General features: G+C 35.1%; 6 protein-coding genes across 10 annotated transcripts in view; 3 read left to right on the top strand and 3 right to left on the bottom strand.

Moving 5' to 3' along the window:
- Positions 1-10,737: 10,737 nt before the first annotated feature.
- LOC113740841 (protein ALP1-like) lies at positions 10,738-11,934 on the top strand. The gene is made up of 2 exons (XM_027268359.1): positions 10,738-11,256; positions 11,326-11,934. Exons 1-2 carry the CDS (start codon positions 10,738-10,740, stop codon positions 11,932-11,934), a joined length of 1,128 nt encoding a protein of 375 aa, XP_027124160.1.
- A 6,665-nt stretch (positions 11,935-18,599) lies between these two features.
- Positions 18,600-24,009, bottom strand: LOC113740840 (beta-fructofuranosidase, insoluble isoenzyme 1-like). Its single transcript, XM_072046739.1, has 7 exons — positions 23,991-24,009; positions 20,916-21,473; positions 20,532-20,833; positions 19,539-19,697; positions 19,162-19,406; positions 18,961-19,051; positions 18,600-18,874 (listed from the first exon to the last, which is right to left on the bottom strand). The coding sequence occupies exons 1-7, from the start codon at positions 24,007-24,009 to the stop codon at positions 18,692-18,694; spliced, it is 1,557 nt and encodes a 518-aa protein (XP_071902840.1). The 3' UTR covers positions 18,600-18,691.
- Positions 24,010-32,121: 8,112 nt separating this feature from the next.
- LOC113740839 (ananain-like) lies at positions 32,122-32,927 on the bottom strand. The gene is made up of 2 exons (XM_027268357.1): positions 32,625-32,927; positions 32,122-32,448 (listed from the first exon to the last, which is right to left on the bottom strand). Exons 1-2 carry the CDS (start codon positions 32,925-32,927, stop codon positions 32,122-32,124), a joined length of 630 nt encoding a protein of 209 aa, XP_027124158.1.
- Positions 32,928-50,329: 17,402 nt separating this feature from the next.
- Positions 50,330-59,456, top strand: LOC113742576 (SUPPRESSOR OF ABI3-5-like). 5 transcript variants are annotated; one of them, XM_027270443.2, is made up of 16 exons: positions 50,330-50,699; positions 51,500-51,762; positions 51,959-51,999; positions 52,240-52,927; positions 53,018-53,089; positions 53,188-53,280; positions 53,361-53,440; positions 54,692-54,845; positions 55,188-55,272; positions 55,344-55,435; positions 55,545-55,613; positions 56,422-56,601; positions 56,895-57,090; positions 57,292-58,248; positions 58,579-58,763; positions 58,993-59,260. In XM_027270443.2, exons 2-16 carry the CDS (start codon positions 51,715-51,717, stop codon positions 59,026-59,028), a joined length of 2,976 nt encoding a protein of 991 aa, XP_027126244.1. In that variant the 5' UTR covers positions 50,330-50,699; positions 51,500-51,714; the 3' UTR covers positions 59,029-59,260. The 5 variants fall into 5 exon arrangements, with proteins under 5 accessions (XP_027126244.1, XP_071903813.1, XP_027126242.1 ...); XM_072047712.1 differs by having other exon boundaries at positions 58,987-59,260; XM_027270441.2 differs by having other exon boundaries at positions 50,331-50,699; positions 51,629-51,762; positions 59,075-59,456.
- Positions 59,457-67,066: 7,610 nt separating this feature from the next.
- LOC113741970 (pentatricopeptide repeat-containing protein At3g62890-like) lies at positions 67,067-71,158 on the top strand. The gene has a single exon (XM_027269643.2). The coding sequence runs from the start codon at positions 67,077-67,079 to the stop codon at positions 68,937-68,939; it is 1,863 nt and encodes a 620-aa protein (XP_027125444.1). The 5' UTR covers positions 67,067-67,076; the 3' UTR covers positions 68,940-71,158.
- A 714-nt stretch (positions 71,159-71,872) lies between these two features.
- Positions 71,873-72,089, bottom strand: part of LOC113741385 (uncharacterized) — a 1,547-nt gene continuing 1,330 nt past the window's right edge. The window contains exon 3 of the mRNA XM_027268901.2: positions 71,873-72,089. This exon is cut by the window's right edge and continues 154 nt beyond it. The gene's annotated coding sequence lies outside the window, so the exon portion shown is untranslated.

Here is a 72,089-nt window from a genome sequence, read left to right as displayed (position 1 = left end):
TAATATTATTTTTTAGGCATTTTACTTCATCGTTAATCTAACTAGTATGATCAAAAAATTTTAAATATATTTACCCTTTTTTATATATAATTAAAAATAAAAAAGACGACCTTTGTTTCTCTATTCGTTATCACTTCCTCTCTGCTTATATGACAAATGGGCTTGTTCTGACTTTTTTTTTTTTTTTGCAAAAGTAAATTTATTTTCAAGAAACTGTATGCAATATTCTTGAGATGAGTGGTAAGTAGGTCCATCCAATTTTCTTTTTTCAAATTGATGTGCTTGTCTTGTATCCTTAGAAGAAAAAAAATTTATAAGTGAAAGAAATTTGGGGAAAATTTTGCAAATATCATTCTGCTTGCATTATAAATACAAGTTTTAGCCATCTTTTTATTTCATATATATTACATCACAAAAAATGTTACAGTATTATTTTAAATAATTTTTTCGAAATAATCTCTCATATCTAAACACACTTTCTGAGAATCTCGAAATATAGCCTAACGAACTGGTATATGTTTTGTGAACTAGGCAACTAGTAATTATAAAGATTATTTTCTTTACTATGTGATCTTAATTACATAAACGATGGTTCTGGATTTGTTTCCAGAACAACAATAATATCATCTTATTGGTAATAATAAGTTCATTACTATCTCTGCTAATAAAAACAAAATTGTTGCTACTAGTGTACTTGTATTGTGATCTATATATGCAGATTGTAGACTACTATTTATCGGACTAAATAAGATTATTTTGGCCTGTAGGTGATGACAATATTGCTAATATCAGGATGTGTAGCAGGGCATACAGCTAGAAATCTGGGCAAATATGGTCAATTGAAAAGCAGATGGCATGCTTATTGTGCAACCTCTCAAAAATTCTGTGACAAAATCTGGATAGGAATTATATTGTCTTACGTTGCTCTTTCTTGCATGTTCATGCTAGCAATTTTGGTTGCCTACAAACTTAAACCATCCAAAGCACGAGCTGAAGTTGCTGTTTGAGAGATCAAGACGACAACTGACCATTTTCATCACAAAATATGATGTTTGATATCTACTTTGAATCAGCATTTTCTGTTTGCTACAAATTATACACATGAAGTGCATAATTAAATATGTGTATCTAGTTATTACGAACCTATGAGAAAGACTTTGATTGTAATTGCATGTCCTACAGTTTGATCATTATCTACTGAATTTGGTATAATATATGATATATCCATATGTATATTAGAAAATGATGCACAATGTTCAAAAGATGCAACAATGGGTTTTTTTTTCAAAACAAAAATCAAATTTGCAGTAAACACTTTCCAAAGTCATTCTGAAAAACCATCCACCCAAATGCACTTTAATTCAATTAAACTCATATGTACGCTTTATTTTATATAAACTTTTTAAAATACTTGTGTGTTATATGAAAAATTATCCTGATGATTCCACTATTTTTATAATGAGTTTAATGCAAATAAAAAGTAAAAACTATTATTTGTAAATCCAAATTTGATATCAGATTACAAAGTCCAAAATTATGAATATAAAAGTTCCAAAAAATAATGCCTATTGAAGTATCCTAAACTTACTAAATACCAATAAGAATGGAAAAGGCAAATTTCTTTGTCTTACATTAGTAAATGTATGTATGAAATGTCAAATCCTGCTAAAAGTTGAAATACATTATGAAGACATGAAATAAGTTAAGAATTTTTTTTTATGGAGAAAAGACCTTTCTTCTAAATAAACTTGACAAAATTTTTAAGTGAATTTAAGATAGTGAAGGTGTGTAAATATTAGATAAGGGTTCGCAAATAAATCCCAGCGGACAGATTTACAGGGTAAACATTCCGAAAGAGAAAGAAAAGACTATTTGGAAGCCATCAGCAATCAACATGACTAGTTAACCTGTATAGCCTTGGATTATAGATTTCTTATGTCCAATTTCACCTTCTTCCTTTCCATTTCCCAGTACGACAATGTTATTCACAAGGCAAGAACAACAATTGCATATTAAACGTGGCAAATTAACGTGGTAAACAGTTGAGAAGTGGCAAATGACCCTTCAAAGTGCTTTAAACATTGGGCAAGAATTAATTTGGCTAGCATCAGTAACGAGCAATTGGCAATTAGGCTACTCATACTACTCCAAGCACCCTGGTAACATGGGATTCGAAAGAGCATTTGTAGAGAACAAGACATACGCAATCATTTGAGGCAGCATGCTCCCATGCTAACATAAGAAATAATGCAAAGACTACAGTTGACACAAAAATGTCTTGAATAAAAGGGATTGAATAGGTAACCAAAATCCTGATTGCAGTATAGCACAAGACAACCGATTTGAACTACTCAAAAACAAATACAAAAAATATATTTTTTTAAAAATTGTCCTATAGGATGACCTAAACTCTGAATTATAACTTACACAGGCACACACGACAAAGTGAAAAGAAGACAGGGCAACTGAAATCAACAATGTTGATATATCAGAAGTTACATCCAGCAAAAAACTGAACATTAGTCGCTAAATGTATATCAAAAAACAATGTTGATATATCATGTTTTAAGTGTATTTTATTGTTTATTTTTTGGTATGTTTTAATCATTTTAATAGCTAAATGACTAGATTTCTAGTGAAGTTTGCATTTTATGGTTTAAGTGTGAAAAATTGCATTTTGATGCTTTGAAGTAGTTTAAAATTCATATATTTGTAGGGTTTAATGACTCAATCATCAAGTGAAGTGAGAAAATATTTGGATGATTCTTGATGATTTGAAGTAATTTAAAATGAAATGAAGTGCAAAATGTTGAAAGTATGAAATGCAATCAAGTTCAAGCGAAGAGAAATTTGACAGCTCTGACATCTTTTGATTTATTGACTATAACTCGAGCGTATTAAATTGAGTTGATTTTTGAACCATTTTGAATCTAAGATATATATCTACATTTCATATGAAGACATTGAAATTTAGTTCATAAGTTTTCATAGTCAAAATGTTGAAATACAAAGCTGCATTTATGTTATCAAAGTCTAATATAGGGTTTGACCAGTCGAGTGTATTTCAGTCATTTATCAACCTACAAACATCCAAATGAGATGATTCTTGATTCATTAGAAAACTAATTCAAAGGATTGCAATTTTGTTTTGTACAAGAGCTAATTCAGCTTCCATAATAGAGAAATTTGTAGCTTAATTTAGTTCAGGAATAGAGTAATTTCTAGAATCATCAAAAAAGCATCAAACCTACAAGAGAGCAGTTACGTGGGGGTAGGGCTGGAGCTGAACCAAGTAGCTCGGCTCGAGCTCGCGAGCTACTTGGTTAGCAGCTCGAGCTCGACCTCGGTTGACCAAACTCGATCTCGAGCTCGAGCTGCTCGTTAGAGCTATCGAGTCAAGCTCGATCTTGGAAATATAATACTCGAGAACTCGACGAGCTCTATTGAGTTTTTTATAATATATATTTTAATTTTTATTATTGTGAAATGTCAATAATATCCTTTATTTAAAATTATATATAAAATATTAATTTTTATTACTTGAGCTCGAATAGGCTTGATTGAGCTCGAATAAGCTCGATTGAGCTTGATTTGAATTAATTACATTTAATTAAACTCAATCTTGAATTCGAGCTCGAGTTCCATAAATTGATGTCGAGCTCGAGCTCAAGCTCGAATTTTAAAAGCTTGACGAGCTCGAGCTCGAGCTTGAGCTTAGTTATTTTGCCTCGAGTCGAGCTCGAGTAGTGCACTACTCGAGTTCGACTCGACTCGACAGCACCCCTACGTGGGGGTGTTACACGACCTACCCCATGTAACCATGATTTTAGCTCTACAACTTGCAGCTTGTTCACACAACCTTTTTGAACCATTTTTTTTTTATCAAATTTCAATGGAAATTGTCTAAGAAATCATGGAGGCTTGTAGAATCAACTTTTGGTGATTTCATGAAGTAATTTGCATCAACTTTAACAAATTATTTTGGAGCTTGATTCTTCTATAAATAGGCCCTTCAAGACATACTTTTGCTTAACTTTAGATTCTAGAGAAACTACACAATTGGAACCTTGGTTTTTAGCCAAGTTTGTTTCCTACTAGTTTTTTAACAACTTTTACTACAGGAACCCCAAAAAATTTCCAAAAACTCACGGCTCCCTTGTTACACTTAAAGAGGACGACGTCGTTTTTCACTTTCCCTTTCAGTAGCAAACCCACACTTGCACTTCGGTAAAGCAGACTCTTCACCGTGCATTTTGAAATCACAGAAACCTTGCCCTATACAGTAAATTGCACCCCAACTCAGCTGAGCAATTCGACGAAGTATGGAGCCGATCGGAGCAATTGGACGCGGTGGCAAACAATTGGAGCTGGTGTTAACCCATTCATTGTTCTTTGTATGGTCCAAGCTGAAGGTACCGACGGACTTTGAAGGAGCAACCAGCTGAGGAAAGTGCGACCTGCTGTGTCTGTCCCTCCATCACGCTCAGCCTCTAACATCACGCCTGGAACGAAGAGTGTTTAAGGAAGAATGATGTGCTTCCATTTAGGTTGATTTCCTAAATCCCATAGCTTTGAATGGAGGTTGACTTGCGATTGAATTTTTTTTTTCGCCCGTGAATTCCAGTCAACAGTGCATTTTATATTCGTTGATTACCTCCTACAATATGGCGTACTAGTCTCTTGGATTAATTTGAATTTTGGTATTAAATATGCTAATTTCTTGAGAAGGTGTGAGGACCCGTAAATTTTCTTTATTTCATAATATTTTATTTTATTTTCTCGCATGCATTTTCGTCACTATACCCTATTATATTGATTTTTTCGAGATTTTTATAAGTAAATATAGGTTTTAAATCATTTTTCTAGTATAAGTTAGTTCATGAGAAATAAAGAGTGTATATTGGACGTGGGACCCGCTAGTGGCGTTAAGTGCGACAAATTCGACCAATTAGGTTATGTTTTGTATACCGGAATTAATTTACTAGGTGTTAGAAGATAACTAGAGATTAGCTAGATAGATTAACTATTGGAAGAAAGAAGATAAGCTTGACCCATTAAAAGTGCCATGTGTCGCGTCACGATTGGAAGTTAGACTTGCCTAACTTTCTTAACTTTACTAAAACTCCAATTTTGACCCGAATCATCTTCATTTCCTAACCTCCTTGGCCGAACCTCACCTTGAGAGAAAAGAAAAGAAAGCTTTAACTATATCTTCCATTTCTTGCACAAATCTTGAAATCCAACTGATTAAACCTTGAATTAGTCCACAAAAGTGACTTGCTAAGGGAGTTTGAAGATCTTGGTGGAGTTATTTTGGAAGGAAAACCCCTAAGCTACTATCTTTTTTGAGATGTTAAGGTACTTTGCTTACAACTTCCTCTTTGTTCATGTTAATGTCAAATTAGTGGCTTTTGTGGCTAAATATGTTGATTTGTAGTAGGTTTGATGGTTGGAAGTGGAGTTTTGATGGATTTTTGATTTATTATTGATTTTTCTGTTTTTATATAGTAACTATTGTTTAGTCATGGATTGATGGTTTGTTATAGTGTAAAATGAAGTTGGTATATGCTGGATATGATTGGTTGCGGAAATTCCAGTTTAGGGTTTCAATTAATCCTGTTCTGCCCGGTTTTGTTTGGCCATGATGGAGGCCGAATTAGCCTTAGGTTAAAACATAAAAGTTGTAGGAAATGATGTTTTATAGCTTCCTGTAAAATGTCAGCTCGATCGGAGCACTGTAGTATGTGAAATAACCGAAATACCCTTGACTGCCCATAAGCCCTGTTTCGCGGACAGTTTTCTGTCTTCGTGGAGATTTCAATTTTTTACTCTGAAAATGCATGATTTAGCTTTAGAGGCCTTCATAAGAAATGTAGGTGTATGTCTTTGTTTCGAAACTCCATAAGATACACCTCAATCGGACTTCAGTAGCCTGAGTTATTGTCGTTTAATCATAGTGCGGTTAACTAGCCTGATTGTGAGATTCTGGTTCTGTAATTTGAATATTTGACCTAAATACACTATGAACTGGACTGAGTGATCTTCATCAAAGTTGTAGCTCTTTGTCTTATCTTAGAAACGGTATAAATTGCACCACAATCCGATAAGCGTAGCTTCGGTTGTGACCGATACGATAAGAGACGTTAAACCTGTTATTTAGCTTTTGTCCTTAAAACTTGATTTCAAGTTGCATTCCTAGACTTGCTTTGTATTTGGATGAACTTGAACCTAGTTGACGGGCTATTTTATTGAGATTTCTTATGTGTTGAATTGGACTGAGTTGAGGAAAAACAATGAAGCCATAAATGGCCGGAATATAGCAAAATACAGAGGGCATGCTGCCAAAATTTTAGGGCTACGCGGTTCCTTCAAGTTGAGTTGATCTTAGTAAAAATGAAGGGGTTTTGGGGGTTGTTTGTAACCTTATGACCAACTGTTATCTTTTACTCAAAAGTCATATTTTTATTCTTCTGTACTAGCACTTAACCGGGAAAGGCGTACGACATGTAGTCGAATCTCATTTATGCATTCCATTTACTGGATTTGTGGATGTGCGAACTATAATTGTTTTATCTTGATTATTTTAGGGTTTCTTGGCGATTAAAGCCACTTTGGGTAAAACTTTTGAAGTATCTGTACTGGAACCGGTGAGTGTACCACTCCCCTGAATTATTGCAAAAATGGTTATCTGTATTTGCAAATTGCTATTTGAATGTCTTTATCGACTGTTTATTCTGTACGAGGCGAGTATGTACCTTATCACACTCGTTCTCTGGCCTGTGTAGCCTGTTTCCTGTATATACTTGAATCTGTTACCTGCGCCTGTTATAATATCGTTTGGAAGTGTATCCAACGACCTTCCTGTTACATCTGAGCTCAACTTTATGGGGAGTTGATTGAATCGAGCCAGCAAGGGTTTGGTCGAGGAAATTGGCAATCCATGGGTGCCTGTTCCTAGGGAATCTATGGGTATTGGAGACTCTGAATTTTCGGTATACTCAAGTATTACCATTCATGTTCCTGTTTGGCGTTCGGGCCCAGTAAGGGGTATGGTTGGTGGACGGGATTTGGCGTTAAAGTGGTGTTCTACTGGATTGGTTCCTTTATTTGAATGTTGACGGATGGTCAACTAGGTTGGATCAAGTATTACAACGGGGATTGGGCTCTTGAGAGCCACCTGTATCCTTTAAATTGTGGTGTTCATTCATTTCTCGTATTTGATGTGTATATGTGCCCTAAAAGTGATTTCTCATGATTTCTAATGTTTATACTTTTGGTACCTCATTGAGCTTTTAGCTCACCCCATCCCGTTATCCTTATTTTCCTTAAAGGGAACTATCTTTTGGAACTTCGATGTTTTAGAAGACTGAGTTGGGCTAGTTAGAATTTTTTTTGCTCTTTTGGGTATAGCTCCTCGACAATTTAGAAACCCTAAATGTATCTTAATAAAATATTTCTTTTGGTGTGTAAACTTACTAATATGTATATTGTACAGTGTTTCCTTATGGTTATATGTCTTTGGGAATGTATATTCTCTCATGTCAAACAAAGTTTACTTGTACTTGGTGGGATTGTGACGTGGCAGCGGCCCTCCATCTTGTTTTGGTTTTTTTTCCGTGGGAACGTTGTCCTAAAGATTGATTGTATCTTTTAGTTCGGCTCAATTGGGTTTTGAATGTTATCTTCTCGAAGTTCTTTTGAGCGTTTGGTAAGGTTTCCATTTGTTCTGGATCCGTAGTCCCGGTGAGAGTTGGGCAGGCGGTCCGCCGAACCCTTTGGTTCGCCTTAGGGTCAGGTGGGGCTGTCACAGAGGGCTGCTTTGTTAGTTTGACAGCCGAGTTGATTGCCATGTTTAGTATTGATTACTGCTGAGTTGATAGCTGAGTTAAATGAATTGTTCCACCAACCTCTGTTTTGGACATGCTAGTGGTATGAAAATTGCTCTCTGTTTTGAGAAAGGCTGCTGATTATTTCACGTTTGATGAGTGCCATGGGTTGATTAATTTGGCTCTGTGTTAATTAATTCATTCAGGTTGCTCTGTAAGAATTAATTTGGCTGCTGAGTTCATTAAATTCTCTCTTAAATTTGGCTCTGTGTGTGAATTAATGTTGGAAGCTGAGTTGATTAAATTTGCCTGCGGCGTTGATTAAATTTTGTGTTAAAGGTTTGCCTACTAGAATCTTTGAATTTTAAGAAGCCAGTTATTGATAAAATCTATAAAAAAAAAACTTTTAATTTCCTAATTCTAATAAAGTAGTCCAATTTACGTTCTTCTTGACCCTTTGGATACACCCTTTTCCTTGTCCATATCAGTAAGAGTAGATTACTCAATACTGTATAAAAAAAAAGAATAAAAATAAAACTGGTCATGGCTGGGATGTCTGAAATGGACCACTGCTTGTCTATTCTAAGGTTAATTAGGCCCAAACCAATCAATGCTGCTGATTTTATCCTCTATTTGTTGTCTTTTCACGTTTTATTTCCATCAAAGGTTACCTAACTGCTTGGGTAGGAAACTCCATGCTTGCACGAATGCAAAAGATAGTTTGGGGAAGGCTCATTAACTTGTAATCAACTTTTTGGTTGTTCCTGCGGCATTAAGAGCTGCTTCAATAGTTTTCCCCTGCTTTTGACTTCTTTAGCTTATATAAAGCTGAAAATTTTAAACCCATTTGTCCTTGTTATATAGAGGAGCTCTAAACTTCTAGTGTTTGCTTTTTAATATTTTGAATATGGAATTTCATCTCTTTCTTTAGCGTATTTTTCTGTTATGTTATACATTTAGGTAATTAAGCTGTATTCCATAATTTGAGATATAGGCATGCATTCTTTTGTTAACAGGTTTATGCCACCGCGCACTAGGTCCATTTCTAGAGGTTTGTTTTTGGGGTAAATTTTTCTGTTATTGCATGTCAGACTGTTAGTAACAGTAAGGGCTGATTTTCGCTTCATCTCACAGTCGGAAAACTCATACTTGGCGATCCTGTTAGCACTGCTTGGTCAGAGTATGGTTCCAACGACTTACAGCTTTGCATCACCAATTACTTCAAGGTATAATTTAATTCGTCTCTTTTTGCAATTGTGGCAACTAATTTCACTGGTTAACTATTTCCTTTTAGTTGTTCATGGCTGCCCTAGTTGCTCATGGCTATTATTACCACGATTTTCACCTGTATTACTTCACTATGTATTGTATATGCATTGGGGCTATAGATGGCTGTCAATTTCTGTTTAGTATCTTTAACGTCCAGTTGTCGCTAATCTTATTTGTCCTACATAAAGTGTAAAAAGCAAATGGCTGGTAAGGTTGGTTCATCAAGGCAAGGTCGTGCCCAATTTCCAATGGAGCAAGAGCTTGAATTTGTGGAGTACTTGGTTGAAATGAAACGGAGTAATAAAATGAACAAGGGCAACTTAAAGAGCGAGGTCTTCCCGGCAATTGTTGATAAATTTGCCAAAAATGGATGCCACTTTGATCCAAATCAAATCAAGGCGAAGTATTATGCATTAAGGCATCTCATACAAGAATATAATCGCATGCGGTTGAGGGTGACTGGGGCCGGATAGGATCCCCTCCTCCAGACTATAACCATGGACGAAAACAAATGGGAAGCTATGATTAAGGTAGAAAAATTAATTTTTGTTATTCATCATAAGCTTATGAAGTGTAAAAATTGTTTTTTTAACACTTCTAATGGCTAATTTTTGGTGTTAAATGTGTAGGAGAACCCATCTTTTGAGACATTCCACAACAAAGATTGCCGTATCTTCTACATGTTATTGGAGGTGTTTGATAAAATGGATGCCCAAGGTCGATATGCGAGGGACTCAAACCAGCCACCAGTAGACATCAATGATGAGATAAGGGCGAGGCAAAGTCAAGCATATCACAATATGGGTGGCCAGGGCCCGGAGCACGTGGACCTGACTGATGAAATGATCCCTCCTATGCCTCCAACTGGGAAATCAGATGCCAAACATTCAAAAAGCAAAGGCAAGGGGAAGAGGAAGACTCCGGAATCTTCATCCGCCGAGGACGGCGACCTCCCGCCTAGTCTAAGTCGCACCTCCTACAATAATGCCATATCTTGGATGGATGCGACGTTTGCTTCCGATCGGAGCATCTCCAATAGCGTAGATGCCCCACCACCCCCACCTGCTGCTACTCCAGCCCCTCCTCCTCCGATTTGCGTGGATGATGACCCTTTCTCGGTGACACATGCCAATGCAACCTTAAACAAAATAGCAGGCTTGCCGGATAAAGTATTCATTACAGTTGCTGTGAAGTTGGCTGAATCCGCTGACCATCGGAGGATGTTTCTGAGTCAAATGAGTGATGCTAGGAAGCGGTTATATGCATTGAGTATTGGGGGGGCGACCTAGATGATTGAAACCTGCATGTGCCTATAGGTTCATCATCAGTTTGAAGGACATTAGTTTGCATTTTTTCATGTAAAATATTTGTATTTGTGATTTACAAAGGATGCTGGTTTTCCTTGTTGGGAAACGAACTTGCACTGGGGTTGTCTTATTGCCCAGTTTGGATCATTTTAAGACGATTTGATAAACTTTCGGCATTTCGAATATGCACTTTTCGAGACAATTAATAATAAATAGGATTTCTACTTTAATATAAGAGTTGCTCCAACTAGTTCACATATTACTTGCATTGATGCATTTTAGCCTTATCCGGTACTTTATTTCTCATGTAGGTGTTTTGTCTCTAAAGAGGATAAATGGCCAGCGCTCCGCCCAATTTTGGACTGAATTTAGATGACCCAGAGGATGCAAGGAGAGCCGCAACTGCTGTGTTGATTCTACAGTGGCATTTTCAAACCCATCAGGTTCCAAGGACAGGGCAGAGGGTCCACACGAGTGCCATGACTGGTCAGGGTTGGGTTGAGGATCTACTGGGGGGAAAGTGCATTAGGATGCTTAATAACATGCGCATGAATGTGCCCATATTTATTCAATTATGCCGGATATTGCGAGAAAGTGGATACATTACAGAGGGCCCTTGTGATAAAGTGACTTTGGAGGAAAGCGTAGCAATTGCCTTATATGGTCTGAGCCATGATTTGACACAAAGAGTGCTAGGTGAACGATTCCAACATTCCACTGAGACAATTCATCGACACGTACGCCGCCTATGCCAGGCCTTAGTCCAATTAGCACCTATTGCACTCCGACATAGGAACACAGATACTACTCATCCTCGGATTCGGAATAATAGACGATTTTATCCATGGTTTAAGGTACGTGGCCGCATCTTAAAACTCATAAGTTAAATTTATGATTAATTTGCATTAAAATTCAATGTTTAGGATTGCATTGGAACTATTGATGGAACACATGTCTCGGCAAGCGTGCCAAGAGGGGAACAGGATGCCTTTCGTAACAGAAAAGGCACGCTTTCACAGAATGTTTTAGCTGCATGTGACCACGATATGAGGTTCGTATATGTCAGAGCTGGCTGGGAAGGAAGTGCCCATGATAGCCGTGTCTTAATGGATGCTATTTCCAATCCGGATGCAGCATTTCCCGTACCACCGGTTGGAAAATATTACGTGGTTGATGCAGTGTACAGACACATGCCAGGATTCATGGCCCCTTTCAAGAGTGGTCCAGGAGGGAGATCACAGACTGCACAGAAAGGTGAATTTAATCGCCGTCATTCTTCGGTTTGGAATATAAGAGAGAGGACGTTTGGGGTATGGAAAATGAGATTCAAAATTTTGGATGGTCCAATGAAAAACTATCCTGTTGAGGAACAGAGGAACATTGTAGTGGCGTGCTGTGTACTGCACAATTTCATTAGGGAGATGCAGCCATACGACGTCTACTTGGCGGATGAAGCGAATATGGATGGCGCACATACCGCAGGAGCTCAAATACCTCAATTGCACGTCACTCCAGAAGCACTCCATGATTGAAAGGAATTACGAAATGCAATGGTTGATCACATGTACCTTCACCGAAATGAATAGTATATGGTTGCCACGCTTGATTTCCACGTAGCTCGAACTATTTTCAATTGTACAATTTGGCTCTTTTTTAATATTTGGGATTTTGACTTGGTAATGAACAAATTTAAGCCTTGTGGTCAAGGTTGGGTTAACGGATTCCTTTCCACTTGAGTTTTTGTAATATTTCACAATCTAAGGTGCTAATTATTTTGCTATAATGGTGTGAGATTTTATGTGCAAGTGAAATATAAGAAAATCTCCATGTGTCTCCAAATTTTTTTTGGAACAAAATCACCATAAATTCTCACAAAATATAAGGTCCAGCAAAGTTGCTTTAAGGTGATGATTAAAAGAGTTAATTAATACCTTCTTAGTCCTTGGATGCATAGCATTGATACCTCGAATGCGAACAAGGGGAAAAGCAACTTGGCCTCCAGATTGGAAAAAATGTAATCATTATTTTGATGCAGTAATATAGAGCACAATTTTTGGATAAATGGGAAAAAAATTTAGGGAGGGAATTTTTTTTTAAGTTATAAAAAAAAGTTTTTAAAAATTAAAAAATTGCTACAGTAAAGTTTTTAAACTACTTATACAGTAAGTTTTTTCTACTACTTCTACAGTGATTTACAGTAAAGTTTTAGACAAACTTCCAAAAAACTCAAGTTCCAAACGGGCCTAGTTTTTCACTAGAACTTCCTAATTCATTAGTTTAGTATAACTTAGTATAGTTAGTTTCATCCAATACTTGTATCTAGCTAAGCAAAAACGAAGTTGAGGATAAAGATGGAAAGTATAGAGCTCAAGTGACATGAGTGACATCTCTTCTATCATTGTATTTCTTGTATTCATTCTCATGTTTGGTTATAATATAAGTTTGGTTCTTGTTTTCTTAACCATTATGTTTTAGTAGTTTATAAACCTAGGGAATGGATGAACTTCTAACATAGATTTTACTCTTCCCTGAGGTTTAATCCTTGACAGGTAGGAATACTCAGCACTTCACTTATTATAAATTGCAAGTGATGCTGAGCTTGAATCTCCGAATGCCCTCCACAAAAACTTGACGTGGCTTCAGCTTTCAAGTTATAAGTTTCTAATTATCAAATCAATTAAGTCTAATTCTCTCAATTTTTCGCAAGTATATGGGTCAAACGAGTATAGAGAAAATTAGAGTCAATCCCATAAGGAATTGGATAATTACTACAGCCATTTAAACCTGCTTTATTATCTAAACACTCAAAAAATTAAGTAAAGGTAAGAGCTACAAATTATACTAAATTAAGCATATAAATTGACAATGGTAAATTTAAGAGAATGATTTCCTAAGGTTTACAAATCCCTTGTTGCTCAAGATTTAGAATTAATTCAGTTGATTTATGCTTTAAATATGTCAAAGATCACTTCCAATATTGTTTGAATAATGTTTTTGCCATTACCCAAACATACTCACATCAAGCCTTTGCCTATTTACATCATGAGTTAACTTGATATAAGTACATTAATATCTATGAAGTAGTAAAATAAAATCCACCTAAATACATCTCCTACATTCGTGAACATGATCTTTAAGGCTCATGAATCTTGTTCTACACTTGCATGACAACATTTAATGCACAACAAATAATTAGATGATTCATAGTTGGTGATCAAACAACTACAAATATAAAGCATAGATACATGAATTAACAAGTTCACAAGATAGCACAAATCAACCAAAAATCACTTCATATCATGATGCAAATAAGTTCATCCTCACCCTAGGAGAAAATAGTTTAGTTAGACATTAAGTTAAGCATGTTAAAGTATAAAGAACTAATAAAACAAGGCATGATTGATAACAAAATGTAAATAGTAAAGGATGAAAGATTCTTATTCAAAATGATCTCCACACAGCTTTCATTTCCAATTTTTCTCCCATCTACCAAGCTTACAAACTCTTTTTCTACCTAAACTATCTCTCTCAAGTTTTCCAAAGTCTACAAATATTTCTCCAAAAAAAACTCTCCCTTGATTCTGCAATACAATGAGTATATATAGATATTAGAAGAATAAAAAATCTTCATTTGTTTATGACATAGCTTCCTTTACACTCTTCTAGGTTTTCTTGAGCAGCTACAGCCAAAATTCTTGTTGAAAATGAGCTGGAAAAGCTATGGAAAAATTGAGCAAGTGCTATTAGAGAGTTAATTGCGCATTTTATTTATGCATATCACCTCTTAATAATGGTAAAATGTGGTGTTAAATGTTGGATTCTACTCATGTTTAGTATTTGGCATTGTTTATATGCCTTTTGAGAGAAAAGTGCATTAAAGGTGAAATTCCAAAAGACTATGCTTTACAAGGCGCGACCATATCTTATTCTGATTTGAAGTCCGGACGTCACAAGATTGGACGTGGATCCCGTAGTTGGGATTCTTGCTGATCAATAGGAATGAATTATTCATTTTCTTATAGGAATAGGAGTTTTTGATTAGTTAAAACGATATTTCTTATGTAGTAGTATTATTAATTGTTAGAATTATATTAGAAAAATGATTCTTATATCCTTTTAAAGAGGAAAACCGCAGATACTAGGGGAGGAGTCACATTAGTCCTAACTTAGTAAATGGCCTTTCTCTTGTTTTTCTTAATTCCTTTCTTTTTTTTCCTTTTTCTTTTTCTAAAACAATAAACCCTAATTATTCTTTTGGATGTGAATCCATCATAAGGAGTGGTTAAACTCTTTTCCTAGTCATATGATAATCGAAGTTTTGGTTCATCGAATACTCTAAGATTTAATTTATTGTTATTGTTTCATTTATTTATACGTAACATGCAAAAAAGATTACAAAACAGACTTATCTCCAAAGACTTGCATAATTGAGGATCTATCCTTTTCGAACTTTGCTAATAATCAAGCATACCTTTTGTGTATAAATCATTATTCTATTCCTTTATATTTTTTACTTTTTAATTTATACAAAACTGGTTGGGCCATTTTACGGGCCTGTTTGGAAGCCCTATTTTTTTACCAAGTTTTTATTATACTAGTTTTTTAACAACTTGTGCTACAAGAACCCCCAAAAACTTATCAAAGTTTTTAACCTACACACTTAAAATATCCAAAACACAACAAAAAAAAAATTTCCGTCCGCTTTTCTTCTTCTTCTTCCTCCCCCACCACCACCTCCATTGCCGGCTCCGTCGCCGGTTCCGGCGCCAATTTCCGGTGCCGGTGCCGGTCTTCTTTTTTTTTTCCCCCCCTTTTTTCCCTCTCCCCCTCTTCTTCCCCTGCCATCATCCTCTCTTGTCTTTTTTTTTTTCTCTCTACGTCCGGCGCCATTCCTCCCCCACCTCTCTGTGGGAAAAAAAAAGAAAGAAAAATAGGGCAGAAGGGGTGGCGGGGGGAGAGGGGAGAAGCGGGAAGGGGGAAGGGGGAAGGGGTGAGAAGCGAGAAGGGGACCAGAGGTGGCGGGGCAGAGGGGGGAGGGGGAAGGCGGGGCAGAGGGGGGCGGCGGGGGGAGAGGGGAGAAGCGGGAAGGGGGAAGGGGGAAGGGGAAAGGGGTGAGAAGCGGGAAGGGGAACAGGGAAGGCCGGGGTGGCGGGGCAGAGGGGGGCTGCGGGGGGAGGGGGAAGGCGGGGCAAAGGGGGGCAAAGGGGGGAGAGGAGAGAAGCGGGAAGGGGGAAGGGGGAAGGGGAAGGCGGGGCAGAGGGGGGCGTTGGGGGGAGGGGAGGAGAAGGGGAAAGGGAGGAGAAGGGTGGCGGGAGGTGGAGTTGCTGCTGGGGGTGGCGGAGGTAACGGGGAAGAAGTAGAAGAAGAAGAAGAAGAAGAGAGGAAAGAAAAGAAAAAGGAAAGAAAGAAAAAGAAAGGGAAAGAGGAAAAAAAAAGTTTTTCACCTTACAAAAACTTTTACAAAATTTTCACCTTACAAAAACTTCTACAAAATTTTTTCAAAAACTTCTACAGTGCACTACAGTAAAGTTTTAGACAAACTTCCAAAAAACTCAGATTCCAAACAGGCCCTACGTTTCCGCTGCTCGAAGTGTGTTTATGTCTCCTATTCTTTGTCTAAATAACGGGGCTGTTGTTCATGAAAATGACATATTTCTGTTCACAACTGAACCAATGATGGGCCGGGCATGTCACCAATTGTACCCACCATCTTGATGACTAAGCCACCTGTAGAAGTAGCAGTCAATATGTTTCCTGAAGTGATCAGGCGGCTCGAGTCTACAATTCAACTTCTTGCTTCTTGGCCTTTGCTCCAACAGATGCAAAGCATACACTAGGGGCAAAAACTTGAATAGTTCAAATTTTGTGACACTATCCATTTTTTAATTAGTGAAATGGTGTGGAAAAATTTAGGCCACCGAATCTACATCAAGTCTATCCAAATGTTTGGATAGACTGGAAGCCAAAGCCAGCCTAGAGGGTGTAGTTGCACCCCTTAATTTTTCAAAATTTCTAGAATACCCTATAAAAGTTTGGCTTTTATTCTGTTGTCCCACTTTTGCCCTCCCTCCCCCCCAAAATTTGATAATATTCCCTTTGACCCCATAATTGTCCCCTTAAAGTTTTAAAATATTTTGCAATTACCACCATCATTTCTACAATGCAACATTATAATAAAATGTATTATACGATTAATTTCTTTCAAACAAATTTTATTCATTTTACATTAAACTTTTCATAGATGTCAAACTATATAAATTACAAGCAAACCAAACATTCATTTGATAGTTTGACTGTATATACATTATTTGCCTTTCGTATATATTTCGAATATATACATCTAGTATTCAATGCATAATTTATTTTTATGCACTTTTATACAATTTTATGCATATTTTTATTTATTATGTAATTTTATACCATTAGATGACCTAATAATTATTGCATATAAAAAAAAGTTGTTAAAATTCTTTTTAAAATTATTATAATATTAAATAAAGTGGTAGTATATTGTAGACGTTTAGTTATCCCAAAAATCAGTAACATATTATAAAATTATGCTAATATTATTGGGAGCATCTAAAGTGCCGTTATCATTCTTAAGGGTATGGGTCATTGAATTAATATAAACAGTTAGATCTAGAAATTTGCCTTATTAACAGTACAGTACTATTGTCAAATGAGTGCAAGTTTATTAAGCATTCAAAAAATCAACAGCACCTTCCATGTTAGTAATGGTACAATTCTAATATTTTGGAAGTACAATATAATATCAACAGGTTGTTTTGTTATACGTAGACGAATGGTTAAAGTACTTAGTCAAAATATTAAAACTTTTTTTTGATGCAGTACCTACTGTATTAGCTAACCGTACAACTTTGCTATATTTCATAATACAAAATTGTTTCTTTCCCCTACATTCTTCATGACTTCTACTTTTTTTTTTTTTTAAGCTTTCTCATGATTGGTTTATCAAAAAAATTAAATAACAAAAGGTTTTGTAGTTTTATAACAAAAAAAAGAATTACCTAATTCGTAAATGAAAAATTAGTTCCTTGAAATAGTACAATCCATGTTAAGTGATGGTACAATTATCATATTTCTGGTACAACATGGTTTTATTAACATTACATTCACTATTATCGAGTTAAAATGGTTCTATCCATTTGAATTTTTTCTTTTATTTTTTTGTCATAAGAATTATTTTAAAATATCAAAAGGTTTTCAGGTTGTACATGTGCTAATGGCTAAAGCATTAAGTTTTAGAAATTACCAATCATTTTTTCATATATTACTTGCCATGTTAACTACTGTTACAATTTTTCTATTCTACAGTACAAATGGTTTCTGCTGATTTATAGCTACACTAGTGAACATAACTATGCATTTCACACATTGGATGGTTCATGAGTTTTCATGAATCTAACAAGGTGTAGATAGAGACGAAAAATTCTACTTAAGTCATTAATAAAATAATTACGTGTTGTTGTAGAATTTGGCAATTTGCCAATGAAAGGTAATGTGATAACCTGGTTTATTTGGTATAGGTAAATACAAGTTTTTTAAATAAAAATTATAAGCAAACAATCCCATCTTAACAGACTAAAATCACCTACGTGGCAATATACTATTTGTTTTTTAATCAAACGGCAACAACTAGCCTAACCTACCCTAGGGGGAAAGGGAGAGCCCAACGAGGTTTAAAGAAACCGACAGACTGAACAACCATCATATCAAACATTGAAGAACAATGGTATTGTTCCTTGAAATCAACAATGGTATTGAAGAATTTCCCATAAATACAATCTAAATAAGATCACAGGGTTCTAAATAAAATTTCTCAATAGATTCGTTGTTCCTTCAAGCAATTTTCTCACAGTAACGCTCTCATTAATTCTTGATTAATTAGGTTTCATAGTTCTCTCTAGATTTGGTAAATTGAATGCTTTGAAAATTAAGTTCATGAATCATGACTATAAATGTCCAGCAAGGAGAATATCAGAATTATCTCTCCAATTCCTTCAAGGGCAAGAAGAGCTTAAACAGTATATACTGTACACAGAGCTGGAATCCACTATTAACCCGAACAAAGTTCTGAATCTTAAGCAAAATTAAACTGATATTGTTCTCCACTAATTAATTATTGTACAGACAATTGATCCTGACGATATAAACTTTAGTGTCCATCGAAAAACACTGACAGTTGACTTGCTAAAGTATATTATCACATTAGTACCTTAGGTACCCTAATGCATCTGATATTGAAAAAATAAGCCCCATCATAGCTAATTAGTTCATTTCTTTAGGTTTATTCATGCTCCAAGCTTCCAATTTCTTGATTGTGACGGTCTGGCTACCATTATTGAATGCATACAAATGGGCATTGTTGAAAACTGCCAAAGTAGGATATACCCTAGATGTGATACACACTTTGCCTCCTGCACCAAAACTTTCCACAATAGAATGATCAATCTGCCAAGAAATATATCTTGCTCATTAAGAATGTCTTCTAAAAAAAAATCTAAAAAAGAAATAGAGGGATGTGTGGAAGTTTTTACCAGGCTCCTGAGAGAAAGCATTTTCTTTGACAAATCTACATCTACAAAACCTGCAAATGAGGGTTTGTATATCCCTTTCTTTAGGGAGGAGCTGTCAAGAGTACAAGTATAAAACAATACAAGATTAGCAACACCAATGGAGGACAGAAGCAAAGATCTAATACTACTAGCTAGTAAAGACATGACGAAGCAACAACCAACCTTGAAGCATCAGAGCAGAGCAGAATACTGTGCTTGTTCTTGTCCTCAAATATCCTAAAGAAGACTGGAGTATGTTCTTCTAGCTTCTCGGAAGCTAGTGTTAGAAGACCAAATGGCCCAAGTCCTCCTTGGACAGCTGAACCCTTTCGACTACAGAGCTCCTGAGCATCAATGTGATCCCAACTAGGATCAAAACGCTCAGCTTTGCTCAAACTTGGGAAAAAGAAAACTACTTCAACGTCAGCCTGCATGTGCAAGTCAAACCAAGAGAATTTAGTAACCCCCACAATTTGCAATTCAGATAAGATTATATATGATTTCCCATTAATGCATTGTCTGATGTGTAGCTTAAACGAAACGCAAATATCCAAGAAAACCTGTGCAGCTGTTATTCCTTCGATCTCAAGAACTTCCCCCTTTTTTATCTTTTTATTCCTCAACTGGACCTCATGCCCTCTATGACTTTCCACTTCTTCAATAGGCCACACCAGCAATTGCTTTCCATTAGGATCCAGCCAAATTCTACGGGGAATAGGCTATAAAATTCAAAAGTAGAACAAATAAACACCTTTTGGATTACATTTGTCATACAAGATTGATAAAGTATGCCAACATTAGATACATTTTAACTCGGCCATAATAACTTATGGACAAAGCGTTTGGACAATGAGTTTCTATAAGAGTATCCAATAAAGTACATGATTTATGTAGACAGTTAAATTGGAAAAAATTTATCAATACAAGATGAATCCCAGGCGAAATGCATTTTTTCTTATTAGGGCCATCTAGACAAAAGTTACTTCCACATCAGTCATCAGGCATATGGTTTTTTTTTTTACAAGCTACCATATAAACGCTATATAGTGATAGGGAAAAACGCACTCTTAGTCAGCAAAATTTGGGAGTCGGACAAAATTGGACTCCAATATTTCAGTTAAAAACAAATGTATTCAATGTCGACCTTATTGATCCTAATGTTTCAATCTATACAACTGTTGTCCTTACAATATATTAATTAACCAAATTGGTCCCTAATGTTTCACAAAATCTAAGAAAGTGATCAATAATATTTGGTTCACCACTACATAAAGGCTGTTTAGTTATATCCCTAGAAAGAATTTATTAATTTAAGCTTTGGTAATATATGTCCAAAAACATTATCCTAATTAAAAAGAAAACAAAAGAAAGTACTTCACTACAATCGGATACTATAGTACTTTTAAAAAAAAATTATTTTTTCTAACATACGAATGATAGGATTTAAGAAGTAGGGAAGGGGAAGAGAAATTGAGACCTAGGACCTCTAAGGCCTAGGGTCTTAACCTTAACACTAGACTAAACCCTTCTTAGTTAGAAACTATAGTACTTACCAGAGTTCCATTCCATCCTTTTTCAACAATGTCCATTCTAGTGTCTGATTCGTTGGAGAAACCCCAAATAATCCTTCTTTTCTTGCCAGGGTCAAATAAACTCTTGGAAGCATAAAAATTTCCATAGTCATATCTTAATCCCTTCGAGCCATCCAGAGCAGTATTATCAAGTATGTACCTGTCAGTCTTTGGTAAATATTTACCAATGGTATAGTAATCATATCTTGTTGGATCAAGGCTAACCTTTAAGACAAATTTAACATTTTCTCCATTAATCATCCAATTCTCCAACCCTTCTTTTCCTTTCAAGGAGATTGGGAAAAAATCTAGTCCTTCCCAATTCCCGGTCTTTTCTTTGGAATGAAATGGATTTTCATCTTGAACCCAATTGATAGATTGGGAAAAAATCTAGTCCTTCCCAATTCCCGGTCTTTTCTTTGGAATGAAATGGATTTTCATCTTGAACCCAATTGATAAAATCCTTGCTTTTGTACAAATATGCAATTCCCCTGCTGTTTTTGCTACTGCCAATCAAGAATCTCCATTGACCATCCGGTCCCATCCAAGCAGTTGATGGGTCGCGGAAATTAATCTTGTTGGTGCTCGGTCCAGCAACGAGAAATGGGTTGTCGTCGGGCTTGATCCACTCTTCAAGATATGGGTCGGATGAGTTGGCTGGTAATGCATAGTTTTGGACCTGGGTGTGGGTCTCATCTATCCCGGTGTAGAGGATAGTGGGCTTGTTTCCTGGAAGGATCATTGTTGATCCGGACCAACAACCATATTTGTCGAATGCTTTTGTGGGTCTAATTTCGGGCTTTAATGTTTTCCAACTGATTAAGTCCTTTGATATTGAATGGCCCCATACCGTGAAATCGGTCCATATCGCACCATAAGGATTGTATTGGTTGAAAAGGTGGTAAAATCCATTGTAATAAATTGCTCCTGCTTAGAAAAAAATTTAATGATTTATTTAGATAATTCTAGTTTATGGGCAGAGAACTGTAACTAAGAAAACAACCAAAAAGAAAGAGAGAACAAATTGTGAAAGAAAGAAAGGAAAAAATAAAAAAGAGGGAGTAAACTTTTTAGTGTAAAGATGAAGTCAATGGTGCTTAGAGTTGCTATTGAACCTAATTAAATTTAAGCAGTACACTACTCGAACTCTACTCGAGTAAAAATGTTTGAGATCGAGCTCATTAAGTTATTTTACTCGAGTTCGAGCTTATTTTACTTTACTCGAGCTCGAGCTCGAGTTTGAACTCGCTCAAATCGAACTCAATTGAGTTTTTCAAGCTCAGTGTTCTAGTAAATTTCATAATTTTACAATAAACAGTTAAAAATATATTATAAACACACTACTCTATAAAATTCAACAATACTCTAGTTTTGGTTTTTGCTACTTGAACTTGACTCGATTACTTTATCAAATAGTTCGAACCCAATTCGAATCTGATCAATGCCGAGTTCGAGTTGAAGCATTGGCCGAGCCACTCATGAGCCTAAATCAAGTAGTTTGTTTAATTTACAACTCTAGGTGCCAAACTGCTAGCAAAGGCGAGAAAGTGGAAAGGAAGAAGGGAACTACAAGTACATAGGATCAAACCTTCAGTAGATATTAAAAAAAAAAAAAAAAAAACTTTCAGTAGATATAAAGTACAACTCCATTAATGAGGTGTATGGAGTGCAAAAATACCCCAACTTTTCCATCACAAACAAAAATCAGAGCAGTTCCATTGCAATTAATTAAACAAAGGAATACTATTTTCTATTGGGAATTGTGTTTATAATTCTGTACAAAGATGTTACATGCTGAAATGTAATCTTTCTACGTTTGTCTAACAAATGACAAGATTTTGAAAAGCACACGGAACATAAGAAACACATCCGTATATCATGGCTAAAATGTTTTTAAATTCAGATTGGATCTGCTGCTCCAGTCTAGCGGTACAAAACAGCCGAAAAGTAAAATAATTCAGTCAAAATCGATCAAAATGTAAATGCGTGTGTTTGTATCTGTCTGTGTGTATGTATATATTGTATAAATATATGTGCTATTTGGGTCTCCCTCCAGTTACTTTCATCAGGTTAACAGTTAAGGATTGCCATGTAATATTGACTAAGTGTCAAAAGAAAGTTACTAGCTGGTCTGGAAAGAAGCTTAACTATGGCGGTTGCAACTTGTGAAAAAATTAGTTTTGCCTTCATGTTTATTGGTCCAATGTATTCGTATTGCTAAAATGAAGTGGCATCATGAAGACTCATTATAGTGCTAAAATGAAGTGGACTGATGTTTGCAAGCCAAAAAAAAAGAGGGCTGATTGGGTATAGGAGTATAAACTTAACTCTTCGGAATAGATGCTTGATTTTGTAACATCTGGCATATTTGTGCAAAAAAAGAGTGGGTATTAGTATTAACTTAATTTACAAGTTATGGCAATGTTGAAATGAGGTCTTGTTTCAAAGGAAACCCTGTGTATGCATCTGCTACAGTAGGAGGCACTGTTGAAGATGTTCATTTTGCTGTGCAGTGAATGCAGTTGTTACATGGGAATTCATTTTTTATCGATGTAAATGCTTTGATTTGTTTTTGGTATAGTGACGCATAGCTAATATATATATATATATATATATATATATATATATATATATATATATATATATATGCGTGCGCGGGAATAAAATCAAAAGTTTTAAATTTTCATGCCAACTTTAGGAATTTTTGGGAATTGAGAGTGGGCAACTGCACACCCTCACTTGAATGTGACTTTGTCACTATGTAAAAATATGAAGCCTTTTCCTTTTCCTTTCCCTTCTCTATATTCCTTTTTGCTAATTTATTTAGTTTTTTCAATTTTTTATTTTAGATATCTCGTTGAATCATGCTCGAGAGATGAATTTGACTCTTGTTATGTTCAAGCATTTAGGGATGATTCACAAAAAAGTAAAAAAAAAAAAAGTGGGAAGGAAAGTTTACTTAAAAAAAGAAAAAAGAAAAAACTCGAATCTTATGACTTTTTCCTTTCCCAATTTAACTGAGTTCTTGACCGGTTTTGACCAAAACTCAAACATTCATCTTGTTTCCGTTTTTACGAGCAAACCGGCCAATTTGGTCCATTTAAAAGCAATGTTTTGAAACTCGGGCCATTAATTGAACCGGTGGAGTGTTTGGATCGAGATTCAACCGGTCAAACCGGTTTAACCCTAGTTCAATAAATTTTTAAAAAATTAATTTATACAAATATATATACACAAAATAAGACATGCATTGGACTAATTTAAAACTTTATATGATGAAAATTTTAATATTTTCAAAGAACTTGAATTTTCACAAATAAATTTTTTAAATTATAAGTTGAAACAAATAAATTTCATCTCAATCTTAATTGAATTTACCAAAAAAATAATCTTAAATCTGACCCAAAATATCACAATATTCTAAAATTATACAAAATTCACGTCCATGGGAATTAGACATTGTGAGTTTAAATGTTAATTCACATTTTTTATATTTAAAGATTGCAACTTAAAAAAAAAAAAAGATTGGAGTTTGGAGGAAGTCAAGAAAATAGAAAATAGAAATACAAACTTAATAAGAGGCAAAAAATGAGAAGAGAGTGAGTGGATATAGCATTTAATAATTAGTGTTTAGGGTTAAGGAAAATATATTCTTTTTTTTTAAATTTTTTTCAATTTAATAGACAAAAACAAAATCGCCGGTTCAACAATTCAATTCGATTCACACGGTTCGAACAGTTCAATCTAATTTTTAAGTCTAATTAACCCAAAATATGAACCGGACCAGAACTATGACTGGTTCGCGATCCAACCGATCGAATTGGCCAGTTAGATCCAGTTTTCAAAACATTGTTTAAAAGTAGTGGTCTGTCCTACAGATATATATATAATGAGTCAACTAATGGGTTTTCGGGTTTTTGGTTGGAAGAGAGGGGTGCGTTGGGTTTTTAATGACTTAATTAGAGGAATAAAAAACCACATCCCTCATGAAATCCGTACTTGAGTTGGATACAAAATATTAGTGAAAGGCTCAAGAAGAATATATTGGCGGAATCAACGTGCAGGGCCATGAAGCAAGGAAGAGTACATGCAAATTAATCATAAAACATTAGATGTCATGTAATACGATGTATGTGAAAATAATTGGGACTTTGCACAAAAAATAATTGGGACTGTTAACGAGGACGAGCTCGTCCCACTTGGCCTAAAAAAATTATGATTGAAGTTGATGTTTAATTGGATCGGACAGAATTTGAACCTAAATATAAGGTTCGATTTAAATGTGATTCGAGTTTAATCCTTATTAAATTTCTCCCAATTAAAACCCAAACAAGTAATTATATATTTACGTATATATAATAACATTTATAATCTATAGTTATACATATTAAAACAAAAAATAATTATTTATATATAATTAGCACAATACATAAATATTAAATATATGTTATATATCGTTACGTACTTAATTGCCAATTTAGGCCAAACTTACTTTGATCTAAAGCTCTGAGTATGAGCTTCTAATATGAGCCAGAAAGCTCTATTTCTTTTGTGAGTTGAACTTGGCTCTAGTGAAACAAGACTCACAAGCTCTTTATTTGTTTTTTTTTTTAATAAACCAATCCCTCCTTCCCTAACCCTAGTGGCAACCTTGGGGATCAACCCTGGTGGCAGCCGGGTTTGGGAGTTAGGGAAGGTTAGGGGAGCGATTCGACCCTGGCTACCAAGTTTGGGGGCAAGGGAGGGTTAATTTAAAAAAAAAAAAAAAAAAGAGTAGAATTTGAAGCCACATGCATGAGAAGTGAGAACTATCATTTTCATAACAGCAATCAGCAGGACAAAGGTTCACAGAAACTCTCTAAAGCTAAAGACGAAATGTTTCCAGTTTTAGGGGATTGTATGTAGCACTTGGTTACTGAAAATGTAATAGTAAAACTTAATAGGAAAGAAGAGATACCGCTGATGCAATTCTTTTCAGGTTGATAATGGTAGCATGGTCTGTGTTCTTGCTTCACCTTCACGGCAGAGAGAGACCGATATCCCCGATGTATCTTGTGCGGCATTTCAATATTGCCTAGTGACAATAAGCATACGAAAACAATTGGCAAAGCCCGAATAAACTCATTACAGTACCACTTCATATTGCTTATATATTAGCCTAACAGTTCAGTAAATGCTATAGACAAAGTATTTATAGACAAAGTATTTGTAGATGCTTTTGGTATTTATAGGCAGAACGGCTTGGACTGTCCGCAATGTTATAATAAAAATAAAAGCTGCGCACATGCTCGGCCTCTAAGAGATATTCATACGAGGTAATTTTGGAATTTGAAGATTTCCTAACTTGCCCTCTAACTTTTTAGAAATTTAGTAGAGAAGGGGGTTAGAGAGGGAAGCAACCGTTCCTAAAGGTTCATGGCCAAGATTTGTCCCAAAAAAAAAAAAAAAGGTCAAAATTGCATCTTGTACATTGTTTTTCATATCATATGTGAGACTCACAAAAATTATACGTTGTTGAAAATGAGTTACACTATGAGTCTGTTTGTTTCAATGTAAAATTTTTTCCCGAGGAGAACATTTTCAATGAAAATAATTTTCGTGAAAAAATTTTCATTTCCCTTTATTTTCAGGTGTTTGGTGCAGTTTTATGAAAAATGTACCACAAAACTAAAACCTACAAGAAGAAGGATTCCCCATAGAGTCCCTCCAATTACCACCATCCCATGTACATTGGATTTACCATCTCAACCCAGAGAGTCATCCAATCTCCAAATCTATCAAACTCTAGAATTGGGAATTCATACTTTCTCAAACCAATTACACAGCATACCAATGAAGATTCAAATTCATAATATGTCAACAAAAATTGCTTCAGTAATTAGAACCCTATAATTGATCAAACATCATATGGAAAAGTAGCACTTGAATTCTAGTACAAACTTTTCTGCACAATAGTCTTCCAAATTTCTCCTTCACTTTTCCAAATTTCTCTCACCCAAAAACTTATCAAGACCCACTCTTGGTATAGATTTTCTACATCTCCATGGATGCATTGTTTATGCTGGCATGGGAGGAAAGGAGTAGAATTGGCGAAGATGAGGAGGAGGGAAAGGTGGCTGACAATGGTGTTTTTCATTGCAGGTGTAAGGATGCATTTTTAACGATGGTCTCAGTGTGGTATTTCTTATTTGTTATGAGTATTTTGATAAGTAAGCGCTGAAATGATTGATACGCTAAGTTTGATGGAAATTAACTTCCGTATGCCTGCTCCGTAAGTCATTTTACATCTTGTAGCGTAAAAGATTTTACACTGGAAAATATTTTCCCGACATCTTTTGCTGCCAAACACCAGAAAATCTGAAAACTATTTTCTGGAAAATATTTTCAGTTCAAACAAACAGACTCTATATGTATACAAGTTACATCTTGTGCATTTTATACAAAACAAAATCGAGCCGAATAGTTTTCCTGACAACCGTTCGAGCCTGTGTCCGTTAGAGAGGAATACATACAGATAGTGCAGTTTTTCAGGTACCAAAAGATCAATTTGTCCCATTGAGAATGATTAAATTGAAATACAAAATATGATAATTTGTTTAGCTTTAGCTTTAATTTTATTCACGTTTTCTTTGAGTATAATAGCCTCACTAACATATTACTCATACGACAGCAGCTAATGAATAATTCTCTTTTTTTTTTTAATGTTCATGTAAAGTTTCACACGTTTTCAGTGCAAACTTTTGGCCTATTCTTCCAAAAAAAAAAAATTTTTTGGCATATTCAAAATTGTGGCAACCTAATCGTTTGTCCTCTTGTCTTTAAAACATAATGCCGAGACACTCCACTTATAATAGGGTTATTTCCTATTCTAAATAAGAATTAATTATTAATAACAATTAAGTCCTTCTTTTCTTTTGATCACACATTAACCCCCTTTGTGTGTGACCCCTTAATTTCAAAATAATATGGCTATAGAAATTAAATTATAACTGTTCTAATTAAAGTAATTAATTAACAACTTAATTAATTAATTCTTAACTTTCATTTGCCACAAGTAACACATAGCAGTATATTTTGACAGCTTGATAGTGTGACTTATTTGGAGCCTTTCAATTAAGAGTCACTGTACAATTCAATTCCTCTGTCACATGACAACCCGATTAGTCTACTAGGGAATGAAATAAATGTCAAACTCTTAGATTTAATGAAGTAACAATTAACAAAAAATTAAATAAAGTTAATACATACTGATAAAAATAAATTCTAGTGAATTTATAAATAAAGATATAGTTTGTTAGAAGAGAGAGAAACACCATAATAAAATATAATTTAAATTTATTAAAAATGATTGAGTTGCTAGAAGAGGAGTTTATTTCCACAATAACCTCATTCTTTAAAACTATTCCCAAACTAATGCACTTTCAAAATATATTCCCTTGTTAACCTACTTATTGCCATGTGGACTTTGAGTATGGAAAGTATTCGCATTTCCATCTTATATTAAGAGGTACAATCCACATCAATAGATTTTTAATAACTTTTCAATAGTTCAAATTTTACTACTTATGTACAATCTTAAAGATAAATAAAAATATTTCTCTATCTATTATTGAGTTTATTAGTGTTTCTCACATTAGATTGGCTCATATAGCGTGTTAATTTTGATACTAACACTGACCTAGTTATATTTTTTGTCTCCTATGTTTTTGGGATGTATTTTCTTTTGATAAGTTAAAAAATGCAAGAGAATTTTTTTTCGAATTTTCTTTCCTCTTACAGTGGAATTTTTATAGTTCACGTAAACTATGATTATTATGTATCTTGAAATGTTTACTCGTACTTCAAACAATTTGAGTTTCTGCATACTTCTTAAAATTTACAGAGTTAGGAGACTACCGTATAAAAAATTGCAAGTAACAAGAAAAAAAGAAAGGAACTTGTGTATAATAATCAAGAATAAAGATAGGGAGGAATAATGGCAGCAAAAAAAAAAAAGGTTCTTCGGCAAAATCATTGCAATTTGGAGGGTGATCAACAATTTTAAAACACTAATTATGGATCCACTTTCCTTTTTTAATTTGTTTACAGAATGTCCTTAAGGCACTAAATAACGAAAAACTATGTAATATCTAAACAAAAGATTTACAAGTTATTTTTTTCCTTTGATGGGGAGTCTACATGGCAATAACTAGATTAATAAGGGAATAAAAACTGAAAGAGCATTACTTTGGAATTATTTTTTGAAAAGTAGATTATTTTAGCCAAAAACTCGCTAGAAGAGAGAAATTATGAGAAAAATAATTAGAGCAAAGTTGGATACTAATATGGATAAAATCCGAATATCCAAATCACCCATCAATTATCTTCAATTAAGTATTGCCACCTAGCTAGAAGAGAGAAAATAGATAATTAAATTAAGAACTTTAATACATATATAGACACACACATACATATATAGGTACGCGCACACACACATATATATATATATATGTATATATGTATTATGCATGTATATAGTTACACAGATACCACACATTCCAATAAACTAATGGCAGCACTTTGATTGGTCTTATAAAATTCTGAACCTATACCAATCAAATTCCCGTGAACCAACCGAAGATTCCATTGATTTGATTATTATTCAATGTCGTGGGCTATCATGTGTCCAATAAAGCATGTGATGTCTGCCATTACGCCAAACTCAACAAATTCACAAGTTGTGGTCGTTTCATAAAAAGTTCAAACACATTATGTATTATAATATATAAATTGCTACCATGCGAAAGGGATCCAACTCCACTGGCCGCCTCGTTCCATAAACAAACATGGCTTCTCGAGATTCTGTGGAAGTCGAAACAGCCTTCACTATCATGTTTTCGGACAAACTATATGCTATTAATCATAGTCTTCACGCCATGATCCATTCACAAAGAAAACAAATTTAGACTTACAATTTCAATTAAAAATGAATTTTGATTGTCACCATAACCACAATTACACAAAATTTATATCAAGCACAGAGATGGCTCTAATACCAATAAAAGTAACTGAGGCAACAATATTTTTTTTTCAATTCTTTTATCGAGTCTGTGCAGAAGTCAAAACTAGATCTTCACTATTATGTCTCTTCAATAAACAATGTAATTAAGTACAATCCGCACGCCATGGTCTATTCACGAAGAATACAAACTTAGACTCACAATCCCAATCAAAAATGAATTTTGATTGTCACCATGACCACAATTACACATATTTTGTATCAAGCATAGAGATGACTCTATTAACAATAAGAGGAATCGAGGAAAAAAATTTCAATTCTTTTATTGAGATTATGTGAAAGTTGAAAACAAATCTTCGCTGTCACGTCTCTTGGATGATATTAATCACAGTCCACACGTCATGGTCCGTTCAATTAAAAACGAATTTTGATTGTCATCATAACCACAATTACATTTTGTATCAAGCACAAAGAAGGCTCTGGTACCAATGAAAGGAATTGAGGAAATATTTTTCAATTCTTTTATTGAGAATATGCAGAAGTCGAAACTAAATCTTCACTGTCATGTCTCTTGGACAAACCATGTTATTAATACACTCCGCATGCCATGGTCCATTCACGAAGAATGCAAATTCAGATTCACAATCCCAATTAAAAATGCATTTTGGTTGTCACCATAACCACCATTATACTATTTTTATATCAAGCACAGAGATGACTCTTATATCAATAAACGGAATTGAGGCAAAAAAAATTTTCAATTCTTTTTCTGAGAATCAACTCTGTGATAATACAAAATAAAAAATTAACCACAGCAAGGTTAGAATAATCATCCTTGTAATATGCTTTTCAAAATTTTCAAACATATCACAAAAACCACACACATGTCTAGCTTATAAGGCATATTTACATGATATAATCCTGAAACTTGAAGATCTCCTAACTAGTACTCTAACTCTTTAAAGATTTAGGAGAGAAAAAAACTAGAGAGAATTCTCCTCCACCTTAGCCGCCCTAGCCCTCCACTATCACTTTTGCCACCCTTCTCCCTCTTCTTTCTCCTCTTCTCCTCCCTTTCCATCCTTACCTTCTTCCCCTATTGCCCTCCTCTCCAACTCCCCACTTTCCCAACCTACTCGCTTTATCTTTCTCCTTTCTTCTTGCCAATGATTAGATCTGGTCACATTCAAATCACTCAAGGAAGAGAGGGAAAGATAGAAAGAACAGGTTAGGAAAATAGAGGAAAGGGAGAGGAGAGGCACCGTGGGAAGAGAAGGAGAGGAGATGAGGAGGAAGGAGAGAGATAGAGACAAAGAGAGAGGTGAAGGAAGAAGTAAGAGTGGGGTGGCAGGAATGGTGGTGTAGAGAAAGGTAAGGTAACTGGGTTAGAGGGGGAGGATGGTGGAGGAAAAAAGAAGGTGGTGAAAGAAAGAATCGAGAAAAATGGAAAAAAAAAAAGAATAAAGAAAAGGAATAAAATGATTTTTCTAAATAAAAAAAGCAAGAGTTGATTTTTTAAATTAAAAAAGGGAAAAAAAAGAAAAGAAAACATAAAGCATAAAATAAAATATAATCTTGTTAATAAAGGAGGATAAGACCTGCATTTTTCTATATTTTACCGTTGCTAATAACATTTAATGCCTTTTTTTTCTTCAAATTATATATTAATTTAATTTTGTGTGACCCCATAGTTTCAAACTAATTTGGTTATGAAAATTAAACTTGAGCTTTTCTAATTAGAATAATTAATTAATTATTTCTCAACTTTCATTTGCCACAATTGACACCCAACTATATATTATAATAACCAAATAGTGTAAATTATTTGTGAATCTTTCTATTATCAGTTATTGTACAATTCAATTACTGTATTACACTATATCCAAATTAGTTTATTAGGGTATGAAATAAATGTCAAATTCTTAGACTTAATGATACGTGCTCATTCTATAAGATAAACTCTATAAATTAGAAACTCATTTCTAATTTCTCATTCACTTTGGCCAAGAACTTCTAAGTTATATTTTAGAACATTAGATAGGATATGTTCCCTTTTGCCATGGGTGACAGATTCCTTATTAACCATTCGCATGTCTCTATACATTACTCAATATATCCAATAAAACTTACTTATATTTCTTGATAAGAACATAAGTACACTATGTTATTATAGTATAGGAAATATATACAAGACAATCTTAATATCTCAGGTCTAAGGATTACATCTATAGCTATAACTAGCAACAACTAATCGATGGATTGGTTATAATTTTTATTTGATGTTCTTTTTTCAGATTATGTTCAGTGAACTTATTCTCAAATAAGCATCCATATGTTTATCATGGTGTGTTTACACAAATGATTGAAATTCTTTTTGTTTTTTTGGTTCGCATCCATTTATTTGGAAAAGAACATTATGTTTGAATCAGTCCACTGCTACAACAATATCGTTTGAGGCATATAATGCGGGGGCACCACGTGGGATGTAGCCTGTTCCTTTTTCTCCTCAAACTTATTTTTGACAAGATGTGTCGGAACAAAACAAGAAACAGAATAGTGAAAACCAGATCTCAATCAGAATTGTGGAGCAGAAGTGTGGTATATCCAATCAGTTGTGATTGACACTTCAGGAATATCATTGAATGAAGTTGCATAAACCTTGTATCCTTCCTTCACGGTTGGAATCAATGTCCAATTGAGATCTAAGCATGATTCATGAATAAATCCGTATCCTCCATGACCCCAACTCTTTCCATAAGAGTTTTGGATGAGAAATGATAGCTTGCCATTGGAGTATTCCCAACCAATAGCAACTACAACATGACCCATTATCTTTGGATTTCCCTTATGATCAAGCTCAAATGGATCAAAGTCTGGTCTATTTCTGTAGACATGATGCCCCTTATAATATGAAAAGAACTTGGAAGTTCTTATCGCAATGATTATTGGTTGGCGAAGGATGAAGGAAGCTAAACCTTTTGGCTGGATACCAATCATGTAATTGATATGGGAAATCCCAATCCTTTCCCATCCATATTCCCCATTTCATAGTCGTCACGCAACACCAAGCATCCAACCTTCTTCAAAGCCCATGGTATTGCTTGAAAGTGATTTGCAAATTCTCGATGTATACTTCCATCCTGGGCCTTTTCGACATACCGAGATCCATACCGAGACCCAATGTCTATGAGGTACTGGTCTGACAAGACAACGCATTCCCCGGAATGAATTTGATGAGCGAGTTCAATGGCAGCAATGATGGAATAGGGACTACATGACGCAGACGTCTGTTCTCTAATGGGAGTTTGCACATAGTAATCAAGCCATGAAAAATTTTTGCCATCAGCAGGACTAAAATTGCAAGGAGTAAACCCTCTCATGCTATAGCAACGGGAGCTAGTCCAATCAGAGGAGTTAATCCTTCTCGCAGGCTTTGAAGCCAATCATACAGACATACAAACTCCAAGAAGAGGATGTGAGGATGATAAAACGTCATTAATGGTAAATATCACAAAATCAATTGATGTAGGTAGGATTTGTAATATCAACACATTCTAGCCAGATTGACAATTTAAATTATTGAAATTCATTATTCTCTCAATTGAGCAAATATAACATATGCTATTCTTATTAGATTTTTAGTATCCACATAATAATATTATGACTAAGAGTATTTCAGAATAAAGTACAAAAAGTATAGATCTCATATTATCAACTCTTGATAACAAATACTCTCAACTTTATAACCATGGACTTATCATATACTAGTTGATTTGGGCCTTGAAAATTTGCACGAGGATGCCCGGATCTTTGTTTGAATTTGTTCTTGTTATTATTAAAAAAGATTGGACATTTTAATAGGTTAATAAAAGAATAACTCAACAAAAGTCTAAAACAACTTAAGTAGTATCATTCAGAATGAGACCTTTTGGGTTTAGGAATCTCTTATCTGTATCGATGTTACTTTATTTAGGATTTTTTAGTTATAATCTTTTCCTAACAGACGAAGTAGTTTTGACGGTTTTCTTTATTATTTCGATTCCTATTTTAATTAGATGTTTTTAGGAATTTCTTATTAGTTAAGTAATTTCTTAGATTAATTAATTTCTATTCCTTACATAATTCTAATAGCGCTTGTGTGCCTATAAATAGGATTATTAGAACTGTTGTATTCATTCAAACTTTTGACAATATTATTAAACTTTTAACACTTGTTGTGTTTGTTGGGTTTACTATGAACCTTTGGGTACGTTCGAGGTTTTAGAATTTTATTGATTCTTGTTATCTCTTTGGGGAGTTGATCGTGTATTGCCCCTGGTTTCTTTACCATGGAGGGTGTTTGTGTAACCCCTCTAGTTTATCATGCTTTCGCCTTATTTGAAATGGTATCAGAGTAGGCTTCTCTTATAATGATCACGGGTGCATAGCATACCTTAGATCATGAAGAAGAGAGTGATCGTACCTTAAGAGTTGCTCACGACTGCGTCTTTATTGACGTAGTTCATATCAACCTCATAGACAACCAGACTATGAGGCATCATCTCCGGACAATGAAATTTTGGAAAGTTTCATTAGGCTTAAACCCTAACGTACTTTCATCAAAACTTGCAGCCTGTATATATGGTTCGTAATCTCTTGTCAAAGAGGGATAATGAGACACAATGACATCAATTATTTTGAACCAGGTGTAGAATTCTTACTAAAGCTTTTGATTTAGTGATTGATAATGGTAGTTCTTTAAATATTGTTTCTAAGAATTTGGTTTATAAATTAAAATTGTCTATTGAAAAGCATTCATAACCTTATAGGATTGGTTAGATATAAGGTGTTAAACCTGTTGAGGTAATTGCAAGGTGTCATGTTTTATTTTGCATTGATAAATATGTTGATGAAATCTTATGTTGATGTTGTGGACATGAATTCTTGTCATTATTGCTTGGTAAACCGTGACAATCTGATGTAGGTGCTACACATAGTAGATGTGACAATATTTATCGATTTGTCATGTATAAAAAATATCGTTCTATTGCCATTGAAGCCCAATTCACAATCTAAGTTTAATCAATTGAAAGGGTCTAATTTATTGTTTATAGATTGCAGTTTTAATACAGGAACAAAGGAAGTTGAAGGTGCCAAAGATGTTGAAGAAATTCGTGACTTAACTATTGAACTCTAACTAGATTTGGTGTCTAGTAAATCTAACGATGCAATTGTGATCTCAGATAACAAAAATAAAACTTCTTGTGTGAAGATTGAAATCAATAAAATTTCTTTAGCAACAAGTCCAACTCCTGGGTTGTCTGTCACATTTATGGAATCAATTCTTATCTTGGGTTATGAAACTATTGGTTTTGGCAAGAAATATGTGTTTGGCAAATTCTCCTATTGACAATTTTCTTGTGAAGACCGAGAAAAATTGTGTTCCTAGCCAATTGGGAGAAAATAGTAAATTTTATTTTGACAATGGTGGATAACGAAGTTATTGGTTTTGAAATTATCACAAATCGTATACAACTTCCTATGTTCATAACTGGGTGCAAAAGTTCTATCACAAACATCGATCCTATAAAATTCATGGTGGGATCATAGTTGCAACTTCTCATGGATCTTGTATTAAACTTCTCCGTGGAGCGCGAGAATGAGATCTTTTTAAGTAAAGAGTATGATACAGAATAAAGACCTCCGGATTTAGGAATCTCTTATCTATATCAATGTTACTTAATTTAGAATTTTACAATTAGAATCTTTTCCTAGCAGACGGAGTAGTTTTAGCAATTTCTTTATAATTTTGTTTCCTATTCTAATTAGATGTTCTAGAAATTTCTTATTAGTTGAGTAGTTTCCTAAATTAATTAATTTCTATTTCTTATGTCATTCAAATACTGCTTGTATGCCTAATAAATAGATTATTAGGACTATTATGTTCATTCAAACTTTTGACAATATTATTAAACTGTTAACACTTGTTATGTTTTGCTAGCTTGGCCATGAGCATTTGAGTATGTCCTAGGTTTTAGAATCTTCTTGATTCTTGTTCTTTCTTTAGGGAGTTGATCTTGCATCCCCCTAGTCTCTATACCTTGAAATGTATTCATGTAGCCCCTCTAATTTATCATGCTTTCGCCCTACATCATAGTATGATTATGTGCCCTCCGGGGCTTGGTCTGGTGGTTGAGGTTGCTGAATATGGGGCCTTAGGTCCCTGGTTCGAACCTTGCTGCCAGCAAATTATGGAGGGTGGGGAATAGTCTGCGGGGTCCACTCCCTGCTGGACACCCTTAAAAAAAACATAGTATATGATTATGTAGCATAGATTGAGAATATATCTTAGATGGATAAGTAGTTTTTACATAGGCATACATAGGATGATATTCCTTACAATCATTGCTCAATTTAGTACTCAACTTGTAGTTAGCTACTATTGAGCCTTAGCAAAAGCAGGATACTCGCAATAAGGCTACTACATCGCTCATAGTTAGATACAACTGATGCTAAACATGATAAGTTTATACTTGGCTACTAGTAAATTTTGGCAAAAGGAGCATATTACAGTGAGGCTACTACTTAACTAATAGTTATAGTGAAGCTATTACTTAGCTAATAGTTAGCTGCAACTGATGCTAAATTGATAGCCTTGAGCAAATTTCTGGCTAGTAGAGTTTTGACAAAAGTTGAGCACCCAGTTTTTGGTTAGCAGAGTTTTTTCAAAAGTTAAGCAATTCAAATGGGAAAATGGCCTGAAAAAGAAAAACAAAAAGAATAAATGAGAGATGTCACAGGAAAAGCTCCAAGTCAACTAGTGTTCAATGTAAGCCATTCTTAAGCATTGTACTTGTCCTTATCTCCTTATATACAATTGTCTAATTGCTTATCATCAATTAGGACCTTTGGATTTTGTCACTTATTTTGCACACAATTTCATCCTTAAATAACATTGTCTATATCACAACTTCCAAACAAGACATAACAAAAAATGGTCTAAAATAAATGAATAAAGAATGTCTCAGGTGCAAGTTGTAGGTTCGACCAAAACTTCTTTGCCTATACAGAGTCAAGTTGTATGCACCAGAAAACCAAATCAATTCAAATGATTAGGTATGAAATAAAAGATAAACTCAGCTCTCATGAGCTGAGTGAACATGATTAACATTGAGTTGATGGCATGAACTTAATGCATTAAGTTTTCTACATAAAATCTGAATGAACCCATTCAAACAAAAAGGAAAATTAAAGTATCAAGGATTTTCTTGTGGGATATGCTTTGCTACGGCGATAAGGAGGAGGGCCAATGAAGAGATCATCAAGTGGAAAGTAAAGAGTTGGAAGACGATGACACTGAGAGAAATGAGAGATTGAATCAATGGCTTGTTGCATCAGAGGATAGAGGCACAATTTACATGAAATTCCATAATTGCCCACTTTTAACTCGGCCAAAATTTCATAAATATCCACACAGTAAAGGTGTCATGGGAGACCATATACTATTTATAAACAAATTTCTCACTTTTCTATTCTTAGGAAATAATCACATTTAATTACCAGGTAAATTATAAGGTGCAAGTCTAACTACAAGTCCAGGGTTCAAATATATGCATTTTCTTTAAAATGTAAAGGATATGCAGTAATGCATCTCTTCGATCGAAAGATGGGATCCTCTCCCTCTAATCTCCCTTGACCTAGTATAGGTTAGAGAGTAGGATTTGTCAATTGATAACAAAAAAAAAAAAAGAAATAATCACACACACACACATGTGGGATTAATTACATCTAGCTCTATTATGGTTTGACCAAATAACCATTACATTCCTTGAACTTTGGTAAATTACAGTCACCCCCTTTGATTTAACAAATATTAGATGGTGTCAAACATTTTCTTGTATAGACAAAAATACCTCTTTTAAGTTTGACAAGATTTAATGATATAATTGAAAAAATGATAAATCAAAGAAGTTATCTATTGTCAAAAGCTAAAATGAAATGGCCAAACAAAATCCCATAAACAAATTGGCCACCAATCCCTATGCCCCAAAATCCCGTAAACACCAGTTTTACCAATCCCATCATGGATTATGAAACCCAACACTCCTCTGCTACTTTTTTAACTTCAAATTCTAATCCATAAGCTTTAGATTTGTCTAATTTTGCATTCCTTATTTTTTTTAAAGAATTTATGTGGCCACAATAGCAATAAACATATGCAGATTCAATAGGAATTGTTTGCAGCAGGCAAATCTACAACTGATGCAAGTTGGGAATTGGCTAGAATTCATTGAAATTCGGATCCCAATTTCGTGGTGCCGGCACTTCAACCATGAATTGAAATCTACATCTTGTTATTTGCCACCATCCCAACGAACCAAACTCCACTCTTGTGCCACTACTGCTCAACATTTAAGTGCTTGCATCTATTTTCTGCGTGCGGAGGCAATTTTTTGCCTGAGAGTCATATTTGAAGGAAATTGGGTTATACAATTATGTGGCTTTTTGGCTGCGGTTGTGTTAGGATATTGCTAATTCAAAGCATTGCAATGATTTTAGAGTTTGAGATGTTAGAAAGAATACAAATGTGTAAGTAAAGTTGGTGGTGGTCTTTGGGTGTGTCGCGACTCATTTTTTGAAAATAAATAAATGCAAAAGGAAAGGGTGTTTTAAAAGAATGAATTTTTTTATTTTGAAAAATAAAGAAAAGGCCTAAAATGAGACATCGAAAGTGCGACAGTTTAGATCCAAAATTTAGTCTAAAAGGGTTTTAGAAAAAGGGAATCGACATTTGGTATTGAATTTAGGTGTGCCAAATCACCTAAAAATATTTTTGATCAAAAATAAAATAAAATTAAAAAAAACCCTTCTTGACAACTCTAGATTGTTGAAAAATAAGAGAAAATAAATTTGGGAATCATTGAAGAAAGGGAAGACAAAGGTTTGATTGGTTCAAATCTAAGATACCCTTTCAATCTAACCTAAATTAGTTACGAGATTTAGTCAAAATTTTCCTAAATCTAATCTTTCAACTTATCACAATTGGATGTTCCTATATGGATGCAAACCCAAATTTAAAGAAAATATCGAAAGGGGCAAAATGTCCATTCAAGATCTAATTGGTACCAATCGCATTAATTGCAAAACCCAAAAATAATCTCTTGAAAGGGTCACGAGTATGTAAAAGATGAAACTCAAAAAAAGAAAATTATAATATATAGGTAAATATACATGAGATGAAAGAGAGGAATGTAACATAAAGGGTACGGGAGCCTAAAATTCGTGACGCAATTTTTCTTCTTTTAGAGGGGGTAAGAGCGTGTTAAAACTAAGAAATCATACTCGTTCCTTTCTCATATTTAAAGGATAACTCTTCTAACCTATTCAAGCAAATGAATTAACTTACTTATAATTTTCTATAATGAGATGTAATTCTAAATGATATGGTTCAAACATACAGAGGGTAAGGGAACAATAGTAGGAAAAAATATCATACAAATGATAAAAAAATCCTAAAATAGAAAAATATGCGTAAAATGGAATGAATGACATACAAAGAATGAATCTAACGCATAGACGACATAAGAGTCTAGTATTGGATTAACCCATTTCTAAAAATTCTTACTAGCGTTGGACTAACAAGGAAGCGGAAGGAAAACCCACAACTAGCATTGGACTAGTGTGGTGGCGTCATGCACTCATTATAAATAAATGAATAAATAAAGCATATAAATCAAATAAACACATAAAAAGCATATATAGTACATAACACATAAGTATAATATCTACATACAAAACTCCAAGAAAGTGAAAAGCACACAAGCATGTAACCAAATAAAACCTAACTATTACATTTGGAATCCTTAACTACAATTTAAAAAGGGAGTTATAGAATAATAATCCTATCTAACCTATCTATTACATTTATCTAATATTATATTTTTTGCAAAAAATAAAACCTATCTATTACATTGCCTATCTAATTACATTTCTTGCGCAAGAGGATATTACCTATCTATTACAATTTGGGTATGTTAAATACATTCCAAATAATCACAAGACTTAAGTTAAACAAGTATAAAATCAATAAATGAAAGAAAATACACATAAACACATAATAGCACATAGGAGTACATAAAAGAATTTAATGAGTAATAGATATACCTTCCTTTTGAAACAATGGCTAAATGAGGGGAAGGGGTAGTTATATGCTTTTTAAAATCAACAAATGGGTCAATGCACCAATTTAATTGACAATTTAAAAGAATGTAAACGTATGTTAAATTCCCCTTATTATTATAAAACATGTAAATAAAATAAAACGTCCGAAATTTGCAAATTAAATGCATTTAAATGAAGCACAATTAGCAATTAAAGAAGAGAAACAATTGTAATTGAGAAATAATAAAAATTAGGGACCTAATTACAAAAATTAAGAAGTTTTTTAGGACAAATTATAATTTTTAAAAAGATTAGGGGCCAAAATTAAGTAAAAATAAAGTTTAGGGACCAAAAATATAATTAAATTAAGAATCTAAATGAAAGAAATCCGAAATATTATGGTCATAATAAAGTTACTCAAAAGATGAGGGGCCAAATTACAAAATTTATTTCTGATTATACTAGAAAACAATATTGGGCCATTTTATGCATTTGGGCTGAAGTGATTTCCGCCCACAAGAAAAATAAATAGATCCATTTTATTTAAAGACAATCCAGCCAACCATTCTACAGACCTATACCTAATAAAAACATTGGGTTTAAGTTTTAAACCCTATGTCACAAATTCAAATAAACAAACAAAGAAATAAAACACTAGCCCATTAAATCAAAACCATTTACATGAATTTCTAAAAAATGTCTAATAAAAAATCTAAATTTAACAAATTTTATTCAAACAGAATTAATTCACTCAAAACATATATAGAACATATAAAAGCAAAATCAAGACTTCCAAGGGAAGATATTCATCCATTTTTCACAATTTTGGGCCTTAAATTGGGGAGCCAAATTGTAAATTTTTGGACTTCAAACATGCCCAAGGCCCCAAGCCGATTCATATACATTTGAACCTTCATTTATGCAGGAAAACAACCGAAGAAAGAAAGAAGAAAAAAAAACATACACACTTCTGGAGAAATCATTTTTGTCAACAAATAAAATCACAAGTTTTGCCATGCAAAGAAACAACCATATAGCCTATATCTTCAATGATTCCAAACCCAACCACAGAATCATGAAACATGTGTTTAGCTTTAAGAACTATAAGGCTGCAAAAAGAAAAAATATGCCCCAACTTCATATTTTTCCATGTCAACTCCCTAATCTTGGCATTTTCTTGACTCAAACAAGATTCATCAGGCTATTAAACGATGACTATCCAATCAGCATAGTCATGGAACAAGCAAAACCAAAGAATAACATGAACCATGGAACCTAGTCAAAAGGCAAGATCTAAAGTTCCTACTTAATGGATTTAAATTTGCATACAAGTTGGACCAAGAGAAAAAGAATGAATAATGGTTACCTCTGATGTTTATAGAGTCGAAATGAACGCGAAAAATCTCAGGAAAATCGTGGGAATCTCGAAATGAAGAAAATGCAATCAGCTTCGCAGATGTTCAAGAATTGTGAAGATAGCAAATTCAATCCTCGATTCGAAGGTGTTGCAGCAATTTTTTCTAAAATTTTCAACGCAAGAATTTTTCCCTTATGATCATAGATGACACAAAAAAAAATCTCCTCAAACGGAGTTCTAACGAGATCAGAAAATGATGAAGAACAAGGCTGTTCGACAAGGCTGTTCGTCGTTGCTGTAGAAAAAATTTCGAGGAAGGTGATTTCGAGTCTCGATTCGAAGGGGTTCTGATGATTATCTGCGAGCGGCTTCATAATTTGTTCCCCTATGCCTCTAGAAAACCCAGAAAAAAGAATAACTCAAATCTGATCTATAATGAAGGAGAAAAACCCATTTGAACTAGGTTGGTTCGCCAGCCTTTTCCAGAATTTTTGTAGAAGAATTTTTTCCTTTTTTTCTTGCTTTTTCTTTCTCCCACACCCCCAGATCCTAGGCGGCTCTCTTTTTCTTTTTTTTCTCTCCTTGGAAACCCTAAAAGCTGCGTTGCTAGCTATTTAAATGGGATAAACCTCCCCAAAACCTAAGAACAAGGGCTTGGATTGAAAATGGGTTTGATGTGGCTATTTTTTATCCATTTGATCTTGTTTTTTGAGTGTTTTTTGATAGAATATTTAAGTAATGAGCTATCCCGTACTAACCAAACTTGGAGAGAAAAAAAAAGAAGGAAAATTCATCCAAAATTTTGCTAAAAAAAAAAATTAAGTTGTGCCTAGTACTATTGCTGGTTCTGATTTGCGTTTTGGTGGAGAAGAGATGGCACGCGTGCGACGCACGTGCATGTGAAGGCCAATTTTTTTATAAGAAAAGTGCTAATGGGCCTCTTTACCTTTCTTTCTTTTCCAAACTTTTTTGTTGGGTTTGGTTTGGACTTTGGGGGCTTTTTTGGTTGGGTTTTTGGTTAGAATTTGATTGGATTAGAAACAAAGAAAATCTCTCCTATTTTTTCCAATTTTGAAAATTTCAATTTTCTTTTCTTTTTTCCTTTTTGTACAAACCTACAAAAAATTAAAATAACTACTTAAGCACTTTTGCAAGTGAAGAATAAAAATAATTGAGTTGAAATTAAGAAAAATTTGGTGTCTACAGGATGGATGGTACCACTTTTCTCTTTTTAATCTCTATGTTTTTACTTTTGACTTTTTTTTCATCTTTTGATTTGTTATTGATCTTTTGTTCATATGTAAGAGTTATATTAGTTTTTTGAACTACTCTTTAAGTGATTGGGACTCACAACCATTAGTTTACTAATGGAAGGGGATGTATGCTATAAAAATATAAAGTCAAAGAAGGGTGACAGTTATATTCCAAAGGTCAAGGGCTCTATTACTAGTTTGATCAAAACATAGAGGAGATAAATGTAATTAATCCAGAAGTTGACTCTAAAAAAAACACCCTGAAATATATAGACAAAAGTTTTTATAATATATAGCTACAATAATTTTTTTAAGACACTCCAAAATTCATAACTAGGAGTGGCAATTAAGTCGGGTTGTGAGTTGCCGGTGGGGTTGGGACCCAAGTATCCTAAACAATGTTAACCCAAATATGACCCAAAAAATTAAATGGATCAACTTTCTTGATCTCAACACGACTCGTTAATTTCACGTGTTATCCAAACCCAACTTGAGTAATCTATTTGTTTAATTTTTTTTTTGCCTCCTTACCTTGGTAGTAAGGTGGATTTTTCTATAATGGAGTTACCATAAGAATATAGAAACTTGCAGTCTAGCCCGAAATTTCGTATATAGTGCTTGTAGTAATTTTTTATTTTCCTTGTTATACAAAAACAATCAAGAACAAAAATAAAACTACAACACTTTCACGAATAAAATATCTAATTTTTGCATAATATTCATGATTCTGTTCTCGTAATACTAATTTATAGCATTGATTAGTTTTTTATTTACTTTATACCTCTAATTTATTTATTAAATTATAAACTTACATATTAAATGGGTCAACTCATGTTTGACTTTATTTGGACTTGTTTGATTGGCGGGTTATTCGGATCTAGCCTGATTTTGATCCAAACCTGTAAAGAGTATTACCCATATCTACTAATTTCGTATTAGGTTCAAGTTGTATTTTCTTTTCAGTTTTTTTAAAAGGCATCATTGTGTGTATTTATAAAAACTTGTTAGTACAAGTATTACTCACAAAAGGGGGCCACTGCCCCTTAAATCCTATTGTGCAAGATCTCTAATCCATATTGGGAGATTAGAATCCCATTTAATGTCATTAAGTAGCTTTATGGCAAACTTAGCTACCTGATGACAACACTAATTCTCTCGTCTATGGATGAAAGAGAATATGCATTAATCAAAAAACTCTATCAACTCATTAAAAATTCTCTAGGATAGTTGCAATACTACTATCTGTGACGCTCCCACTTCTCCTTAAGGCGAACCAAAGGGTCTGCCCAACTCTCGCCAGGTTTCAAGACAAATCGATTCACGCTTAACGATACATAACAAATAATACAAACCTAATAAAGAAGAGTCGCTTCCATAATCGAATATCCAACTCTTACAACACGAGTTTAAAATACATCAACTATCCAATTCTTACATCAGGTTTCCAAAAGATACATCAATTCCCAAAATATACAATAGCCGAAATGTCTAGTCATTTACATTTGAAACCCTAATACAAAAGTACATCAAAAGGGGTTTCTTCGAATTTCACTCTATGACCATTCCTGTTAAGGAAAACAAATCTACGGGGTGAGCAATTGCTCGTGAGGCCAAGAACACACATGCAAGCACGTTGTACAAGTGACAATCCCATTTAACATATAAAACAATAATATTCGAGTAATTAACAATTCCAGTGAAATTTATACAGAAACAATTCAAGGATATGGTAGCTCTCAGGAGCTAATTTTCACTTGTTTTACCAATCTCATTCGTATACCTTTCCGTGATAACTCTCCGTCAACCGGGTCGCTATTTCCAATCCGTAGAACTCCACTTACTTCTCATATCCGTCCACCGTACACCGCACCGGGCCCGAACGTCATTTATAAGGCGATACTCCACGAGTATGCCAAGCGAGATCTTTCCAATAGATTAAACTTATCATATTATTCTCATGACTCACCGAGATTCCCGACCAAGCCCATGCCGGCTCGAGTCACAAGGTCGGCCTATGAGTTTGGGCGTCCCCCATGTAACATTTGTGAGTCGAGGAGATTCACTCCAACGACGTATACAACCATAGCATACCATTTCATTTCATTCAATTATTCAATCAGTTGTTTCATTTCAATCAAGTCATTCATGATTCATTCATTTCAAATAAGAACGAGTGCGGTAAAGTACACACTCGACTCCATTTTCAAAATTTTCAATCATTAATAACAGTTAAGCATGTATCAAGTTCCCATACACTTTCAAATAAGGAAGCAAGCACAATCGTGTGTCTAGGCGTCTCCTATGAGATCCTCTTGAAGGTCCTCTTGAGTGCCTGAACAATTAATAATGAACTATTACACACTATAGCTCAAAACCCCTAATTATCGAGGAAGATTGCACTCTTGTGCAATCTAAAAAGATATCATGAAAATGAGTCTCAATTACTCGTAAATCGAGGTTCGAAAGTGGAGTTTAAGAACACAAGAAAAATCTGATTTTCATCTTTAAAATCATTGGACGGAAACAAGCAGGTACGAAATCATATAAATCATTTTCAAACGAGTGATCGAAGACGGACTTCAAGGAGCCACGTCACAATCCAGCTAAGAATTGGCCGGATATCCGGTCGGATTGTCGGCCGGATTCAAGGCAGAGAGGGATCCAAAAATTTTTTTTTCAACTTTCACTACCAATCCGACCAACTATCTGGTCAAGAACTAGCTAGATATAAGGCCGGATTCTTTGAAAACTTTCCCGCGCGAAAATTTTCTAAATTGGTCAAGAAATATCGAATTTGAGGGCATTTTTTGAAAAATCATAACTCACTCTCTGAAAGTCCAAAATTGAAAAATTTGATACCGTTGAAAACTACTTCCAGAGTACTAAAAGTTCCTAGAAGGCACTTTTTCATGATTCCAAATGAAAGACATTCAAATTTCGGCTTCAAGTTGCCATTTTGGAATACCAAGACAGTTTCGAGGTTGGTTTTTGGCCAATTTTGGAAATTCTGCAAAATTCACAGAATGTGAACTAGCCTCTGAAATTTGAAACTCAATTAGAGTTGCAATCAAAGTTTAAAACACAAGAAGTGGAACAAGAATCGGAGTTTTGAGCACCAAGATATAGCATCTCAAGTTTGCTGAAAATTTCTCACTGCACAAGGGTTTTCCAGATTTAAAACATGAACTTTGAGACTTTGGTTGGACATCAAAATGGACTTGGAATGACACCAAATTTGGTAGTATTACCCAACCATATAAGGTCTATTCCTCTGTCAAATTTCATATAAAAATTCGTACAGGAAGTCAGTTAACAAAGTCACTAAAATTCCAAGAATTTACAAGGCAAATCTGCCTTGTACTTCCATTTTTCCTTTTCTAACTTTTGGGTCAATGAAATTATCTCAAACATGGTTCAATTATGAAGACAAGGTCTAATAAACATCCAAAATACATTTGGTAGGTGGTTAACACCAAGAATTTCAAAATAACAAGTCCCAATCCAAATTAAGGCATTCAACTAGCCAAAAGAGGGTTTTCCATCACTGAGACAGTTTCAAAATTTAGTCACAACTCACTCAATTCAACTTGGAATTGAGTGTGGTTGGTGGCGTTGGAAACTAGATTCATAAGGCTACAATTTTACAGAAGGAATCATTTTAAAATTCTATCCATAACTAGCTCATTTTCAAGCAACAATTCGCAGTACATAATAGGCTTCCTAACACAGCCGAGAAACAGGACGGGTAATTTTGAAAGGCTGGTACGGTCCACTCAAGTGGAATCAGGGGATGCATTTTATACCGTTGGAAAACTGGAAGTGTCTAGTTTCTAATATCACAAACGGCACTCAATTTCGATGTCGAAGCAAAGAGTTATAGTCATTTGAAATCGCTGCCAGAGCAACTCTGGACACGTTTTCCAGTCATGAAAAATTTTCGAAAACACAACTTTTACCCAACTAATTCAAGTGATTTTTGGTGAAAACTTTCCACACAACCTATAAAACATATATACACTGAAATCAAGTCAATTGGACCACAAAAAAATTGCACCAAGAGGCGCAGCAAAGACAGGGCAGATTCAGCCCTTCAACATGCATCACTTCCTTTGATTTTCTTTTTACTCTTTCAACTTAAATATACTAGATTAACACTCAATCAACACAAATAACATCCAAACTCATCAAATCAGATCATCAAGTCCATTGTGGGATTTCATAGAGTCCACTCACATAATTTCCAACAATCCAAAGCTACCCACATGAAGGTACAAGCTTCTAAGTGCAATTTAACTGACAAAAGCTAAGATTCAAGGGTTGGATCATCATTACCTCCTAGATGGTATTAAACCAGAAATTTTTGGCCCTCTTTAGCTCCAAGAAACCGTGAGAATAAAGCTCCTTTCCTAACCCAAGATGATCTCCAAGTTATTTGCAAGGTGTGGTAGGAATTTGAGGTGAAATGAGCAAGAGATGAAGCAAGATGATGAAGAGTTTTGGTCCTCTTCCTCCTATGGTATTTCGGCCAGCAAGAGCAAAGGGAGCGAGAGTGTTTTGCTGATGGTGAAACTTTCTTGAGAAGCTTAAGTATTTGTGGCCCAAATTACTTCAAAAGTCAACTAGAAATAGTGTGCGTATGCGCGCGATTCGTGCTCGTTTCCTCTCGGATTTGTTTCACTTGTGCACTAAACCTCTAATGCACTTTCATTGATACTATTATTATTCACTCTTAATAGTTTAAAAATAAATGTCCAAAGTCCCTCAATTAATCACGCGCGCGAAAACACGTACTTCCGACTTGTGCGCAAGAAAGTGCAATTTCTAAGAAATTCTCGTAACGATAGTATTACTAACTAATACTTGGGTACTTAAACCTAAAATTACCTATTTTAAGACTAATGTATAAGTCTTCAATCTCCAAGCTCACTGTACCCTCGAATCGATTATTACCTCCAAACGCATATTCACTATTCTCACTAACGAGCTTTCCAAAAATTAAATTTTGTAACAAGTCATTTTAAAAATATATGTAAATCATAGTTCCATGTAATTGGGTCCAAAAGGGTTGGAATAAAATATTCGGAACAAACAAGCAATTAAATATTTAAATATACTAGTAATAAAAGTTTAAAATAGGTAAATTTGCGAGTCCTCACACTATCTTTGTAGTTTTGAGCTTTGATTTTATCTATCAACTGCTCACAATCAGATTGGATCTCTATCTTTCTTTATCTTGATTCCCTTCCAAATTGCAAGGCAATTCGGACTGCCAGTACTTCTTTAATCAATGGATCTCCTTTTTCTCTTTTTCTATTGTCTAAGCTTTGATTATTTCCCCTTTACAGTTCCTTGCAACTATTTCTTTGCCTGTTCTAGCCATCTATGTTGAGATTGCAGTATCAGTGTTAATTCTATAAATTCCTTCAATTGGTGGCTGCCATTTTGTATTTAGTTGAGCTTGAGTTGCTTTAGCAATGCACTCCCTCTTTGATTCTTCCTCAACTTTTTTGAACTCCAACCAATCCATTTGTGCTTTCTGTGCACAAAGCAATTCATCTGTTTTTTCTTCATTAAACTTGACCTTGTTTCTAGATTTTCAGATTTGCTAGAGAATATTTGCTATTAGTTCCATACGTTCTTCTCTATTTGGTCCATCTCTTGCTTCTATTATTCCTTCCCATCACCTCCAGAAGTTACACTAAAGATTAGTAAGTCCTTCTCGATTTATTGGAGATAGTTTCCACACTCTCTTTACATATTTGCACTGAAAGAATAAATGCTCCCAGGTTTCTACTCCTTCTCCACAAGTGCTGCAATACTTATCACTTTTTCCTATGTTGTGTAAGTGTTGTTATAGCTTGTTGTACACTGCACAATTTTCTTAGACTGAACCAATTGAGTGACTCTCACTTTCAATTCTACGAGTAAGAGAATATTGACTTGGAGGCTGAAGACGTAGGCGTCCCAAGGCCAAATATTCAGTCATTAAATACAGTCTGACCTAAGGTTGCGACATGAAAGTCATTGCGAGACTTAATTGCAAATGAAATGTATGGAACACATCATAAGAGAAGGCGCTAGCAAGTTGGTAGCAGTTGTCGTACTATTCAACCCATGTTGCAGCTTGCAACATTTGTTTTGCTATTGTGGTTTTTAAATGGGATGTGATATGCGCTGAAGAACTTCTATTTAGTAGGAATAATAGCCACCTGTATTTGTATATGAATAGAGTGTCATGTATGTCGTCTAACTTTATCGATGGTTTAGCATGATTTTTCCGATTGTATTTTTGTTTCATACCATTTGTCCTAGAATGCATAGTAGTAATCCTGCCATGAAAGTACTAATCAACTTGGTTATGCATCCCAAAAGTCAACAAGAAACTAAATAATCGTTTGTGCTGTCTAAACAACTATTTGGAATAATTTGCCGCTATCCAAATGATTATTTAGTATTTTAGCGTTGCACATATGTCAACAAACAATCATCGTAAATAATGCACTGTCCAAACACACTCCTAGTGTTAGTTCTTTTATCCTGATTGATCCTATTACTGTTATCCAAGTCTTCCTTTCCTATTATGAGCAGGTTTTTATTAGCATTTGTGACTAATTTTGTGTTTGTTGCTTCCTTTTCCATGTTGATTTTCACACCTCTTTCCTTACTTCTGAGGCGGGATACCATGATATTTCCAACTCTCATCCAAGCCCCAATTTGGTCTTCTCTTTGATTATGTTCATGACTCTCTATTTTACTGTTCTTGTCCCTATGACTTATAATTCCACACTTGTATCAAAAGTCAGGACACTTTTCATATTTGAACTCAAGTCAATGTTATGTGTCGTTTAGCCTCACTGTAGTTCCCCTTATCAATGGTTTTGAGATGTCAATTTTTGTCAAAATTTTCATATGTCTTCCTTCCTTTCCTCCTCATGGGAAAATGACCACTTCCCTTTCTAACCTCTCCTAGCTTGTAGCCTACTGCTTTACTCAACCAATGTATGGGTAAGTTCTAGATCTTTTTTTTCATCTTTTGGTTTGTTACTGATCCTTCGTTCTTATGTAAGGCTTATATTGGCTTTTCAGACTATTTTTTTAAATGATCGGGACTAACAACCATTAGTTTACTAATGGAAAAGGCTTGTATGCTATAAAAATGTGAAATTCAAGGGAATGTGATTGTTATATTCCAAAGGTCAAGGGATCTATTGGTAATTTGATCAAAATATAGGGAAGATAAATGTGAGTGATTCAGAAGTAAGTTCTCAAAAAAACATTCCAAAATATATCAACAAAGGTTTTTATAATATACAGCTACAATAATTTGTTTAAAAACACTTCTAAATTCGTAACTAGGGGTGTCAATAAGTCGGGTTGCAGGTTGGCAGGTCGGATTGAGACCCAAGTATCCTGAATAACACGTTAACCTGAACACAACCCAAAAAATTAAATGAGTCAACTTTTTGGATCTAAACACGACACGCTAATTTCGCATATTACCCAAACTCGATCTAAATAAGTTGTTTGTTTAACTTTTTTTTTGGCCTTGTGACCTTGGTAGTATAGTGGACTTTTTTATAATGGAGTTTCCATAAAAATATAGAAAATTGCAGCCTAATTCTAGATTTCGTATATGGTGCCCGTAGTAATTTTTTGTTTTCTTTTTTGTACAAAAAAATCATGAACAAAAATAAAATTACGACACTTTCATAAATAAAATATCTAGTTTTTGGTAATATTCATGATTCCGTTCTCGTTATACTAATTTATTGCATTGGTTACACTTTTTATTTATTTTATGCCTCTAATTTATTTATTAAATTATAACCTTACATATTAAATGAGTCAATCCGTGTTTGACTTGATTTGGACCTGTTTGTTTAGTGAATTTTTCGGATCTTACCTGATTTTGACTCGAGTTTGTGAAGGGTAAATCTATACTTGCTAATTTGACGTTAGGTTCAAGCCGTGTTTAGAATTATCATCCCTTAAATCATAATGCACTTGGGCTCCTCCAGAAAGTGAATAACTCAGTCGCACACAAGCAGTCAGGCCCACAGTAATATGGTGCACCTGAATCATATACTAACTATCCTGTCTTCTCTTGCCACAACAGCTCTCGTCAAATTTCCTATTTCGTCATCTCATCAAATTTTTCTATCTAGGGTTTTCTATTCTTCACCTCTCTCAAAATTTCCCCAATTTCCTCACGATAAAAGTTCTCTTTGTGGTCGAAAAACTACTAGTTTTCCCTCCGATTCAGCTTATCAATTCGTGTTCGATTTCGGAGAGTTCGCATAATTGATTAAGTCCTTTGAATTGGGCGGTGAAGAACGCAATTTTTGCTCCGACTCGGAGAAGTTGCTTCGTCAATTGAATGCCTGAATTGAAAGGGTTTCAGCGTAAGATTTTGGAAAAAGTTTTCCTTTTTTTCTTTTTCCCCATCCCTACACGCCCCTTAATTCTCAGAAATCTAGGGTTTTGTCATCGTTTATATGTCCTGTTTAAAGTTGTACGTTCTGTCAAAGCCCGTGATTGAAAGCTGTGGAGTTGGACATCGGCCTGCTTATTCCTTTGTATTGCATTCTTTTTAAGGAGTAAAATGCTAAACACATTCCTAGCTCCTGGTTTATATTGGGAACAAATGCTGAACAAACTTGATGCTAGAATTTGATAACTGAAAATCTAGATAAAGTTCTTAGGCTAATCATAAGGATTGAGTTATCCTCCCTAACATCCTAGGCTTTGAAGAAACTCCTACACAATGAAGATGACATTATTATCTGGTTAGTATTATAAATGTGGATTTAGTCCTTTTTATGGAAATGATGTCAAAGTTGATTTTATAATCGGGTTTGATTTTTTATTTCTGTTGCATGGATGATGTTGGGTGCGTTCCAAAGCAAGGATTTTGTAGACTTGGTTTCAGGCTGTGCATATTGGACCTTAGTAATTGATTTCAGTTATTTACTTTTTGTTGATGAACTTTGATCTTATCTGAAGACTGTTATCGGCTTAGAATCTTATAAATTTAGAAACCGGAGTTGCCAAGTGATTGTCAGAGTGTCTTTGTTCTTACATGTTACAAATTTGTGAGCTATTGAATGCTGTTGTTGAGAATGTTAGGACATTTAAAAGAAGATGGTGTTATTTCTCTCCTGTTTGATGCTTTGCCCTTCAAGATCTTTTGTTTGTGTTTTAGAGGTTTTGAAGGGGGATTTCCTAGAAGGAGTTTGATATTGAGAGTCCAATTAAAGGAAAAGGCCAAGTCATGAAGATTGTTTCTGGGTTCCTTTCGGCGTGACTATATCTGTTTGTGCATCAATTACAGGAAAAGATTTCAGTCACCTTGCTCCTGATACTTCTGAAAGATCGTCAAGAGCTTTGCAGGGGTAACGTTCACGGGTCTTGGGAGAAATGGATCATGGTCGCTATGGTCTTCATCAAGGATGGGAAAATAACAGCGTAATTGTGGTTTCCTTCTTAATCACATATATGGGATGATAAACAGAAATTATGCTCATGTGATTGTCCATTTTTTCCGGCATCTCATCCTTAAAGAACAATTAGAGAAAGCCTTGGACAATGAGGATATGGAATGGATTTGCCCGCCTTGTAAAATGATTGTTTGCTGATGTAACTTATTCTCTTGAATTTACAGGCTTTGGAGGGTTATGGTCCAGTAAATGAGCCAAACTTTCGGTGAGTTTTGACTGATGCTCTTCATGTGGACACTCATGTAGCTTTTTATGGCTGTTATTAGATTATTGCAATAAGTTGCTTCATGCGTGTTGGTTAACTCTTTCCATAGGTGTTACATTTAAAAAATTCCTTTTGTTGGTCTTTTAATGCTTGTGCCTTCATGTAGCTACATAAACTGTTTTGATGCTTTTATACATCTTCCTTTCTTCCATTTGCCATTGCCTCATGTGACGTTGGCAGGGTTGGTGGTTCTTATGATGAGAGGAGGTTTGTAGATGAAAGATTTTCAAGGGACAGTGTTTATTCAAGGAGTGCCTTCCACCGGGATGTATTGGAAAGGGAGAATTATCCACCACCGTCTGTTGGTCTCTGGCATCAAACAAGGAAGAGAGCCTATGAAGATGAGTATCCCCTTGAGAGGGATTCTAGGAGGCATGAAAAGGCATATGCTGATCCATACGATATGGATTCTCGTAACACTGACCACTACCATGATCATGGGTTTGACAGGCCTTCTCGGTATGGTGGACGTGATCGTGATGATTACATGTATGATGATTATGATTACAGAACTCGTGTTCCCCACCAAAGCAGGGAAAATAGCCGAGAGCGAGATTATGATTATGGTAGGCACAGTTATGATTCTGATTATGAGCGAGGAAGTAGGAGAGATGGTAATTGGCGAAGGCACAATTCCCGTGACCGTGAGCGTGATAAAAGAGATTTGAGTCGTGAAAGGGATCAGAGTCCATACAAGAAGCATGAGCGTTCTCGCTCTAGGTCTCATGGTCGGGATGATCGGCCAAGGTCACGATCTCCTCGGGGTCGAAGTCATGGTCGAAGTCATAGGGAGGAGAGTTATGATGATAGTCGATATGAGAGAAGTGAGAGGCGGAGGGATCGTGATGATAAACACCACTATTCTGTGGTATGCATAGATTTGTCAATTCTCCTTTCTTTCAGTAGCATTCCAGTTCTCTTTGGTCTGTCATTTAGCATCTATCATTTTGTTCTGTAGGCTCCATCAGCTACTGTAGTTGTCAAGGGTCTCTCTCAGAAGACAACGGAGGAAGATTTGTACCAGATTCTTGTACTATATTCTTACCTTGACATCGAGTGTTTATTATTGTTTCTTGGAATGGTAAAATTTGTGCCAGGCATCTATTTATTGTTTTACTGATATGTTAGGCTGAATGGGGACCTCTTCGCCATGTCCGTGTGATCAAAGAACGAAATTCTGGCATCTCTCGTGGATTTGCTTTTATAGACTTCCCTGCTGTGGTACTGGTTTCATACCTTATTATATACATCTAGTGTTGTACTTTTTGAAAGAAAAATGGAAGCTTATTGTTGTCAAATAGGGTGCTGCACAAGCGATGATGGACAAGCTTGGAGATGATGGCCTTGTTGTGGATGGTAGAAAGCTTTTCTTTGAGTACAGGTAAATATCTACTGTATTTTTGTTTTTTGCCATATAAATTGTTGGATGTGTACTGTCTTCTACTTGATGCTAGAGTTTGATTATTACTGACTTGTTAGTGTTTCTATTGAGGGAGAAAATTAATTAATCTGAACCGAGAGGATAATGTTCTGATTTGTATGCTGCATTTGATGAATTCTTGAATGTAAAACTAGCAGTGATATATTTTATCAGTCCTCTTTTACCTATGCAGTTCATAGAGTTTGATAGAAGTACAATATGTTTGAAATTTAACACACTTTTTGTTGCATTTGCTTTGCACAACGTGGACTTCAAATTTTACTTTTTGGAATTTGGCCCCGTTTGGCAAATGAATTTTTTGGGTGTTTGCGTAAAACTTTAGTGTAACTTACTGTAGAATTTGTAGAAAAAATTTTAAGATGAAAAACTTTTTTTCTTTTCTTTTTCTTTCTTTCTTTTTCTTTTTTCTTTCTTTCTTTTTCCTTTTCTTTACCTCCTCTATTCTTCTTCTCCCTTCCTCCTCCCCCTCTCCCTACCCCACCAGAACCTCAAGCAGCAGCAACATTTCTTTTTTTTTTTTTGCTTTTTTCTCTCTCCCTCTCCCTCTCCCTCCCTTCTCCCCGTCTCCCTCCCCAACCACCCTCCTCCCCCCCAGGGGCGCGATCTGGTTGCGCAACCAGATCGAGCAGAGGGGGAGGGGGAGGGTGGCGGGGGGGGAGAGGGAGAAGAGAAAAAAAAAGAGGTGGCTGCTGGCGCCAGCTGGTCTTGTCCGGTGGCGGAGGTGGTGGTGGGTTGAGGTGGGGGAAGGAGGAGGAGGAGGAAGGGAAATTTTTGTGTGTGTTTTTTGGGTATTTTGAAGTGTGTAGTTTAAAAATTTTGAGGAGTTTTTTGAGGTTACTGTAACTAAAGTTGTTAAAAAACTTGGCCAAAAATTCCTTTGCCAAACAGGGCCTTGATTCATGAAAGAAATGTAAGTTTATATATTCAAGAGCTTTACATGTATTGTCCCACGCTTCTTACGCATTTGTCCTTAGGCTGTTGAAATGTTTCCTTTGTCATATTTTTAGCTTCTTTATTGTGTATATTGGCCATTGAACACCAATGAGGGGACACAAATCTGTTCTTTATTCATTTGAATATTATAGTGAAGTGCCATGATGATGTTTTTGTGTCTGCATTTTCCCCCCCTTGATTTCTTTCTTGCCAATGTAGTCTTCCAAAAATTGTGAATTTCGGTGTCTTTATGTGCAGTAGTAAACCAACAGGGGGATCAAGTGGTCCTCTTGGATTTGAAAATTCATCAAGGTCAGGTCATGGTAACTACCGGAGTGTAACAATACCATCTGACTGGATGTGCACCATCTGTGGCTGTGTCAATTTTGCACGCCGAACATCCTGCTTTCAGGTACGTTGTCTCCGGGGCGGCATGTTTTGTGGTTTTGACTTTGCCCGGTTTATGTTGTTGAAGTGCTTTATCTCAAGTTTCTTTCCAACTAGTGATTGGTAGTTATGATAAATGGTGAATTTGTCTGCACCTGTTGTGGCATCTGAATGGAAGTGTCATTAGTAGATGTGAAGTGTATTGGCATTAAATACTGATGTCCTTTTCTAAATGTATTTGTGATGTTTGGTTAAGAAATTGGAACTGCTTTCTGTTCCAAAGTAACAGGAGTTGTTTCGGTTACGTTGGAATATTTACTGGTACTGAATTATTCTTTGGTCAAATGTTTCCTACTGGTGGTGGCAGTGTAATGAACCAAGAACAGATGATGCACCCCCAGCTGATATGGCATCATCAAATCCCACTCCTCTTGGCAAAAGAGGTGAAGCAGGTTAGTGTTACCTGTTGAATTAACATCAATTATTTCCATTTCAAAAGCGGTCTAAGTTGATGTGTTGGCAGGCCCTACCCATGTTTTGGTTGTCCGGGGATTGGATGAAAATGCTGATGAGGAAATGCTTCGTTATGAATTTTCAAAGCATGCTCCTATAAAGGTCATTCTTTTGTAAACTGCTGTGAGCTTACTGTTAACGTTAATTTCTTGTCTTCTTTTTTTCTCTCTCCCTGCCTCAGCTTAGAATGTGGGTTGATTTTGTAATGCAGGATCTCCGACTTGTGAGGGACAAATTTACACATGTTTCTAGGGGATTTGCTTTTGTGCATTTTTATTCTGTAAGTTTCCTTCTGTTTATTCAGTACAACTTAGACCACCTAAGGAATTTCTTTTGTAGATTTTTCGCGTGATTTTGAAGTAAATTGTATTGAATAGTTGGGGGGAATGGGGAGAACTTGCAATCAAGAACAACTTATTCTTAAAATATTCCAGCAAGTGAGCAAACTTCTCTGCTTCGGTTTGGCCTCCTTATTCTCCATGAAGGCAAAGAAGCAAAATGATAATATCTTCTTGTGTATTAGATTCAGAATTGGATCTGCAAAAGGCTAATGAAGTGTGTTAGGCACAATTATTATTGAAGTTATATCGGATCAGTTTCACATATTACAGGCTAGATAATTGTTGTTTTTATGGACCTTTGACACTACAAGAGCAGCAGATTTTGATCTTTTCCCTTTTGAAACATGGACAACGATCACTGGGTATAGGAAGTAAAGAGAGGAAAAGGCCCAACTAATTTTGCTGAAAAGAAGGGGGCTGAATTGTTCATTTAGTTTTTCAACTTTTTTTTTTTTTTGGGTCTTTGAGGCAGAGGTTGCTCATTATTATAGGCAATGAAGTCTTTATTGTCGCATGTTGGTCCCCTATGAGTCTTCTGCATCTTGTTCCTTTCCCCACGAGGGAATACAAAAAGTCTCCAACACCCAAGTAATTTTACCCATATGTGTAGATTTTTTGGATCATCTTTGTTTTCATTGACAATTACAGTGTCTGGGAATAAATGGGCAGTGATAATGTTTTTCATTAAAGGGGAATATTGATGATGTCATGGCTGTGGTATTTACTATTCTAAGTTCTTGCCTTCAGGTTGAGGATGCTACCAAGGCCCTTGAGGCAACAAACGGTACTACTCTAGAGAAGAATGGGCAAATTCTTCGAGTTGCATATGCCAAAAGTATTCTAGGACCTGGATCAGGTGCATCTGGTGCTTCTCAATCCAGTAGTCTTGCTGCTGCTGCAATTGAAGCAGCAACTTTTGCCCAACAGGTGTGTCTTCCTGTCATATGTTGTATATTTCACGTGCTATTAGAAGTAGAGACCTGTCTTTCATATAATATTGAATAGCTAAGAATTGGTTTATCTATTTTATCCAAGAATTGTTTTTTTCTTGACCACTGGAAGGCCGGCCACAAATTTTTGTTTATTGTCTCCATGTCTGTAGAGCCAGAATGTTTGGCATGCATGTGTGTATTAGGCATGAAAATTTGTAGCTAGGTATAAGTTTGATACTTGAAGCATATATTATTAGTCTGCTTATGTGTGCTCCATTGCATTTTCAGTATGATGCAGTTGGATGGGCCCCAAAAGAATACAATCCTGATGATAAACAATCTGCTGGTGGTGGTGGGCAAGAGCAAGATGGTGGAGTTGCAGGTCAAACTAATGCACCAGCACCGCAATCTGGTTTCGTGTGGGATGAAGCTTCTGGTTACTATTATGATGCTGCCTCTGGATTCTATTATGATGGGAATTCGGGTATACCTGTTTTACCTTAATTTGGGTGTGCCAATTTATTGTGTTTTTGTTTGTCCTTTTCTTGGTTGATATTAACTCAATTACCTGACTTTAGGTATCTGAGATTTTAGTGGCTCTGCTCTAATTCTTGTGATTGTGCACACAGAAAACTCTTGTTGTTTGTTGTTGCCATCTTAATGTTTGTAATATTTGAACTTGCAGGACTGTACTATGATGGTAATAATGGGATCTGGTATTCATACGATAATCAGACTCAGCAATATGTACCTTGTAATAATCAGAATGATGCAACAGCTGAAAAGCAAAGCGAAGCTTCCAAGACCTCTGAGGGTTCAAGTAATAGAAAAGTAGTAATATCTGCACCAGCAGCCACGATAACAGCAAATGAGAAGGCTGCTTCTCTTCCTGATGCTATCCAGGCTGCTGCCAGTGCTGCAATAGCTGCAGAGAAGAAAGAGAAAGAGAAATCTAAAGAAATAAGGCTTGCTTCAAAGAGCAGTATACTGGCTAACAAGAAGAAGATGAATAATGTGTTGACAATGTGGAAACAAAGGAGTAACGAAGGTCAAGCTCCACGTGTGGCTCTCGATGAGAACCTGCCTTCTGCATTATCAGAAGATAGAGCAGGCTCAGTTGGGTCATCTGCAAAGAATAGATTCAAAGCTGAGCCTGTTATTACCAAGGAGAATGCTACAACCACTTCAGGATTTGTCGTAAACTCTGGAATTCAAACTGATGGGGAATCTGAGGATAGGCCGCGGTCTGTCAGCAGCAGCTCTGGTGGAACCCTAAAAGGGGTGATTAGGGGCTCTGGGATGGGTGTTATCAAGTCTGATACTCTGTATACAGGATCTTCAGGGACTTCTTTGACGCCTTTGCAAGCTGTTGCATCTACTGCAGTTTCATCTCAATTAACAAACATAGATGCTTCTTCGACTCCCACACCCTTTAGAACAGATGCATCAGCATTGGGTTCTTATGCATCAGCGGTCCCTGCTGTAAGTGGTAAAAGAAGGTTCTCGGAGATGCCACAACAAACTCCTCTTCTGAATAAGGAACAGACTACATATAGGGATCGTGCGGCTGAGCGCAGGAGCTTGTATGGTTCATCTTCTTCACTTGGAGAAGATCTTTCACAACTTGGGGCTGGGGATTCGAGTAAGCTCACTTTTGAATGTTGATGCATCTTTTGTAATATTAGTACTCAAATTTTCCTATGCCTATAGTATAAAATCATACCAGATTTGTTTTTTTTTGGGTGGTTTAGGGTGTTTATAGTGTTGTATTATTGCTGGTTGATTTAAGATGGGATTTAGTTATACTATTGGTGGATTCAATTGAAATATTCTGCTCCTACCGTCTCATCTAATTTAGAAAGACAACCGAAAAAAGGGTAAAGATTCCAGTGGTCGATTGCTGAATTATCTCTTTGGATCTCTATTGACATGTGAGATATCTATGTTCTTGTTTGCTGTTCGGATTTTCAAGATCGAGACTCAACGCTAAGAAGGGGTGCTTTAGATTCAATGCCATTTCCCCCTGGTGTTGGGGGCGGACGTGGTGCAACAGATGGTAGTAGTCAGAGTTATGATGTGATAACAGCTGACAGGGCACTTGATGAGAACAATGTTGGGAACCGTATGCTTCGCAGCATGGGCTGGAATGAAGGCTCGGTACAATTTCTGACTTTTCACTCATGGATTAATCATAAACCTCATTTTCATTTTTATTGAAGTTGAAAACAACTGTGTAGCCAAAACAGATTTAGCGCAATGTTTCTGACCTTATTCTCTCTGCTGAGTCGCTAGATTTAATGCTTAGCAGTCCATTGGCATGCCAGCTCATTTTTGTAGTACTAAATCTGAGATGTACAACGTTTGATCTCTGTGGACCTAGTGGCAGGTTGGCTATTTACCTGTGTTCAGGGATCTGACTTAAAGCTGGGGACTCTGTTTGGTTTCTATTTTGTTGATCTACTTGGCAGGGTCTCGGAAGGGATGGGAGTGGTATGGTGGAGCCTGTTCAAACACAAGCGATGGATGGTAGAGCAGGACTTGGAAGTCAGCCTAAGAAGGTCGATCCAATCCTTGAAGTGCAGGCTGGAGATAGCTACAGAACTCTGATTCAAAAGAAGGCAATTGCTAGGTTCCGCGAGATGTCTTATCGAGAAGGGAATTAAGGTTCAGAAGCTCGTGAGTCTCGGAATTGACAGGAAGAGAACTGGTTGTATTGCTTTAGGTTGTGGCATCACCATACTGGTTATTTTTTGCCTTGCCCAATTGTGGTGATTTACACTATAGTTGCGGAACTGTTCATTAGGAACAACAGATCTTTTGCATAAAATTATAATCATAACTCTTTTTTAACGTGACTGCTTATATCTGATATACGTTAGTGCTGGAGCAGGCAGCATGCTTCCATTTTTCCATATTTGATTGTTGCTATTCAAGGTAATTGAAGTGTCTGTTGTGGTCTGCCTACTTTGGCTTAATTGATTGCATCAGTATATGCTTAGGTGCTTAAAAGGTTAAGCTAGCCGTTTGGTGTTTCAAAGCCATTATTCTCTATGTTCGTAGTTCATTCTTTTCTTCTACCTCAGGTTGTATTAGGAATGTAGGTGGTCAACTTCCAAGGGCACCTGATTTCAGTTTTTCAACTTGCTTGCAGAATTTCTTGCAGGCAGATGCAAGACTAATAGGCTAAATTTCTGAAGATGTCAATTCCTGTATAGATAGATACCCTCTGGAGAGGGTCTTCGTACACAATTTAATTCTTAGAAGGTTCAATAGAGTATAGGGACAATTTCAGAAACCTCCCTTGAGGTTTCTAACAATTTCACCAAGTTCTCTTGTGATTTGAAAAATTACACATTTCCCTCTTGAGTTTACCATTTTAGTAACAAAAATTATTTAATAGTCAAAATTTTGAATGAATAACCCAGAATGTCCTTATGAAATTGTGAAGTTTATTTTACCTTTTTATAAAATTATTTAAAAAATATGGAACATGCACAAAATTTGAAATCCACTTTCAATAATAATCTCTATTATTTTAAACCTTTTATATTATCATATTTCAAATTAATACCATTATCACCATGATCACTATCACCATCAATCAATCCCTAAATTTTAAAACCTCAATTGAAGTTTAAAAAAATCACATTGAATTCAAAAAATTTCAATAACTCCGTTAATATAAGAACCTATCCCTCGAATGTTGGAGTATCAATACCGGCACTATCCTTTTTATCCCTTCAATTTACATCTTCTTTTATTCATCTCTAGATCCTCCAATCAAAACTAAAATTAATTTGTAATATGTTAAAATTGTATTTAGGACATAATAGGTTATTTTACGAGTAAATTTTATTTTTGTTTCCATTAAATGTCAAATTATGTGATGCATTCATATGAACAAGATTAGGAGCGAATTGTTTTATTACATGAAAAACATTAATATGTTAAGGCTATTATGGTCATTTTGTAGGGCCAAGAAAAGTAAATGCAATATTGCGAACTTCAACGGTACTAGGTGAAATTGTTAGAAACTTCGATGGAGGTTTCTAAAAGTGTCCCTAAAGTGTAATCACACTCATTACAAACTTGGCCGTAAGATTCTCTAACTATGGGCTAAAAGATATCTAAATTGACATCAAGACGAAGTTCTTTGAGTTCAAACACTTTTGATCCTTTCAGTTTGTTTATTTTATGATTCTCAAATTTTAGATGCTTGAATTCAGTTTTTCTAGTTTTACAGTCTTGCAAAATTTAGAAATTGAATAAATGCATAAATAAAAATTAATTGAAAATAAAGTTGAGTGGAACATTTGAACATTTGTCACATGCCTTTGGTTTTTCTTCTGCTGGTAAATCTGAGTAGGGATATATTCATGGGTAATAGATACCTTACTTAACCATTGACGCTAACACATCTGAAAGAGAGATTGTTTACAGTTTTCAGTTTTTAGGGAGGTTGCTTTTAAAGATTTTGATGCAGTATGCTTTTCTAATGCCTTAATTTTTATTTTTTTTTGGAGATTTTTATCTTATAAGCACATGGTGAATATTTTTCTTAGATTTAGGTCTTTAGGAAATGGATACAAATTATAAATATGTGCTTAACTGAATCATAGCATGTCAAATTCCACATGAACAATTTTAATAACAAACTTTACACAAACTTGGGCAACACCAATGTGAAAGTGGAGTTCAAAAATTGTGGACTAGACATTAATTTTTGTGATAATTTAGGGAATTTTTTTGGGTATATATATGAATTCTAGCTTTTGGCCCTTGTTGATTAAAAGAAACTCTCGAAAAAAAGAAGAAGATGGATTTTGCAACAGATATTGAACATATCAGATGTTGAACATATAGTTCTCGTTGGACATTAAAAACCTATGATTTGCATCTTATAAGCGCATGGTGGATTCAATTCTGAAATTTAACTATTAAAAATTTGGTTACGTATCTGCAAATTCAAAGCTTAATCTGATCAATCTTCGTTTAGGCCATTTTTTTTAGCTAAAAAAAAGTTGTGTATATATTTCAGCATAAACGTGAGAATTTAAAACATTAAAATGAGAAAGTAATTCTCTTCTTAGAGCATATAAAACATTATTAATTTCTTGCTGACACAAAAACTTACATGTTTTGCCGAGTACTAAGGACTTAATTAAGAAGCAGATCAATAATTGAAGATGCTAAGAATAAAATAGATGAGGAGAAAAAAGGATGACTGTTTCTGTATTTAAAAATTGGTTTGGGCAATTTAAATTACCGAACTTTAGAAATGTAAGAACTGATATTGAACATAACTCATGTACAAAAAATGTATGCAAGTCACTAAACTGTTCTTTTAGTTTGTGATGCACAACTCAAGCAAGCAATCAAGTCAAAAACTGAAATTTGGTAATCCTTTTCTAGCCTAGCTACGAATCAATTCAAAATTGAAGAAAACGAATTAAGGCAAGAAGTTTTAGGTGCAATTAAGGCCTTGTTTGGTACGAGTTTTTTGAGTATTTGTCCAAAACTTTATTGTAATTTACTGTAGAATTTGTATAAAACCTTTTTGAAGTGTGTAAAAGTTTTTCTTTACGAAAAAAAAAACTTTCTTTTTCTCTCTCTCTTTTTTTTTTCTTTTCCTCTTTCTTTCCTTTCCTCTTCTTCTCTCCCACCCCAATGCAATCTTCTTCTCCCCCTCCCCACTGATCGACTGCCGTCACTGACACTTTCGTCGACAATCGGCGACAGAAACTTTTTTGTTTTCTCTCTCTCTCTCGTTCCTTCCCTTCTCCTTCTTTCTCTCCCCCATCCCACCATAATTTTCTTCTCCCTCCCTCCCCACTAACCAATCGCCATCGCCGGCACCGGCAGGAGAAATTTTTTTTTCTTCTCCCTCCCTCCTCCCTCCCGGCCGCCCTCCCCCTCCCCAAACGCAACTAGATCTAGTCGTGCTGGGGGAGAGAGAAGGGAAGGGTGGCCGAGCAAGAGAGGGGGGAGGCGATAGCGGGGGAGAGGGGAAGAGTAAGGAGGAGGAGAAGAGAAAAGGTAAGGGTGGCAATGGGGTGGGGTTGGGGCAGGGAACCCCTCCCCCACCGCCAGCCCCATTGCCTATTAATTCCCCCCGCCCCCACCCCATCCCCTGCCCCACTTCCCCCACGGGGGCACCCATGGGTAGGGCTGTAATCGAGTCGAGTCGAGCTCGAGTATCGCGATACTCGAGCTTGACTCGACATACAGATAGGGGTGCTCGAGCGAGTAGTATTATTGAAGCTCGAGTTCGAGCTCGAAGCTTGCTCGCAATACTCGAGCTCGACTCGTATGGGCTCGAGTCCATTCGAGTCTTATCGAGTTCGCTCGAGTTCGAGTTATTAAATTTCATTTTTTTGATAATTTTTGAGCGAAAAGACATTATTACCCTTTTAAAATTTTTATATGACTTGAAACATTTCGTAAATTTGACAATTCTTTTGGGTATAAGGGTAATTTTATAATAATAATATATTAAATAATTAAAATTAAAATATTAAATATTTAAAATTAAAATACTCGATAAGGCTCGTCGAGCCTTCGAGCATCACTTCTGGATGCTCGAACTCGACTCGATAACCTTATCGAGCTGCTCGAAACTCGACTCGAACTTGGTTTGACCGAGTTCGAGTCAAGCTCTTGACCGAGCTGCTCGCGAGCAGCTCGGTTCGATTACATCCCTACCCGTGGGGTTAAAAAAAATTTGTTATATAATTTCATTATAATTAAATTTTAGCAAATAATCAAGTACTAAAATATCAACACATCACCAAATTATTATTCATTGTAATTTCACAATTGAAACTCATAAAAATAATTAAATAAAAGTTATTTGAATACAATCTAATATGATAAAACAAATATAAGTAAAATAATCAATTTTTCACTTTTGATACAAATACAATCACTAAATTATTATTGTGATTTTTTTAGAAAAAAATGTTATTGTATTAAGTGTAGTTAGGAATTTAATATAAATGTATTAATAAATTTAGTATAAATAATTAATAATTTTTATTAATAGACATGTATAATTAGTAATATAATTGATAATATCAATTATATTACATATATTAATATACATTAAATGATACATATAACTAATAATATCATTATTATAAATTTATAACTAATTAAATTAAATATTGTATATATAATTATGTACATATATATATATCTTTATTTTTTTTAAACGGGGGAAAAATTCCCCCCCGGCCCCTGCCCCAATAGCCCCCCGCGGGGCGGGGGCCTGCGTTGCCATCCTTAAGAAGAGGGGAGGAGGAGAAGGAAAGGGGAAAGGAAAAGAAAAGAAAAGAAAAAGGAATCGGTGCCATTGCCGGGGGAAGTGTTGGCCGACGGCGGAGATGGTGGTAGGTTGAGATGGAGGAGAAAGAAGAAGAAAGGAATGAAGGTAGTTTTTCGTATCTGATCCTCAGTCTCCTTAAGGAGTCTCCTTATCGGGTCTCATCCTAAAAATTTAACATTTATAACAAATTTGACATCTACAAACAAATTTTTTTTCATAATAGGAGTAGGAATTTTTTAGAATTCCAAGTCAAGTAAATCACAGTTGCTTGAGAGTGGTTTTTTGGAATTCCAAATCAATCACAAATATACAAATTAAAAAAAAAGGTTGTAAAAAGTGACGGAAAACATCAAATGCTGAAAGGGTTGAGAACAATTATGATTATGGATTTAGGATTTATAGATTTTTGTTTGATGTGATTTCTCATCGATTGAATCATTGATGCATTGACTGGGTTTTGTACTATTCAACAGGAGGGAATAGCCAAATAGGTTTCGAGATAGGATTGGATTACTGAAATCATGTGTTGGGTTAATGAAATCATGTGAGTTGTTATAGGTGTCAAATTTTTAGGGTGAGAGCTGGTAAGGGGCTCCTTAAGAGGGCTAAGGATAGGATTTTTTTTTTTTTTGTGTTTTTAGGTATTTTAAAGTGTGCATTTTAAAATTTTTGAGAAGTTTTTTGAGTTGTTATAGGTGTCAAATTTTTAAGGTGAGACCTGGTAAAAGGGCTGAGGATCGGATGTGTTTTTTTTTGGTGTGTTTTAAAGTGTGTATTTTAAAATTTTTGAGAAGTTTTTTGAGGTTATTATTAAAAAACTTGGCAAAAAACTCCTTTACCAAACAGTCCCTAATTCACTTTAGGCGTCATTTGGATGCGAGGAAATCAACGGACATTCCAAGATTTTAGTTGATGTAGAGCTTGCACATGTTTAACTAACCAACTTATATAGTTCATAGATAGTTCTTAACTAAACTTATATAGTTCTTTGCTCTAATGCAGGAATTTAGATACTTGAATTATCCATAATTACAATAACAGCTAGAATTCAAAAACTAAATCAGTTCCAAAATCCAACTCAACTAGTAGGGACAACTTTTAACACCTCGTATCCCTCTATTATAAGGTCTAGACTTTAGAGTTTCTCTTGAACTCAAAAAAGAATATATGTAATTCAGAAATTTTAAAAGGGCTCATGACATAAGAACAAAAAACTTCAAAAAAAAAGTTGGCAAAAAATTTATATCATAAGTAATTTCAACTACTTACGAGTTAGGACATAATACTTGGACTGATTCTAAAGAACAAATGCTGAATATTACTGCATATATGTGCCACTGCGCATTTGTGACAATGCCGAAGATGAAGCTTGTGTCAATGCTAGGAGCAGTATATTCCTTTCGAACAGAATGAAGTATGATTGTTAAAAGAAAGGGTAAATTGCCTCTTGTGTTAAATGCGAACTTTACAATTCCTATATAATTCGTAAGGGCTATTATCACTTTACCTCCTTCAACAATATCATTACTATCAGTTTACCCTCTAACGTTATCTTTTAGTCACTTTACTCCCATAAGTAATTCAACTCAACATATTAAGAAATTTTGGACAAAAATACCCTTTTATTCTAGCATTACTATATTGTTATTATTACTTTATTCTTTTAAATTATAGTGATATAATCACTTTAATTCCTAACATTATTTTCTAGGCATTTTACTTTATCGTTAATCTAATTGGTATGGTTAAAAAATTTTAAATATATTGACCCTTTTATATATATAATTAAAAATAAAAAAGTTGCAATGATTATTTTTCGTTTTTTCACTTGAAGAGATCCGAAAATATAAAAAAAAAAGGATTTGATCAAATTTCTTTCTTCACACTTATTAATACTAGGAAAAGAAAAAGAGATAGGAAAGAAGGAGACAGAAAAGAAAGGATTTTCTTTTTTTTTCACTTTAAGAGATCCAAAAAATATAAAAATAAAAGGATTTTCTCAAATTTCTTTTTTCACACTTATTAATACTAGGAAAAGAAAAAGAGATAAGAAAGAAGGAGATAGAAATTATTATCGTATTAATTTAAGATTGTTGGAATTAGAATTGAAATCTAGTGGTAAATAGTAAAGTAAAATAATTTTAAAATAATAAAAGTATTAATTCTTTCTTATTTGTATTTTTTAAAAAATAATCTCTCTCTCTCTCTCTCTCTTCCAATCTTTCTATTTGTTTTAATATTAAAAAGATTGCCAAGAAGAAAGAGATTAATAGTTTGACTTTTTTTATTGATACTAAAGATGAAAAAAGCCACTTTAAAATTTTCATTGTTTTATTATACAAAGAGGGTACTTTCTCTAAAATTTTTTAACTTGTTAAGTTAGTTTAATGGTGGGATAAATTGCCTAAAAAATAACTCTATGGGGTAAATTGATAATGAGGCAATAGTTTATGGGGGCAAAATGATAATAACTTTTAGGGCTAAACTTGCCTTTTTACTTTAATCAACAAATTCCATTAAATTTGACCGTTAGTCTTGGAGGTAAAGTGACTAAAAAATAACGTTAAGGGGGAAATTGATAACAACACCAAACGTTAAGGGGGTAAAGTGATAGTAACCCTAATTCATAAATGTACCTTATAGGATTGTGTATACATCCTGTGACATTTTTAGTGTTAAACTTTTCAATGATAAATGTTCCTTGCTTCAATATTTATCAATGGTTGATGGATCATGAAGCATAGCTATCACCCAAGAGCATAAGCACCAAATGACAAAATGAGTCCATCTACAAAGAGCCACTGAAAATTATCACATTTGTCATTGATAGGTACGAGCAAAGGAATCTCTAAAATCAAAGAAGCGGACTATTTTTTAATTTGTTTCGATTTCTAACTTTAATTTTTTTTTGGATAAATCTTTTATACACTTTAGTGTATATATTTATGGGGTTTACATGCAAGCTATATATACAAAGTTTAGTGTTTAAATTCAAATCATAATGTTGCGTGCATATTTGTATGGTAAGGATTGATCCTTTTTATGGGCAAAGAATAGCATTATCCCAAACTCCTAAAACCAATACTACTAATACTTAACCGTTCTTTTTCATCAACCGACTTCCCGCCATATATTCAAACCAACCAATGCAATACTATGTGACCGCTAAATCACTCTCTAGTCTCCTAAAGAGACGCCCACCGCTCTCTCAACTCAGTCAAATTCATGCTAAAATAATTACCAATTCACTCTCAGGAAAGGCTGCTTTGGTTGACTCTCTGATTCACTGTTATCTCAACATTAACAATCTGGATGGTGCTAGAGCCTTATTCAACCATTACCCTTTGCCTTCACCACCAACTCTGTTATGGAATCTGATGATCAGGGCATACTCAAAACTTCAAAATTCGACAGAACCGTTCAATCTTTTTAACCAAATGATCACTTTTGAGCACTCTCCTTTTCGGGTTTTTCCTGATAAGTATACATTCAATTTTGTGATCACTTCTTGTTCTCACCAGATGTCGATTGTGTATGGTGAAATTGTTCATGGGATGATTATGAAAAATGGGTATATATCGGATTTGTACGTGGGAAATTCTGTGGTCAACTTGTATGCTGTTTTTGGGAAAATGGGTGACGCCTGTAAAGTTTTTGATGAAATGTCACAGAGAGATGTGTTCTCATGGACTAGTTTGGTTTGCGGATATGCAAAGAATGGGGAGATGACCAAAGCATGTCAGGCCTTTCTAGAAATGCCGGTGCGTAATGACGTGTCTTGGGCTGTTTTAATTTCAGGTTTTGTTGGATGTAGAAGATATCTTGAAGCCCTCAAGTACTTCCGTGAAATGCTGTGTGATGGTGAATGCAAGGTCAAGCCTAATGAGGCTGTTCTAGTCTGTGCTCTCTCTGCTTGTGCTCATCTTGGGGCTTTGGATCAAGGCAAATGGATTCATGCTTATGTAGATAAGAATAATATTTTTGTTGGTTCAAATATTAGTACTGCTCTGATTGACATGTATGCAAAGTGTGGCAGGATTGACCTTTCAATAAGAGTATTTGATGAGATTTCTGTACCTGATGTCCACAACTTTACGAGTTTGATAACAGGGTTATCCATTCATGGACTTGGTAGGGATGCTTTACGTGTATTTAATAAAATGTTAACTAAAAATGTTAAACCAAATGAAGTCACTATTTTGGGGGTTCTGAATGGATGTAGCCATTCTGGTTTAGTTGACGAGGGCTCTTCAGTTTTTGCTAACATGGAAAGCAATTTTGGGATTGAACCCAAAATTGAGCATTATGGCTGTTACATTGATTTGCTTGGGCGTGCTGGCTACTTGGAGAAGGCTTTTCATGTTGCCAAAAGTATGCATGTGAACCCTGATATTGTCATATGGAGGGCATTGCTTAGTGCTTGTAGAGTTCATCGTGATGTAGATCTTGGAGAACGCATAATAACTCATATCAAGGAACACGACGCTTATGGTCAAAGCAGAGGTGAGGTGCTACTTTCTAACTTGTATGCTTCTCTAGGTAGATGGGAAAGAGTTACTCAAATAAGGAAGTTAATTGGACATAGAGAGAATCAATTGGACATTGGGCATAGTTGGATTGAGGTGAATGGTGTTGTACATGAGTTTCGAGTTGCTGATAAGTTGCACATACAAATTGCAGAGATTCGGGAGAAGTTGCATGAGATTCTAGAAAGAGCTAGCCTTGTCGGGTATGTTGCTAATACCACTCAGGTTTCATTTGATTTAAGCGAGGAAGAGAAAGTGCAAGCAGTGGCTTGGCACAGTGAGAAGCTAGCTGTTGCTTTTGGATTGATGACAACTGTGCCTGGAACTAGTATTCGTATAGTAAAGAATTTAAGAACTTGTGAGGATTGTCATTCTGCTCTGAAGGCGATCTCCAAAGCTTATGGGAGAGAGATTATTGTAAGAGATCGATCTCGTTTCCACCATTTCAGAGAAGGAATCTGTTCTTGCAAGGACTACTGGTAGTTGTCATTTTGTTTAACCTTTACCGTTAGAGATTATAGCCAAACAAAGCTTTGGTTGGGATCATCCTCCGTTGCAATTGTTCTTAAATCTCTGAGGTGGTTTGGACTTTATAGTTCATCCATGAAAATCCACTTAGCTTTATAACAGAATTAAGAGGTTAACTCAGCAACCCGCAGAAGTTATACAGCTGTCTATAGGCTGAGGCCCAAGCTTCATCCTCACTTAAAAAACATCCAACAAGAGGATACTATTTCAGGAGAGTAACAGATCTGCTGCTTTTTTATTCATTTTGTGTTCTTTTCAGTCTGCCATTCAATTTCAACAACTATACAGGAAAAAATCTGAATTTAGATTCGTTGCTCAGAGTCTTGTTAAGCTTTGCAGTTGAAATATTAGCTACTGAGTTTGATGTCTGTGATATTTATTTCATGTCTGTAGTTCTTGCAAATGCTATACTTATATTGCTTTCGGGGAGAAACTTTAGCTGAAGCTAATTCTTATTTCTGTAGATATAAAGGGCAGATCATTTATGATTTTTTTTTTACTAGTTAAGATCTTTTCAACATGTATATGTGGTGAAATGCCTGTCTAATAATTTCCCTATTAGTTGACACCGTCCAGAGCATTGACATCATCCAGAGCACATCTTTATGTTTGTCTTGTTTCATGAGAAATGCATAAATGTAAAATCTGTTTTTTCCTACAAATTAAGAAATATGGTTAAAGAATTAGCATACATCTGCTTTGCTCTTGTTGCTGAGATATGCATACTGTTGGGCTTGCAGCCCAAAGAACTGTGCGCAGCCTAATGTCTCTAAAGTAAACTATGTGCTGACTGCTTGAAATCTAATTTAATCATATGAATACCACTTCAGTATATGGTTATGGTTTTCTAGTTAAATTTTCAGATTGTATGGTCCGCTAACTGCACAGAATAGAACACAATGGATACCTCTTGTAGAAACACTAATTTGGCTGTTGCTGATTTTTGCAGTTTGTAAACTCACCAATTGGCTTCTGGGACTTGTTGATTTTGGACTTTTTCAGAAATACTTGTTTCAGCTTAAACCTCTGTCTAATTTCATCATAAAACCTGTTTCCTTTTAACTTAGTTCATGTAAATGCCCAATAGTCTTAGGAATGTTTACTATGGATTGTATATACCACTTATTAAAGAATAAACTCTTTATTCTTTTGTTTTTTTCCTTGTGACTTTTAGTTTCTTCATTCTTTTAGGTTTAGGAAACCCTGGCTGATGATTCAGTTATGCCAATGTTTCTTCCCATCTATAAGAACTTTCCTACTTCTTAAAAAATTATTTCCATAACTACATCTAGCAGCCATATGGTGTATAATAGCATAAACTGCTTAATGGACCAAATATAAAATTGGCTTAATTCTCTTCTTATAATTTTCTTTTTCCTCATTTATAATTGTTGAACAAGCTAATTGGGTCATGAATTTAGCCTTGGTCTTGATGAAGTATTTGTCTAAGTTTTCCCCAAAAGATTCTAATTTTAGCTGTACTCTATATACCATTCTAAAGTCTTAGATTTTAATCACATGCTTGGCAGCTTCATCATGAAGATTTCTCTGTTTTTATTCTCAACCTTGCTGTCTAAGAGAGGAAGAATGGAAAAGGAAAAGTTACTATCTGCTTTACTACTGAATCTTGGTGCACTATGGCTCTAAAAGGAAGAGAACAATCCTGTGGCATCGTGGGCAGAAAATATGATTCTTCTTCTTCCAGTGCAACAAAGATGGCTGCTATGATTGCTCAAAGTCAAAAATGTACAATGAATGATGACTCTAGGTATATTATAACCCTTGCTCAGTTGTCCCATTGATTGTTTTCTATCATGAAATTCTTATGTGACTCAGCTGCCAAGTATCCTTTTCCATCGTTTATTGGCACCTAGGAAAGAATAACAATGTTGAGTATCCACTATACAACTTAGTGGGACTAGTACACATTTCATTTTGTAAACCTGTGGCTTAAGTTTATCTTGGAGCAACTACATGCGGCCATTTTCTAATTCCTAGGCACTTTGGGAAGATTTTTTTGACTAAGTCAAAGTTGTCCTATGATCCTTTCATCTAAAGTTTTACCTAAGTTAGCTTGTAAACTAATGATGTAGCTCATAGATTTCCCTGGCCTGAATTATGAATTTTGTAGTTACAGTTTGAGTATATTTGAATCTTGAGGAATTCTTTGGCCATGATGGTGTCTTCCTTGCACAGATTCTTCTTTTATGATTAATTTGTTGCTCTCCATAATTCCATGGATGGCCATATCTATTTAATTAATGAACAAAATGCCTTCTTCTTATCTTTCTATACTAATTGTACTTTAAAAGGGTATCTGAATATTTGTTTACTCATTCTATGTCTGCGTATAAGCTGGTTCTGTAATATTCTATTGGGTGTTTTCAGACTTAGTGTAGTTGTATTAGTAAATGGAGTCAATTTAGAAATATTGTGACACAACTTTCAAGTTGTTCACTATTTGCCCATTGTCCGGAAAAGAGTGTACGGTTTCTCTCTTTCTTGAATTTTTTTTTAAGGAAAGATGGAAAACTGACAATTAGTACAACATGGACTAAAAATATAGTATGTTGAGATCTAATAGTAAGAACACCTCCCTCAATTTCGAATACTGGCTTGCTTCTTACTCTTAGCTTTTAACGTGATGCATCAATTTTACTTATGTTGGTTAACCATTTTGAAGCGAGGTTTTGAAAACATGGAGAATTAAATACCTTTCATTACTATGTTAAAATCTCATTCCAACAAATTTCTGTACTTAATTTTCCTTCTTGGCAGACAGTCTTCTTACTCTAGCGCATTAAGCAGTTTTTAGAGTTCCTAGTCTGCTCTTTCCTCAATATTGATCTATGATGGACAATGATTTGCTAGGAATATTGAGAAGTATATAACAAGAACAAAGAAAAGCTATCTTTATGCTTGAAACCAAAGCCCTGTTCTATTAAGAAAACAGCTGATCAATTAATTCCTTGCAATAATGAGCTGCTTTCTCTGGTACTATACATCTTTTTCAACAATTGCTTTATCCTTTTGGAGCTTTTTGGCACCAGCTCCTCTCAGAAATTACAGTCTATTTGCTTTGGCTGGTCATAGTCTCCACAAAAA

Source organism: Coffea arabica, chromosome 4e (assembly GCF_036785885.1).
Source record: "Coffea arabica cultivar ET-39 chromosome 4e, Coffea Arabica ET-39 HiFi, whole genome shotgun sequence".
Classification (NCBI taxonomy): domain Eukaryota; kingdom Viridiplantae; phylum Streptophyta; class Magnoliopsida; order Gentianales; family Rubiaceae; genus Coffea; species Coffea arabica.
The sequence above is the reverse complement of the archived record's forward strand: the minus strand, read 5'-3'. Positions and strand labels throughout refer to the sequence as shown.

Excerpts from the sequence above, each read along its gene's own strand:
- LOC113742576 (XM_027270441.2), top strand. The coding sequence starts at position 51,715 with ATGGATCATGGTCGCTATGGTCTTCATCAAGGATGGGAAAATAACAGC. Across the intron at positions 53,441-54,691 it reads AAGCTTTTCTTTGAGTACAG|TAGTAAACCAACAGGGGGAT; the intron begins GTAAATATCTAC and ends CTTTATGTGCAG. Across the intron at positions 55,436-55,544 it reads CAAAGCATGCTCCTATAAAG|GATCTCCGACTTGTGAGGGA; the intron begins GTCATTCTTTTG and ends TTTGTAATGCAG.
- LOC113741970 (XM_027269643.2), top strand. The coding sequence starts at position 67,077 with ATGCAATACTATGTGACCGCTAAATCACTCTCTAGTCTCCTAAAGAGA.
- LOC113740841 (XM_027268359.1), top strand. The coding sequence starts at position 10,738 with ATGGCCAGCGCTCCGCCCAATTTTGGACTGAATTTAGATGACCCAGAG. Across the intron at positions 11,257-11,325 it reads GATTTTATCCATGGTTTAAG|GATTGCATTGGAACTATTGA; the intron begins GTACGTGGCCGC and ends TTCAATGTTTAG.
- LOC113740840 (XM_072046739.1), bottom strand. Across the intron at positions 19,407-19,538 it reads AAGGAATAACAGCTGCACAG|GCTGACGTTGAAGTAGTTTT; the intron begins GTTTTCTTGGAT and ends TTGCACATGCAG. Across the intron at positions 18,875-18,960 it reads TGCTTTCTCTCAGGAGCCTG|ATTGATCATTCTATTGTGGA; the intron begins GTAAAAACTTCC and ends ATTTCTTGGCAG.
- LOC113740839 (XM_027268357.1), bottom strand. The coding sequence starts at position 32,927 with ATGAGAGGGTTTACTCCTTGCAATTTTAGTCCTGCTGATGGCAAAAAT. Across the intron at positions 32,449-32,624 it reads TACCATGGGCTTTGAAGAAG|GGGCATCATGTCTACAGAAA; the intron begins GTTGGATGCTTG and ends TCATATTATAAG.